Source organism: Gavia stellata, chromosome 12, assembly GCF_030936135.1.
Source record: "Gavia stellata isolate bGavSte3 chromosome 12, bGavSte3.hap2, whole genome shotgun sequence".
Classification (NCBI taxonomy): Eukaryota; Metazoa; Chordata; class Aves; order Gaviiformes; family Gaviidae; genus Gavia; species Gavia stellata.
This window is the reverse complement of record NC_082605.1, coordinates 11727937-11795163: the sequence shown is the minus strand read 5'-3', so window position 1 is coordinate 11795163 and position 67227 is coordinate 11727937. Positions and strand designations below refer to the sequence as shown.

Here is a 67227-nt window from a genome sequence, read left to right as displayed (position 1 = left end):
ACCGGCGGCGCGGCAGCGCGGGCGGCCCCGGGGGCACCGCCGCCGCCCAGCATGGCACGGCGGCGGAGCAGCCCCCGCGGGCCGGCGGACCCCAGCCCGGCGGCGGCACGGCGGACCCCAGCCCGGGGGGAAACAAAGGGAGCAGCAGCAGCAGCAGCGGCGGCAGCGGCGGCAGCAGCGGAGGCGGCCCCCGGTGGTGGCGGTGGCAGCGGCGGCTCGGGGCGGCCACCGGCTCCTCCGCCGCCATGGTGCCTCGGCGGCCGCCGCCCGGCCCGGGCGCACGGCGGCTGGGCTCGGCACCGCCCCCACCTAGCGGCGGCGATGGCCGCCCCCCGCGCCGCTGCCCTGCGCCGCGCCGCCGCCGCCGCTGCTGCTGCGGCCGGGAGTGGCGGCGGCGGCTCCTCCCGCAGCCCCAACATGGCTCCCGCCGCCCCGCCCCGCCCCGCCCCCGCCGCGCGCCCCCGCCCGCCCCGCCGCCGCCATCTTGAGGGCGGGCGGGCAGCCGCCGGCAGCCCCGCTGTTCCGCCCTGCCGCGGGGGTGCTGCCTCCGCGGGCCCTCGGGGCCGCCGGCCGGGCTGTCCGCGCAGCGCGGGGGGGCAGCCCCGGTGAGAGCGGTAACCGGCACCATGTGAGGGACGTGTCCCCTCGTGTGAGGGACGTGCCCATCCCCACGTGAGGATCGGGTCCCCGTGTGTGAGGGATGTGCCAGTCGTGCGAGGCACTGGGTGGGGTTGCCGCTGCCACGCGTGGCACGCCTGCCCTGGCGCGAGGTGTGCCCTCCCTCGCATGAGACGTGCCGGCCATTGTGCAGAGCGCGCTGGCCCGTACGGGCGGGGTGCCAAGCCATCGCGTGAGGCACAGGCGCTGCCAGGCAGGGCACGCCAGCCCGCGTCGGAGGGGCAGCGGGTAAGCTGCCTGCTGCCACAACCCGCCTCTTCCAGCCGGTTCATGACCCCCCCTCCACGGCCACCCCTCCAGGCACGCAGAGCCCAGCAGTGCCAGCTCTGGTGATGGCTGCTGGCGGTATGGCCTGGCCTCCCCGTGCCCTGGCACGCCATTGCGCAGGCTGGTGCTTGGCCGCAGGGATGTGATGAGGGGCTGCGTTCCAGCCAGCCCCTAGTCCTGCCTAGTACTGCAGGGACACTCGTAGACGCCTCAGGTGGGGGTCCCGTGGCCTCTGGACGCCGGTCCTCAGCGCACACCTCTGCTTACACCCACTGACACCCCTGCTGAGGCACCACCGGCGCACCAGGTGGCAAGCGGCATCCTTGTGCCACCGCCAGCGTCCCCAGGGCCAGGCTGCTTCCCTAAGGCACCAAGAAGAGACGATGGGGTTAGCCACCCTGACGCTAGCAGAAAGGGCGAGGCAGGAGAGCACCAGCTTTTTGGCAAGAGGCACCGCCGATGCTTTGCAGCCCTAACGGCTGCCTCTGCCTGCTTCTTTCCATCTGCAAGCAGAGCCAAGTTCGGTGTCTTCAGGGATGTTTTTTTTAGTGCGTGCATGCGAAATGGCTTCCTCTTGCCCTGCGCTGCAGAGCGGTATCTCTCCCAGGCGGTGCCCAGGCACCTGCAGCCGCATCACAGCCCCTGCCGCTTGGCTCCGCCACCCACGGGCACCGGAGCGCGTGGCAGGGATTTAGCTGGCCCACTCCTGTACCCCAAAGCAGACCTCGGCCATCCCCATCCGCATCAACACTGGGGAGAAAGTTGCAGGTTTTTCTTCCAGCATCCATGAAAAAACTTTGTTTTTCCAAGGAAAATTCGGTTTGGGGCCCTTGTATCGGGATGGTTCCTTAGCGCATCAGCCTTGCAACTTAGCTGTTGGTTTGATCTCAGTCAACAATATCGCAGCCTAATCCACTGAAGCTTGTAATAGGCTTAGGAATAACAAGGGTTTACGTCCTCATTAGTGTTCAGTGCGCTGCAGAGGGGTAAACATCCTCACCCGCATCCTGTTGAAGAAGAGGGGAGCCCGAGGCATTGTGGGGTGCGTGCTAGGGAAGAAAGAGCTGTGTTGCGGAGGAAAATAGTTCATTTGGGAGATGGGAGAATTTAGGATGGGGTAGGGAAGGGCAGGGAGTACACAGGTCACACAGTGCCTCCATGCACATCCCAGCTCCAAGGGGGCTGCAGGAACCCCCATGCCATTGTGCTGGAGGGGCTGCAGTTCAGGGTGGGTAGGCTGGGGAGCAGGGGGAGCCCTGTGCCAAGACCACAGCCAGGCTGGGCACCGCCAGCACCCCTTGTGCAGCCCCTACATAGCTCCCAAAAAGACACACAAGTTAACAGGGGGATGGATTCATACCGGAGATGGGGCTTCTCGTCGCACTCAGTCCTCGGTCCTGGCACCGCAGGAGCCACACACTCTCCCAACACTTGTGGGGAGACGAACACGTTCCCACCCTGCGGGAAACCTAACGAGGACGTGCAAGGTCCTGCAGTCCCTTGGCAGAAATTTCAGTGGCTGCTTTGCAGCCGCACACTGCTTTGGACAAGGCAGGCCATCTGCACAGCAAGGAGGAGGTCAGAGGAGACGTGTTGACCCCTGGGCACAGTCGGTCTGGGGACCTCAAGGGGGTCCAGCCACCACTGCCGTGGTGGTACCCTCTGCACCAGCTGCAGACAGGGCTGTGGCGTCCCACATGCTGCTCCTGCAGCACTGAATCCTGGCATCGCCAGCGCTTTTCCTCTGCCCAGTGCCCTGTGCTCCCCCACCAACCATGACCACCACTGGCTCTCACCCGACTTCGGTTTCACCAATGGTGACAGATGGTCCCCTATCAATTATCGTTAGCGTAAATGAGGGGGTGGGGAGAGCGCATGCTGCCCGCTGATTTGGGGTTTGACTGCAAGCAAGCTCCCACTCCCATGGAAACTAGGCAAACACAGAGTCCAAGTGCAGGGTGCAAAAAGGCACCCGATGGGTCCCCAAACCACCTTGCACCATCCTCACAGCCGGCGCCTCCCTTCCACCACTGGCACCTGCGCAGGAGCTGAGGCCTGTCACCACCTGGGCTGTGGCAGGGTGGGCAGAGCAGGCAGGGCTCATCCTTGCCCCAGTGCCTGGGCTGAGCACACATCTCAGGACCACCACAGGAAATACCAAGTGGACCCTAAAGTGCAGCTCCGCACATGCTGGAGAGAAGTTCCCATGGTGCTTACACAATGCTGAGGGCTGACACCTGGTGGGTGTGGATTTCTAAGCCTCCAGAGAAGCTGGCATGTTAATTTATAAACTCCATAGGATTCCTGAACATTGATAATCCGGTATGACTAACTCCTCAGGCACCACAAAATGCCTCCAGCTTGGGTGGTCCAGCACCAGCGCTCATGGGGCTGTGGCCATGCCAGCCGTGCCCAGCGGGGATTTACAATCACCCCCTCCAGGCCCTTGTGCACCCACCCCAGCCCTCCTGGCACTGACGGACAGGCAGAGCAGCCCCAGCCCCGTGCACAGCTCACCCAAGAAACCTCATCTAATAAAGGGCAGAGCAGCACCCGCGTGCGACCGGAATGCGCTGGCTTCAAACGAGCCCCCGCCGCTGGCTGGATTAGACATCACATCTCCTCAGACTGGGGATTTGCCATCAAGAAACCCAATCAGGAGAGAGGCGACGCTTTTAAAGAATTATGAAGGCCTTCAAGTTTATTTGTTCTAATTACCCAGCTGACAGCTCAGAGGAGGAAAAAGTCATTGGGGTATTACTGCCACAAAATAGTTGTAATTGAATCATTCCAGACAATAGAGCAGAGGTGCCGGTCACAGGCAGCACATCGCTCCCCTCATGCCAGCCCCCCAACACCCCTCACTGCTGCACCGCAATAAAAACACACCGATACAGGGAGATACCACTCTAATAGCGACCTGTTACTGCTACCTGCAATACAAGCGTGTTATCTGTGCCTGTCACCCACGCACAGAGCAGGAACCGCTGAGCATGCTTGGCGATAATGAGTTTACACGCCGTGGTTTGATTCCCTGCGATGCACGAAGGCCTTTCCAGGGCAGTGGGGTGCAGGTCTCCCTGGGGACCCCCCACAGCAGGCTGCCCCCCAGCTCTGGCCGTGGTGACAACATGGTGGCGGTGCAGATGGGATGATGCTCACTGTGTAGCTGGGACACGGGGTGAGCAACGCCCAGGGACAACAATGGTTCAGGGATGCTGAAGGGAGCCGCCAGCTCTGCCTGTTTAGGCTCAGCCCAGCCAGGGCTCTGCTATCCCCCCGTGGCAGGCAGGGTACTGTCACAAAAGGCTTTGCCCAGGCTGTGCTCCTGGCTAGCAGAGCCATGGGTCCTGCCCAGCAGAGCCATGGGTCCTGCCCACTTGCCCCAGCCTGGCACAGCGAAGCCTGGGCTGCGTCACTGAGGGCAAGTGCCAGAGGAACATCCCACCACTGCAGTGGGGCACGGGCCAACAACGAGCTCAAGCAGCACCCAGAGGAGAGCCGAGGTTGGCTCAGGGGGATGTGTAACTGTACGCTGCACAGAGCAGGGGGGCAGAGGAGAGTCACCACAGGGTGGGCACCTGTAAGTGCTGGCAGCCCTCACCTATCGTGATTTCCCCCCCCAGGCGCGCAGCTTGACTTGCTGCAAGGCCACAAATCCAGCCCGTGGGAGACACTGGCCAAAGAGGCAGGAGCTGGGATACAGCCCTGGCCCCATTTCTGCAGGCAGCTGTGCTTGATGCAGCCCTCATGTTTGGGGGGGTGGGGAAGAACGGGACACATACCTGACATTTACATCCCTACTCTTGGCAAGGGATGTAACCCACCACCCAACTGGCTTCCCCCAGCACACAGCCAGGAGCAGAGACCGACTTCTCCGCTGCCAACTCAGTGCCGACTGCCCTCTCACCACATGCACTCCCTGCTAATCCAGGGCAACCCCAAAGCAGCATGGGGGGGCTGAGGTTTGGGAACAGACATCCGCAGCCCAAGTGTGATTCATTAGCACTCAATACAGACCATTAAACCCTTGCCATGGGGCTTGCTGCCTTGGCAGCTCTGCTGGGAGCCAGCTAAGGCTGCGCCTTCCTTGCGGGAAGCGAACCGCTGAGTCCGGCTCTGCCAAACCTTTAATCTGGAGCAGCGATGCTGGGCAGGCCCACGAGGGTGATGGCTGTGACCCTTGCAGGGGCTGTGACCCTTGCAGGGGCTGCTGCCCTCCACTCCTCATCTGCCAGCAATGTGGTAAGAAAATGCAACACAAGAAGTTGAGAGGGAAAACTGCTGTGCTGATCCCATTGGAGGGTCAGCACCCAGGGCTTTGCCTTTGTGGGCACCTGCCCCCACCCCTTCGGTCCCCCCATGACAGGATGGGGCAGGCAGGTCTATGTTCACAGAAGTCCAGTTTAAGACATTTTTATTCCTCTGCATGTTACACTTAGTGTTTAAGAAAATACAGGATCCCTTTCGACATTCATACATTTTTTACAGGGGAAAAATAGGTTTCTCTACGAGGGTGGTTATTAAGCTTTGCGTGTTCCCAGGCTGAGTTCAGGGGGTCCTCGCCACCCTTGGCTGCCAGGCCAACCCCCTCCATTCCTGAGCATCACTGCCCCAGTGCCCAGAGTCCAGGCCTGCAGAGCAGAGCTCGTGTCATCACCTCAAGCTAAAAAAAAAAAAAAAAAAACAGTGCCCAGTATTTCCAGTTCCACTTTCCAATAGCTCCTACACTTGATACTGCAAAGGAAGAGGTGGGGACAGGGAGTGACCAGACTGTGCACACAAATATCTAAGAGACCCACATTAGCGTGTGTGACTATCTGTAACAGGAAAACAGGTTAATCCCATTTGCTAGAAACCTAGAGGAAATATAAATAAGGGTTCCCCACACTCGTGCATAGTCACAAACAGCTACTGGACACCAGGCTCACGCTGCCTCCGAGCGCTGCCACGTGGATAGGGAAGGCAGCGAGGCAGAGCTACTATGAAGCTCAAGGCAAGAAATCCACACGCTTCACGAACAGAGCACGCCTGCCCACGCGCAGCCCCTCAGCTCGCGGCCCTGGAGCAACACTGCGAGAGAGGTGGCAAGCGGCAGCTTTCGCTTGGCAGGACACGTCTTCGCGCTGTGTCCAGGCCAAAGGCTTCCTAAGGGCAGCATCACCCACGCAGTCATTACTTCTAGGCTGCCACAGTGTGCAAGAAATTCTGATTTAAACGTCACTATAGAAAGCAGATTGAAAAAAGCAGCTGTTGGGACAAGACCTCTATGACCCTAGGTGGGCTGCTACCCAGAGGCAAAGCTGAGGGCCAGGAGGGAGTGAAAGGCTCACTAGACGAGGCGTTAGACAGCGAGCGAGCTACCTCCCCTTGGCTGGGCTGCAGCACATTGGCACTAGCAGCAGAAAACAAAACAGATGTTACAAAAGCTTCTTCCAAGCACCAGCAGACTCCACTTGGTCACTGTGGGGAGAGAGATGCACATGGAAAAGAAGTGATACTCTAAGGCAAAGGCCTTTTGCTTCGGGACCTCAGGACACCAGCACAGCTAAACACGCCCCCCCCCCCCCCAAGCTGCTAAGTCCCTCGCAAGCTCTCTGCCCTTCCTGCTAACACCAGCTGCCTAAATACCTGCTGCCTGAGTCTTGCAGGCAAACCACGCACCAGCGCCCACCCCACTCCAACTTCCCTGGAGCACCAGGCCCCGAGGGCACCCCTTGTCCTTTCTGCCGCTGGCGTCTCTAAAGGGCTGGTGAACACTGTCCCAACCTTAGGCCTCGCAGGGAGGGATATAAGGTATGAGCTGTACTGGAAGGGAATGGGGAGAAAGTGTCAACAAGAGACGTCGTCAATCCAAGTGGTTCAAACTCCAGTCCAAGCCAAGGGGCGGTTAGCTGGTACCAGGAGAGATTTCTGGGAATTCCTTATAAATCTCCAAGATGATCAGTTTGTCCATCTGGCACTGCTGGCCCTCCTCCTCCTCCCCCAGGATGCGCTGTAAGATGCCCTGCAGGTCGGAGAGGCGGTGCTGGTGCTGCAGATAGGGTGTGGAGCGGATGATGGCGTGCATCAGAGATAGATACTCCATCCTCAGCTGCCAAGTGGGGGGGGAGACAAAACACAGAGCACAATGAAAGATTTAAAGTGAGATAAACAAGCATGCCAGCCTCCATTACAGCATGAGCACAGCAACAGCTGCTGCTGCACCACCAGCCAGAGAGCGACCCCAGAGGCACCTGCTTTTCCTTAAGGCTCATTAGTAGCTATGGAAAACTCTGCTTTTCCCACAGCAACCCAGTGCTGCTCTTCACCTGCTCTCAAACATACATACACATCCCCTGCCTCTTGCAATACCAAAACAGAGATATCCCTCCTCCTACTCACAGAGAGTCCCTGTTCCCAAAGGTCTCTGGACAGAAGGGTGCAGACCACCAGAAGCCTGGCAGATCGTTCTTCAAACATGCCTTTCTACTGCTGTGTGCCAGACAGGATAAATCCCCCCTTTCTCCTCAGCCCCCAAGGTTGATTTGAGCACCCAGAAATGTCATGACCACCCCAGGACTCCACTCGTGCCTGCACCAGCAGACCCCATGGAGGGCCAGGAGAAACACTGTTGCTTTGGGACTGTGCTCCCTTCCCCAGTGCCTATGGGTTACTGTGAGCACCTTATCTCCTGGAGAGAGATCAGCAATCTGCCGCACCAGGATGTCTATCAGGACCATCATGTCCGTGTGGTAGAAGATGCTGGCCGTATCCTTGCTGGCAAAGATGTCCTGCAGAAACTTCAGCACTGAGTGCGGCGGCTGAGGCTGATGCTTGAAGATACAAACTGGATCATCTGGGGAAGGCAGAGAGACTGTGCTAAGCCACACGCTCTCCGTTGCCCACCTCCTCCATCTTCATGCACATCCCTTCATTAGACCCTACAGGCTTTGGAGAGGAGGCTGCCCCTGGTCTCGGCCAGCTACTCCTTGCCTGTGGCTAGCTTTTGTGCCAGCAGACCTTAGTGCCTTGCACTGTGTAATCAGGATGGCGGCTCTGCAGGGTACCAAGCAGAGACCAAACTCATTAGCATTAGCATTAATCATTGTTTATGTTTCACCTACCATCCCAGGTGAGAGCTCATTAGCACATTGCCTCTCAGTGCCTCCCCTTTTTGCTCAACAGCTACCACTCATTTTCTCCCCGGTTTATTAAGTCTGGTCCAGTGACCCCTTTGAAAAGCCCATAAGAGCCTGTACCAGCAACGAGCTTTCACCACAGCCCAAGATTTCACCGAGCTAGTACCATCCCAGAAGCAAAAAAAGAAACACCTCCAAGTTTAAATGAGCCATCACATCCTGTTATCTTCCAAAACATGCCCCTGCAGACCCCAAGAGGGGCTCTGGGACACTGCAACCCCCCCCAGCAGTTGTCAGGAAGACGGGCAAAAGAGAAGCATCTTCATTAGGTTGTGGCCCCCCTCTTTCTTCCCCCAGCCCCTTGCAGAAAGGGGATCCCTGCAGGGAATTCGGCAGGGAAAGGGCTAAACAAAGGCTTTGGGAGGAGGCCAGACATTTGAAAAGCACTGAGATGTTGGCTGCCCTCAAGCTGATGTAGTGTGGAGACAGTGATTTGCAACCCCAAAGAGAACTAAAGCCAGAGTAAGATGAGTTGCAAGCATCACAGGATGAGTTATTTACCAGCAAATCAACAAAATGAATCTCAGGCAGCAAAGCCCCTGTGCTCCAGAAGGTATTAGAAAGCACAATAGTGGCATGCAGCACAGGCAGAAATACCTGGCACCGCTCTTCCTGCAGAGATCTGCAGCTTTCTAGCAACCTGCTTTGCAAAAGCTCTATACGTACAGTGGATTTCACCCTACGCCTGGAGCAGACACAAAGCTAACCCTCTGCCGGCGATTCTGAAATGGCAAGTTCCGCTCTAAGGAGCATTTCGGAAGGCACAACCTCCCTCTGGACCTGTTCCCCAGGGAAGATGATCGCCAGCACGGGCTGAGGTTTGTGTGCCAGCACTGATGGAGCCCTGCCTGTCCAAGGACCGAAGTGGCCCAGGACCAGCTTTCCTCCCAGACAAGAGCTTGCCTACATTGCAGCTGGCCACGCCATGAGATGGGGCTGATCTGACCCAGAAGTACAAGGTTTGTATGGAAATGCCAACCCAGAGTCCCCTTCTCTTTTCCTAGATGCCACCAGCATCACTTTATTCTTTGTGCCACTCCATCCTTGGCAATGCAGCCTGTCACCCTCACAAACTCACCAGGAAGCAGCACGTCCTGCCTGAGCCAACCACTCCTCAGCTACCTGCATCCCTGACACATCCCACCCCTTAACGAGCACCAGGCTCGTCTCCCTGAGTCACCATTACCTGCACCCCCTGCCAGGCATGTAACAGTGCCGCAAACACTCACCTCCCCTGTTCAGTAGCAGCAGCAGCTTTTCTGTGAAAGTCTTGACATTCGAGTGCTTGCTTATTGTAGTCATGATCACACTGTGTTCTGGAACTAAGGAAGAAACCTGTTCAGCATATCCCTTTGTTTCCTGAAGACCACGGTAATAAAAAAAAAATAGCGGAGGCTCCTATTTTACATCAGTGCTCTGGGAAGTTCTGGGGAACCACAGTCTATCAGGGCTATGAAAAGTTTCAGCCCCACAGAGTGGGTGGGCAGGGAGAGGGAAGGCGAAATAAATCTGGAAACAATGCATGAAACACTTGGGACTTCGGGCTTTCTATGCGCATCTGATTCATATGCGGGCTCCAGTCCAGCCAGCCAAATACTGTGAAATACCTTGCAAAAGCTTTATGTTGTGAAACATTACCTCTGCTCGCAACCCTCTGAAGCCAAGGGCTCCACTCTCTAGTATCTTCATACTTTGTATTGGCAGTGCCCTGCTGGAATTTATTACCTTCTCATAAGAAGGGACAGCCAGGTCCCAGGAGCATGCCAGAAGGGAAAAGTTCTTCTTCCCAGCACTGGGCACGGGGCTGCGCAAGGGGAGGTGCTGAAGACTTCTAGGAAATGTCCCCTAGCTGCTTTGGGGGTGATTTCTTTTAATTAAAATATGTTCACCCACCCTAGCAGACTTTATGCACGTGTGTGAGTGTGCATGCTCAGAAGCATCCAAACAGCACAGTGTGGCTATTTCTATGGCATAGGGTTCGCAGCCTGTGAAATATTATAGGGTTGCCAAGTGCTTTAGGATCCTTCACATTGAAAAGCATCAATATAATGTTTTTAGGAGAGTTTTTGAACTAATGCTGCATCACTGAACTGCATGATAGATGAATCTTGCAGACAGAGGAATAAAAATTCAACCCACTAATAAGCAACCTGAACATCATTTAACATGGTCTTAGCATCAGAGAACATGTCGCTGCTCTTGGCTACACCCCAGGTGGGCAATAATCCCCCAGAAACACACAGCCTGTCATGCATTATTGCCTAATTACTGCAGCCAGGAAGTATATGGGTAACTGTGAGAAGGGGTAACGAATGAAAGCAGCAGAGACCATACTTAATCAGTCTCTGTGCAATCAACTTTCACATGAAATTAGAAACTTTCACATAAATTTTAATGAAGTGCAACTCAAAATAACAAGTAAGTTACTGCACACATCCTTGCTGCTTTATCCTCCCCTCTCTCCACAAAGCCAGAGGTAAAGCCATGAAGCAGAACAAGAGGAAGTAATTAACTAAAGACAATTGGGAGCAACAGGGGACTTTGGGTTAAGGAGTGGCCTCTCAGCAGGACCTGGAGCTACTCTCCAATCTTCCAACAACAGGCTTCAGAACTCACAGGCAGCAAGAGGGCAAATGCCCTTCTCTAGGGACCAGATGTGTTGTCTGTTCTCATGGAGCTCAGCAGGTGAGGACAGAGCAAGGGCACTCAGGAGAGAGTGCAGCTCAGGCCAACATGGAAGAACCTGGCCCCAACACACAGGCATTGAATGAGCTTCAAGAGGTGTAGCTGGGTAAGCAGAAAGTTTGTCAAGACCTACAGAAGGCAGAAGACTTTCTTTCTGGACTGGTACTGAGAAATACCCACCGGAGCATTTTCTCTCCCAAATCAGCTATGCCTATGAGTTAACCCCACTCACATTCTGCAAGTGCAGCCCAACAACTGCTTTGATCCAGGCAGTGTGGAAGTACAGACAGAAATCCGCTGGGCTTCACAGAGCTGCTGTACCACAGAGGGCTAGTTGGTTGGACACGGGCTCTCAGACTGTTTTTCCTCTAGGGTTTTGCACAATATTTAAACAGAGTGTATTGCCAGACGCTAGGAGAGCTGCAGAGGTTATCACAGCATCGTGAAGTTCCAGTGAGATTCTCCCTCCCCATTCTTCATGCCCTCGCTGCTCCAGACCACTGAAATCCTGCCAAAGCAGAGCAGCACGCAACCGACCTGGAATGTGAAGATTGAAGGCCAGAAGGACGTTGACAAATAAGTCAGGCAGCTGGTCGGTGGTGTCTGAGGGCAGCCCGTCCTCAATCACATCCAGCAGGAACTGCACAAACTGAGAGTTGAGATGTTCTGTGCAAGGAGAAAGAGGGGCATTTACAGCACAGTGAAAATAAACCAAGCAACAAGGGACCACGCAAGCCACTTCTCCATGCTTCTATGCTTAAAAACCATTAGTGGAGTACCAGTGTCAGCCTCCAGGGAGTTAACAACCCTTCAAGCAGACTAGACAGACCACTGAAGTGTCTTTGTGTGAGAGACAAGTGGCTCAGAGAACTATCCACAGTGCAGGGGAATGCTGAAAGTTGGTCCCCCACTGGCAATCTTTCTGGAGTAAATAAAACACCAAATCCTGCTCTAGCTGTTGTTCCAGCACCACTGTTGCCAATGAAGGCTTCAGGCAGGAAGAGATTTGTATTCTTGACCACTGGTTTAAATCTGTCTATTTAAAAAAACATAATCATCCAGATCATTAGTAAGAACCCATTTTTCAATTCAGCTATTAGGAAAGCTCAGGAGCTCATGCAAGTAAGTCCACCTGCAGGAAATAATTGCCAGGGTTACACAAGGAGAGAAAAGCAGGAGGTGTGGAGGCTTATTCCACCGTCTCTACTGCACCGGCTTAAATCTTGTATGTGTTTACCAGGATGTTAAGGTGAAGCTGCTGAAGAGATGCTTATAACAATCTCTACCGCATTTCTAGGAAAACTGAGCTCAGAGTTTCCCAAATACGGAGAACGCAACACAGCCAGGGAAGAAGCAGGCAGGCAGTGCTTTCTGACTGAAGGTTGGAATGAAAGGACAAAGGATAAAACACGCAGGTCTGGCACATTTGCACTTCCCTATTGACTGCAATACCCTTAATCATCTCCACCTTCCCTAAAACCTTGAAATACAGAGGGCTGCACCGTCCTGTTAGAAGGGAGAACAGGAAGAGGGCACATTATGCAGCTGATAGCTTTAGTGGACATTCATGGAGTGATCTGGGCTCTCAGCCTCATCAGCAGACAGAATGTCTCTGAGGCAAGCAAGAGGTGCATGCTTTCACGCAGGGCAGAGGTAAAACAAAACGCCGCTTAGCCACAGTGATGGGCACCTCTTCTGCAGCATGGCATCAGTATTCTGCTGATCTAAGTCAGATTTGTGCTGCTCTCTCTGGAATTCTGGCATCTCAGCCCAGTGTTTCAGCAGACAGGCTCTATTGATAAAAAGCAGACCCTACTCTTGCCCTGCTTGTGCTGGGCTTTCCCCTAGCTGTCCCCACCTCGGCCACCAGGAAAGGTCCCTTCCCTGTGCCTGCCGGCACACCCCGGGTGTCCCACCATCATGCCTGCTGTCCTACCAAGCCATAAGCATAAGCTGCTCTTACCATAGTGATGATATGGCAGGGGCTCCCCCATGGAGAACATCATTGCCAGCACCAGTGCAGAGTAGCACATCTTTTGATGATCTGCAAGATAAAGGTTCTCCCATTAGCTCTTCTGAGGATGTGAAACACTGTTCCCCGGCTGCAGCTGGGAAGTCACACATTTAATACAGACATTTAACACGGATTAGACTGCTCCTCATTCCTGTATTTACTGAGCTACAAGGGTGTTTTTCCCCCATTTAAGCATGCCGCATGCTTTCTGCACCATGTGTTTCCAAAGCAATTTAAAAATAATCATAACAAGAATTCTCGATTTTTTTTCCCCTCCACTTAAAAGGATCTGGGCAAACTTGATCTGAATAATTAAAAGCCTCCCCTGCACAGTCCCAGGACAAATCCCATAGTTATGTAATTACTGAACCCAGAAAAAGCATCCATCTGGCCACCTTGAAATACTGCCTGTTCCAACCAACACCACCCCCGGACAGTTATGCTGCTTGTTACCATCTCTGCACTGCTCTACTTTCGCTACCTCAGCTCTGCCTGGAGGTATAAGAGGTCTCTGGGGAGACCAGATCACTGCTCATGACTCAGGCTGTGCATCTGCCCACCTCCCAGGCCACACACGTCTCCAGCATTAATATGTCCTGCAGCCTGCTAGTCCAACACAGTTTTTGCTGGCAGCAGCTATATGTGAATACTCCACAGAACCACAGCTAGTGCCTTTCCTGAATTTTAATTAATGGATACACCTCAGTAGATATTTGCAGAAAACAAAAAGTGATTGCACAGGATCTATGTCATAATAAAATGCAGCCTCCATCCAGTTAAGCAAGTCCAAAGATGATAGGAAAAGGAGTATTATTTTTATAAAGTAGGTTACCACACGTATTGGCTAAATAAAGTTCAGCTACATCTGCTGGAAAGAGCCTGGGGGCACTTGTTACAAGAAAACTGAGGGTGTATTTACAAAAAACTGACCAAAACTACTTTTCATTAGAGGAGAAAGTCCCTTCAATGTATGATGTTTCTCTCAACAGTACTCCTTCCCTGGACAATACATGCTGGTTCCAGTTCCCCCTCCAACCCTTTAAGACATTTCACTTCTCTGTGCACAAATTGATCCATCTCTAACCACCTGCACCCTGCAGTTTGTTTTTACTGCACAGGCTGATGCCTTCATTGTCACCAGATACTCCTGGACTTGGCCAAAGGACTTGCAACACTTGGCAGCTCTCAGATTTACTGGTAGCATGGGGGAAAAAATGCTAGAGAATCATTCCAGCCTCACGCCCCTGGAAAGAGCTCTGCGAGCAAAGCTTCTGCAAAGAAAGAACATGCAGACTTTGTCAGAACTCCACAAGATGCCCGAGTTTTCAAAGAGCAAATACTATGAGTAAAAATAGACCATTTGGGGCTTAAACAGAGATACTACAGCATTAACAAGATTAAGAGTTTGTAGGAGAGCACTCTAGAACATGTGGCAGCAAAGGAAAGCTGGAAACTGCTGTTTATTCTTGGTAAGCAAAGTGTGAGGATATTCAATAACTTAAATGTAATTCATACTTATATAAGAAGCTCTCAGCTATAAGGTGTCAGTGATGTCAAAGCTCACTGTAACAGAAGAAGAATCTGACAAACTGTTCACCACACTATTTCTTCATTCTTTCCTCCACAGCTTCAGGAGTCGGCTATCAGAGGCAGGATACTGCTGTAGGTAGATGTGGGAACAGCAGGTCCCTATGTTTCTAGTAAGGCTTTCGTGAACAAAACATTTTCGCTCATCACATCAGGAGCAATGAAATAATGGTCTGAGAACCAGAAGCCAGTGAGAAACATGTGGTTGTAGCAAATATGGAGGGAGAGATTAATTAGAGATGGGAGTGGGGAGGGTAGTTTTACACATCCTTGGCCCATCTGCCATGAACTGATGTCCATTCATCTCGGTTGACAGCGGACTCTAATACTAGGTGGCAAATCTTGTCAGATTTGCATAAGGGTGCCGAATCAAAGGATGCTGCAACCAGTCAGAAAGCTGAACTCGGGGAATATCCGGATTAACCCAGTACACTCACTCAGCATGGACTCTACAAGTTTTTGGAGTGTCCCAGCTGCAGCCAGACTCATCCAAGACTCACCATGCTGAAGAACAGAGTAAATGCCGGTCAAAGCACAGCTTGCTTTCTTTCCAGAGCAGCACCAGTGGCTGCAAGAAAGTAAATAGCATTAATACAACTCTACTGAAGCAGAGGGACTCTGCTGACAACAGACTGATAAGCATCACTCGAATGGCTGCGAAGAGCAGGAGAGATGCGGCTGTTGCTCACCAGCCTGCATTTCTGAAGCCTGATGAGGTACTGGTAAGAAAGCTGCTATTATGCACGAAGGTACTTCTCAGAGGCCTTCAAAGACCTTGCTTCCAACTTCTAAACACAGCAGTGCAAAATCCAGGCACTGGGAGCAGACACAACTGTCTATAACTCAAGGAGAAAGAGCCCGACAGCTGACTTGCATGTACACTGAGCTGCAACAAGGGAGAAAGTCACGATTACAGAGTGGATTATCCCTGTCTGTTTTCTTTGGAATTGTTCTGGCTAATTCTGCCTCGCTATGGCTTATTATAAGCTCTTCTAACACTGATAGATGTGCAGGCCAGCTGCAGCAGAGGGAAGTGGCTGTCCAGAAGCAATAAGACCCAAGCATCTGGCAGAAGAACTGGCCAGCAGCCAACGTGCCTGCATCAGCCCCAGGGTAAAGTGCCTTCTCATCAAAGGCGCCCAGCCTCCACACACAGAGCTTCTGCCTCGGCTGCTCTTCAGTAACAAGCCAGGAGGGATCCCACAGAGCTGCTGCAGCCAGTTCAACGCTCCCGAGTTGCTTAGTGCTGGCACAGATTGCTCTGGCCCCTGCCATCCGCAGAAGGGATTAGCTATTCCACGGTATGTCACGGACCAGCTGCTATTCCCCAGTTTCTAGTACTAAAATAAGCTCAAGTCATTCTAGGATTCAAGGTCGTGTTTTCATGCAAGGTACCACTTGCCATTTGCTGGCAGGACATGGAGCAGTAAGCACCAGAATGGCAGGCGGGAACTACTAATGCCCTAAAACACCTCTGAAGGACAGACACGTTTGGGTCAAGGATGATTACTTCTCTGCAGCCCTGCTGCGAAGGCCAAGGAGACTGGATGCTGTGCAGATGATATTTGCACAAGCGCATGCCATAAGCTTAGCACAAGGAAGGCAGCACGGGATCAGGACACAGATTTGGGAGGCTCCTGCAACCAAAACCAATCTGACAGCAAAAGAGGAGCAGCTTTTCACCCTTCAACTACCCTACCGATGTATTATAGCAAGGAGGGGAAAAAACCCCTCACCTTGAGACGAAGCGAGGGAAAGAAGGGATGCTGCAGAGCTGCAGGTGGGCCATTCAGAGGATGTAGCAGAGCCACTTTTCACTCACTTCCACTGAGACGCTTTTTAGGTCCCCAAAGTAGAGGTAACACTTGCTGGGAGATAGGCCTGCTTCAACCAGAAGCACTATGTGGAGATCAGCAAAGGTGTGCTGAAGTCACCTAAGCCAGAGCGCAATGCTCTGCCACAAGCAAGAGGCTGAGTTAGCTGTGCTACCTGGGACAATGCAGTCCCTGGGAAAATGCCCTGGATGGCAACGCTGTGACCAGGCAAGGAGTGACAAGGGGCTCCGCAAAAGCTCAGACCAGCCCGCCCTGCTTGCACAAAGGCAGCTCAGGGAGCAGAGCAGGAGACTGAAGTCTGTTTGAGCATGGTGTAGAAAATGCTCACCAGAAGGCAATCTTTATGAATTAGTGATGGATGCACGATAAAGTTTATTTTTGGCAGCACAGAATCAGGAGTAATGTCACAGAAGCATAGCCATAGTCCCATAACCAAGTATTATCTGCTTCTTGGGCAGCAAAACCTCAGCCTAGAGAAGAGGCTTCTCATGCATAGCCAGATGAAACACCAACAGCGTGATAAGTTCACTGCATGGAATTGATAAGCAGCGGTAGCACAGAGAAAGCGTAGCCAACAGAGGCATAATGATCTCAGTCCCTCTCTACACCACCAGTGCTTTGCACTGCCCTGAGCTAAAACATTATTTTTCAGGCACTCCCTATCTTTGAAATGCCCACACTTCAAAGCATCTAAGCAAAGGTGAGCGCAAAGCTTTCTGCAACAGGCTTGATTTTCACCTCTCACACCCCTTTCCAGACACCAGATTAGCCCTGTTAGTCCTGTCCACCACACAGTCGGGTTGGCACAGTCTGTGGTGGGATGCTGGGGACAGGGACATCTATTATGCACATACAAGGTTGTCATCTTGGACATTTACTTGGCTCACATGAAATGGATGTGACTGTCCCTGTTATGTGCAGACTTGTCAATCCCTACACAATCTCATCACCTAATTAAGCTTCTCCACAGTTCCATGACACTCACAGCAAACCAACAGGCTACAGACTGCAATCAGGACAGTGAGGCTTCAAATATGGGGCTCCAAATATTGAGATTTGATCCACATGGTCACTCAACAGCTACCTTAATTGTTGGCTATGATTAGCACAAAACAATGGATTTTCAATATCCCTTTAAGAGAAAATGTAACATATGCCACTGCCAGTGCTGGTGACCTACAGGCTGACTTCAAAATGGGAAGCAAAGCCCAGGGCCAGGCATGCATGGGTGGCTGGAAGGTAAGGTCATGGGAGTATTACTACATGTTCACCTTGTTCTTAGGTTCTTCCTCAGCATCCGCTCCTGGCTGCTGGGAGATAAAGAACACTGGGCTAAGCATGAGCTCTGGGGGACAACGTTAGCAAAATCTGACCCCACCACCACCACCGAGCTTTTGAGCACGTGGAACAAAATGGGCAGGACGGACGTTCCTGTTAATAGCAGGGACGGGTCATCCTAACAAAAGGGAGCAGGAGCATGAAGTAGAAGGAACGTGAGGGCAAAGCCTGGGTATGGAAAGCAAAGAGCTGGGAAAAGCAGGGCTGTGGCACTATCCTGCAGAGGACCAGGACTGCAACTTTGTTAACAGCACTACCATCTCCCTTGGTACACTGGTGGAGAGAAGGTCCTTTCCTTTAACCAGCACACATCTCATTCACCAGCAACAAACACTGCAAAGATCTGGTGTAGAGTGCTGAGAAAAACTGCCTATAAGAGGCTGCAAAGATCCTGAGATCTGCAGGTGCCTCCTGTCAACACCATGAAACAAACTGGAACAGCTCAAAATGTGCTTTAAGACATCTACAAGAAGTGATGCAGATCACTAGTGGCACATTCAAGAGCTAGAGGGCATTGCATCATTGGACTGAAACATCCCTTCCCATGCACTACAACTGTAGTAACCTGAATAACTTTAAAAACAGACACCCTTCTCCCCAGAGCACTGGGCACATAGAGCAGTCAGGCAGTGAGGGGCCACCAGTGCTGCTGTAAATCATCTAATGGAAAGACACATCCCTGGGGACCTGGGTACAGCAGCTCTGGCTTACCTTGTGTGTGAGTCTGCATGTCCCGGGCTAGCTCCATTGGCAGCACAGAGTTTACAAGCGTTGAGATGACCGCAGCATCCAAGTTGCACATGGCTCCAAAGCACTTCAACAGCAGCAGCCGTAATGGCACCCTGTGCTCCTGCAAAAACAATTTATTAGATCAAATGACATCCCAAATGAAGGCTTGCTCTAAGGCAGAGAAATAACTGGCTAGAAGTTCCCATTGCTGGGAAGCTACCGACCCTCCCAGGAGGTAAACCCAGAAGCTCTACTAGCTTTTAACAACAGTGAAGGAGTCCTTTTACAATAACTTCACAACTGGGCTGGCTACAGGCTGTTAGCACATGCAGTCAAATGGCAGGCGGCACCCAGAGCTCAGACCTGAGATGCCCCACTATTAAGTGATACAAATCAACAACCTATATCCACCCCCAGCAAACAGAGATTTAATTTGCTGGGTAGCCCGGATTCTCTGAGCACATAGAGGTTTTGCAAATGCTGCTCTGAAGGATGTTTCCTGACAACACAATATTTGCAAACCCTCTTCAGCATGTGATGGTTAATGAACAGGATGGGAGCAGCTCCTCCACTGTGAAGTTGTCAGGTTTGTGCTGGGAGCAGAAGGTATAACCAGAAAGTTTTGGGACATGCAGGGATTGCAGCAAAGATGATGCTCAAACTGCAGCTCCCACATAGGAGCTCTGGTGCTGGGGTAACCTTCACACTCCAGCCTCAGCCAACAACACCAAGGTTCAGAGAGCAGGAGTCAGCCAAGCCCTGGCACCGGGCATAACCAGCCAGGACAGGAGACCCAACTGCTCTCCACCTGGCCAGGCTTCCTTGAAATGCTGGTCAGAGAAGAGCAGGGAGTGGAAGCCAACAGATTCCATTAAGCCTGCCTTCACACTGCTCTCAGATATGTTACATGCTGAGCTCTGGGTTCAGACACACAAGTGCCACGTGAAAGCTAAATGCCACAAGGCTTTATGTGCTGTAGCTGGGAACTTAGGGACAAGATGAGGACAAGTTTCCAAGCCCCACAGAGTCCTACACCAGCAAATTCCAGGAAGGAGAGGGGCAAGGCAACGCTGCATAGGCATTGAAGGCAAAACTTCCATTTCTTCCTCTGAATACTGATTTTCTTCCTCACTCCCAGGGCTTCTACTCATAACCTACTTTCCAGCAAAGCTATGGATTAATGCACAGGAGCGCATCAATTAAAAGAGGAGCAGTCACAGCCTGTCAGCTTTCCCAAGGCATCCTTGGAAATCCTTCCTCTTGACATTAGCGATGCCGACTCTGTCCCTCACTGGAGCTAATAAAAGCAGCAAGCTTTACCCTTAACAGTGCTAGCTACCGCTTCGAAGTCTGTAGCATCCTCTGCTCTTCCATACAGCTTGCATGCATAGCAATGACATTAGCTAGCATGCAAAAGGGATGTGCTGCAACTCCATCTAGTTCACAGAACTGCCCTATCCAGCAGGAACGTCTTACATATATATTCATCACAACAACCCTGCTCTTTTACATCTTCATGGAAATTTCAAAAAGAAGAGAGGTTTGATGCATTCTGCCACCTTACCATCTGATAATACGCCACAAGGGACAGGACGGATTCAAAGTCATTCTTCTTGCACATTTTCTTGCAAACTTCTGGGTCTGCATCTGTCTGGAAGCAGGAATGAACAGATCAGTCCAGTGGCACATCAAAGCCGCAAGGTGCCTGCTGCAGGGACCTCGAGGGAGGCCAGCTGCTTTCACATCTCAGTAGCCCCAGCCCAACCATCTCACAAAGAAACTGAAGACAGAGCACAAAGACAGCTCGAGAACCACTACCCTGCAGATTCTGCATCAAAGTGAATTCTTGAGAAATGTTTCTGCCATACAGCATGTCTTGGGCTGAAAACATCTAAAAAACCCATGACCTGAGCAGCAGCTTGAGTGCATCATGCAGTTGCACACGGCAGCTCCAGCACTGATCCCACCCTGAGAAGTATTGTACATCTCCTCCCACCCCTAAACTATGAGGAAATAATTGCACAAAATCCCCCTCTACCTTGCCCTGCAAGATCACAACAAGGTGGCAGACCATATGTTGAGTGATAAAGACACTGGCATTTATTATGCAAAAAAATACCTGTTCTGCTTATGCCAGGGCTGGAGAGGAATATGAAACAGGTGCCAGACCAAACCCCACACCAGCACTCGTAACACAGACCATGTCACTGTGCTGAGCGGCAGCTCCCTTACCATTACGCTCCCTGTACACGTATGTGATTGTATGTGCTAGTGACAGCATTAGGACAGTATTTCCCACTGCTGCTCACTATGGGGATGTACCTCTCCTATATGCACAGATGTGGTGAGATACTTTACGCTTGCTCGCAAAAATAGCTTTGAAGCTCATTTTCAAGACAACTAAAGAGTTTTCTTTGCATTTAATGGGCCACACCCCATAGGTACTTCCCAGCCACAGAGAACATTTTAAACAGAAGACATTTCATATAGGCCTAGGAGTGCAAGAACACTCACAGCAAACTTCTAGATTTGCTGCAGGATCACAGTTTTCAGTTTTAGAGGTGATGGTTTATATTCTCCTGTGATAGGTAAATACCATAGCTACCATGAAGAACAGTTCTATAACTCTTTTCAGAACAGCTTTGTAAGGTGGAGTGGAAGGCAGTTCAGGAGCACTGCAGACCCCACACAGGATGGCAGGGCTTCACTTCGACGGTAAGGGATGCACAAGAAACCTATGCCCTCCGAAAGAGCAGATCTGATGGCAACACAGGGGCAAAGGAAGTCAGAAAAAAGAAACTCCACTGGGACTATCTGCTCTGCCTATAAAGAGAGAAATTTACTCACCAGGATGCGAAGGAGCTCCTCCAGATAGCAGCAGATGACGTTCTCATCCTCGTACAGCGCCCAGCTGCGCTGCTGAGCATCGTCCTTGTGCCTGGCCAGATCTGCGAAGATCACCTCCAGCCGCTGCTCATCATGGCAGATCTGTCCTGAGGGCAGCCCTGCACTCAAATTCTGCATGATAGCAAAACCACTGTTAGTGGGGTCCTGACAGCTAGCTGTTTTTTGGGTGCCTGCTTCCTCTAATCTTTGTCTCAGGACTAGCAGTTGACCTCATTCAGTCAAGAGCTGGCAGTAACAAGACAGCAAGTTGAAGACACATGTGTTATTTCAGCTCTCATACTTTTGGGGCCTCTACCTGCCTCCTTTCCTTGCACAGCTAATGCAGTGAATGAATCAAAATAGGTGCCAGAACTGGTGCATGGTCAGAAAATCTTTAAATCCAAGCAGCCACCATCCTGCTGGAGCATTAGCTGTCTTCTGAGGATGTTGAAGAATCCAAGAAACCTCACTCAAACAAAGCTACACCCCTTTTTTCTTATTGCTTTTAGTAACCTAAGGCTGATCCAGGCCAACCAATGTTCCCAAAGCCGTAGGAATTTGTATCTGAGTCTCTCCTAGATCACATAATTGTAACCTCTTAGCACACATGCACACCACAAACTTCCCCAGTTCCCTTCACAGCAAACCAGAGGGTGTTTGCAGAACACCGCCGGCTGCCTGCCTGCCCTGGGGAGGGCCAACACCACGGTAAGGGGAATGTCCATTTCCTATAACAAAGGAATTTAAGGCAAGAAGGCAACTCAGATGACCACAGCTCTCTGCACATTTCAACACACTTAAAGGAAAACCCAAAATGCTTGGTCAGAGTACTACGCTCAGTGCCAGCTAAACCCTCATTGGCCCTTCCCACAGGGCAGCCAAACATGCCACATCTTTCACAAAAGCAGTCCAGTGCGCCAGAAGCACGGGGAAACCCAACCTCAGTGAACCCAAAGGTACTCTATTACCTCCCCACAAAACAAGTAAAACACTGGTTTCCTTCTGGGTGCAGGCATCAGGCAGGTGTTCAGAAGCCCTTCAGAGGACACACTGTAGACTCTGAAAATCAGCCTGAGAATGGGGAAAGCCAAACCAGCCTGGCATGGGCCAGGACTGCTGCCAGGCAGCAGCTGAGCACAGCTCCGGGCTCACCCCCAGTAACACAGATGTGTCCTGGTACACAAAACCACCATGCTGCACAACTGCCTCCAGGAAGAAGTTCCCTTCACTGTCCCCTTCCTCCAGCCTGAAAGGGACAGATCTTCCTTTAATCCTTGACTCAGGAACAAACGCTTGCATGGTACTCTACACGCCAACTGCTCAATACTAGGTCTGCCGTCTTCTGCAGCAAGGACGGAAACCAATTCATCTTGGGCTGCTTTGGTTCTGCTTTACTGCGGACAGCAGAGCTCAAGCACCGTTCACAGCAGCTCTGAAGCTTGTAGCTATGATGCAGACTAACTCAGCAAATCTTACTGCACGTACTCCTTTCTCAAATTGCTGTCATCTGCATCCCCACCGCTTCCACCTCATACATAACCCTTGCCGTGAAGGCTTCACTCTTCAATTGTCTTTCCGACACTTTTCCTCTCCTTCGAGAAAGGGAGAGGAGTAGTCAGGCAGCAGTTAAGCTGCCCCAACAGCTGCTGTGGTCTGCGATTTAGGATAACCCTCTAGGATCTAAGTATGTCATATGAACTACCCGGTTTCCTGAAAGCAGGGCAGAAAGGGGGGACTAGCATGTGGAACTGGGCTGATTACAGGTGATGAGCCCAGGCACCATTAAGAGAGGTAAGGACTAATTTGCAGAAGAACTTAAATTATATACACAAGGGTTTGGCAGCAGCAACAAGCAGCAGCAGATCAGCGAGGTGGAAGAGATCGGAGCTGAGAAACTCAAATAGGGAAAACCCACTCACTGAGACCAAACCCTTAACAATTTTTGGATGAAGCTGTCTTGTGTATTGCTGCAGGTCACAATCATTCAGTGTGAAAAGGCCTTTACCGCTACCAGCCAGGACATCCTGCTACTGCACAGTGTCTTCTGGAAATCTGGAGAAGACTTAGTCCTGTCCTGGCACAGCTCCTTCCAACAGGCCAGCTGTGCGGCCAGGGGCAGCAAGCCTTTTAAGCAGACCTTCACATTACAAGCGGAGCAGAATGATTTTGTATGGAGACTCGAGCCCACGTTTCGCGTCAGTGGCAACACACACACAGTCGCACACCCACGACACGAGCGGCTGGCGCCACGTGAGACTGCCAAGTGCAGGCGTGGCACACCTTCAACCCGCCTGCCCTTTCTGGGAAAACCACTCCAGGTTTAAGAAAGCAGACAAGACGTTACTGTTAGAGACAGAATTGTTAGTAATTTGCTTCAGGGTATTTGGGGTGTGAACTAATTAGGACTTCAATTCAGTGTTTCAATTATATAATAAAAAAGTATTCTTGTCACTGCTCATGACGTAATTTTTGTCAGGCAGGTAATGAAGGAAGGAGCATGCTGGTTTAGCACAAGCCTCTGTACGCTCTTAAGATTTTTGGGAAGCTGTGGATGGCCTAGCAGAAAACCAGGTAACCAGCTGTGAGAGAGGACGGCAGCTTTCAGGAGCTGAGCACAAACTCAAGAGAATCTCCCACTGAATGGTGATTTATCATAGAAGCAAATATGTTAGTTAAGAGTCTCGCTTGGTCTTGTCGTCTCCTCCTCTCTTTAGGAGGACCTACAACACTGCAGTGTCACCTGCCTGTCCTCGTGTCTCCCAGCTGCTTGGGAGAGGGTTCTCTATTATGTACCTTACTCACATCCTCCTTGCCAGAGCAGCGCAGGGCTGGTCCTACCTCAGTCCACTGCTGGGACATCTTTTTGGATAAGCATTTTACGGAATCACAGAATCATTAAGGCTGGAAAAGACCTTTAATGAGTACTTGTTTTAATGATCACTCTATTCAGCCTCTTATCACTAATCTGCTTCTTCCAATCCTTCATCTGCAGCCCTTACGACTCCTGAAGCATCAAGCTCCTAATGGACTTGGATGAGATCAATCCATTAACAAGCTCTTCAATCTGACCAGCGTAACTACACCACACACGGTCTCAATGCACTCTCAGCACCATTCTCAACCCTCCCACCAGTGGGGTCAGGTCTCTGCTTACTAAACATCTTGTCAGCTACTTCAACCTGCAGCCGCCTCATATGGTCGTTTCCAGGAATCTGCCAGAGACCCCATAAGCAGGGGGAGGTTTCAGTATTTTTAACAATGCCACATTTCATTATCTTGCTGTTTCAAACAGTTCCCTCCTCCCAGCCCAGCAGAACAAACTGCTGCTGGGATTTTGTTCCTCCTAAGCAGCCCAAAACCATTTTGGGAACCTCATTGCACCCACGCTGCTCAGAGGTGGTCATGTCTGCCATGAAAACCTGGATGCCATCCTGCCGAGCTCTTCCTCCCATTTTTTCCTTGCCCCCTCCCATGCCTCCCTCCCCACCACCATGTCAGCAAGCATGGTGGATCACCCGTGCTGTGGGGACACACACCTACCAGCAATTTCCCTCCAGATGAGCCCAGATCTGCCTCGGGTAAACCATACAGTAGCTTTTTACACACATTTCAGGGGGACTGCTCTGGGAATTCTCCACTCCTTCGGGCACCAAACCATTCCCACTACAGCACCATCATTAAAAAACAGGTGGCTAACACTGCTCTTGATAGATGCAAACTGCCAGGCTCCTCAGCAGCCGCTAAACCAGATGAAACACGGTGCAAGAGAGACGCCCGACTTCAGCGGAGCCAAGCTCTCCAGGGCTGGCCCTTCACACGCGCTCTTTCGGCAGCAGCAGGTCTGCTCCCAGCTGGGCACCCCAGGGACACAGCCCTGTTGTGGGGCAGGCCAGCTCTGCGGGGCGGCAATGCCTGCGGTGCACAGACGTGTGGGGTGCCACGAGGAAGAGAGGAGCACTTGGCTTTCAACCACCATGTCAGCTATGCTTCAGTCAGGTCTCTGCAGCCTTCGCTTTTCAGGTGTCCCGGCCATCTGCAGCCCAATGCACATTTGCTCCGCAGACGTACTCAGCAGCAGCTCTCTCTGGATGAGTGCGGCCCATCTACAGCTGAAGTGAGATGGCTGTGTGTGAAGACTCTGGCACAGGCCTTCATAAAGGCTCCTCAAGCAATTAGTGAGCCAAGGACTTGCCTAAGCATTAATGCATTCCTCCCACCCTCCAGATTCACTTTTGTTACACTATTTCACAAAGGAGGAGCCCCACGTAGGCATGCTAACAGCCCAGCCAAAGGACTCAGCCTTGAAAGCACTCACCCTGCTGACCTTCACATTGTCCCAGGCAAGTAGTGGGACAAAGCTCCCACAGGGAAAAGCCAAGCCCCAGAGCAGCATTTCTGTCTTGTCAAAAGCAAGTCTCCTTTAAGCAAAGCTGAATCAATGAGTGAACAGGAACTGCATGCGAGAGGCAGTCCATGTGGATTCAGGGGAAGCAGAGGGAGCTTGGCCACATTAGCCATGAGGTTTGTCAGGGCTCGTTGGGGACAACAAACAGCCACCAAGCGCTGGTGATGGGCAGCTGGGAGCAGGTCACAGCCCAGCACTACAAGGGAAACCCCGTCCAGAAATACGTGACCTCCCACACCAACTTCCTAACTTGTTCCTCCATCTCCAATACATCCAAGAACAGTTCGACCCCACCCGGCAGCCTGGGCTGATCTGTAAGACCAAACTGAATTACACACCTTTGTCAGCAGTTTTCAAGCTTAAATTTAAGGCAACCAGAGATGGGTCTGAGTCACAAGTGCAACACAGCAATGCTAATTTAATAAACAGCAGATAAGTGATTTCTACGCGCTCCCTCTCAAGGTGTAGCTAGCTTATGTATTAGGCAATTTCGCTTGCCTCGCACTCAGTTTAATAAATCCTCAAATCGACGTCCCTAGACCAGACGTCTACTATACTACCCCCTCCTCTCAGATGGGAGATAATTCAGCAGAGCTGAAGGCAATCACATATCACCAACACACACTAATCCGAGTGATTCTCTAGATACTTGAAAATCAGGCAGCTTCTATATTATCTTTAGTTACATCCAAATTTCAAATGAGTTCCCATGAAAGCCACCTCCAGTTTAGACGGTCACTGCAGCAATGCCTTTGAAAAGAGGTTTCATTTCCCTTTGCACATCTTGCCCAGTCACCATGCCACTCATCAGGAACCGGCTCAAGGACAAGAAGAGGGGCCATTTCCAAAGCCAGGCCAAATCCTGACACAGGGAAGCCAACTCGGCACGTTTGCTCCTGCAGATCAGGCTTCCCCAAGAAGTATGGTACCTCTGAAGCACCTTCCCTAAGGCGTGAGCACCTCAGCACCCTCCTTGTCTTTGCTGTTCCCCGAGCGTAGCCTTACGTTACCTCTCTAAAAGTAGGAGTATGATGCTGCCCCAGCAGAAGGGTCTTTTGTTCTCTTGAAAACACGTGCCTGGGCAGACTCCACGCTGGAGGAGCGGCAAGGTAAATAAGAGGGAAGTGCCACCACAATTCAACCTTCAGCAGGCACTGGGGATAGGAGGGAGGTAATGGATTCTGGAATTGATTTTGTAAACTGGTGATCTGATTTCAAATTAAGACTGGAATAGGAATAGAAAGGATATAACTAAATAAAAAACGTTATACAAAAGGTTCAAGCAGGTATGATATTTACTATGAGCAGACCAAAGCTTTAAATCAAAGCTGATCTCACGCTCTGTTTTAGGGGGTGGAAGAAAAACCTTGAAAAATATGCAAAAGAAGAACTGACCACGTATTTGCATAGATTGGGGTGTAGAGGGATTTCAGAATTTACAAATTAAAGAAAAAAAAGCCCTTGACCTAGAACTGATGACTCAGCAACAACTCTACACAAAAACCCCTGAGATCATGGAACTATTTGGTATAATAAACAACACAAAGTCAACGATAATAATTTGTACCATTAAACTATGCTAGTGAAGCTACAGCAGTACAGCCACCCCACAACTACATGTGACTGCTCTTTTAACTGTTAGAGCTGGTCTTCTACACCAAATGAACAACCTCATCTGGGACCAGACACCTACGTATCAGTAGAGCTACATCTTCTGCATGGGACATTGAGGAAAAACGCACACTACAACCACAACATCTACACCTGAGCACTGTGCAAGCCCACCCAGGCTCTCCTTCCGAAAGCAGTAATGCTCAAGATAGGTATGATGACGTATTATGAGATGGGACACTTCTGTGTCTCCATACAGTGCTGGGCATTTTTAAGTCCCACAGATGTCCTAGATGACAAATACCCTATCAGTTACGGGTAGATCCATACTTGCCCCTGCACCAGCATCAGAATTTCTCCCATCTTTTCCAGGCTGGTCTGCAGCAATGGCCACGAAATTGAGGTTTTCAGATTCCCTCTGCAGAAACCTGGCACTAAATGACTTCTGTGGAATTAAGCTTATTGTATCCTGAGAACAGGTATTAAAGATAAAAATAATATTCAAATCTCATCCAAGATCCAAGTAACAGAAAACTGAACTTCTTAACATGCGAGTCAGAGCCAGAACATTTGCTTGAAACAGCTAAATTTTTTTGCTGAATCTAGATCGCACATTGACATGGTATTGTTATTGAAGTAGGAAGCAATTAACCGTTGGGTTATGGCCACAAACTGAGACTTGATGATTGCTTATAGGACCCTCTATTCAGCGCAGTTAACCAGATTACAATTTGATCTAAAATTTGAATGCCATTAGTTTTCCATATTCAAATGCCTCTGAACAGTTCATTATAATCTTGCCATTAGCAATGGAACTCCAATCTTAGATGTTTATATGAAACGCACTCCTTGGGGCTGTATTTAGCAAGTGGGAGCTGAAATTTATTATCCCTCCAACTAAAGCGGAGGGCTGCCCAGGTGCACTTGCCATTTCAATGACTGCTGTAAGAAGCATCCTTTTATTTCCTTCCTTGTGTGTCTGCAGCAGAGGAAAGAGGACTATATGATCATTTTTGCGTAAGGTTTATTTAGGACAAGCTCAAGATAATGCTCTTCCTCCAGTGGGTGAAAAACTACTCTTCTGTGGTTTCTTAAAAAAAGCTGGACTGAGGCATGTGTTATGGAATAATAGAGAGGTTCGCATCTACGGAAAACTAGTTTTCATCGCTTTGATGAAAGACCAGGTCAGACATAATAGAAGTTTTGGGTGCTCCATCGTCAAAAGAGACAAGAATCCGTGCAGATTTATAGTATGCATAGGCATGCTGAATCTATGCAGAGGACGTGGAGCACCACAGAAGAAAACAAGTCTATACAATGCATTATTTTATAAAAAGTTTCCATAAAGAAGCTCTTATTGCGAAGGCTCCATTTTCCTCAGCTTCTATTTGTCACATTCATAACAGAAAATACCTCTTTAAAAAGTCACTATTAATTTCTTTCTCCTCTTCTTTGCTGTCACAATGGTTCTCCGTGAGCCTTCACAATCAGTGGTCAACAACTCATGTCAGAGCTTTCTCAGTGCGCCTCAAGTCCCACTGCATCCATTCCCACCACTGCTTTGTCACCAGCACTGTCCCTGGGACCTGGAAGGTTGTCACTTCCCACCCAATGTGCTCATGTGTTTCAATTCACTGCTGTCCATCTCATCACCCTCTCCACAAACTGCAGTCTCATCTGAGACACTCACCCCTCCACCACAGCCTACCAGTGGTTTCCAGCACCAAGGGCCCTCTCAGGTAGTTTTACCTCTCACCCCCAGCTCCAAACTCAAGGTTATGCCGTACATCTGCAGCTTATTTGGGGAAAACACTCATCTGTTTTCCACTTCCCTGCTACCAGTACTCAGACCTGGTTTAAACCCTTCATGCCCTCGGCTAGACATTTACTCCCATCTAGCACCTCTCCCCTTTCCTTTAGGATCTCACTGCGGTCCTCATCCCAAACATTATGAGAGCTCATTGAGCTCGTAACACCTTATGCCTCTGCTAGGAGGTCGTTTGCAGCAGCCCCCCGGCCCAGCCCTGCATGCGTTACCTTACTCTCCACCACAGAGATGAGAATCTGCTCCATGATGCTGCTGGTTGCTGGAATGGAGGTCTGGATGTGGCCGATGACCACACCGATGGCCACGCGGGACAGCTCATAGCTGAGGTGGGTGTTCCTGCGCACCAGCTCGATCAGTTCGGCACCTATTGTCTTGGGCACGGATGCAGCCAGACCGCTGGGTTCTGGTGGCACCGGCTCCACCGCAGCCACCTTCTTATCCTCCAGGCAGAGAGAGCTGAAGGCATCCAGGCTTGCAGGGGGGGCTGGGGCAGTTTTCTTCACCTGAGAAGTCTTCTCCCCATCCACAGTGTGGGACCTCTGAGTCCCCCCTTCAGCCGGCGGTGCCGGGGCAGCCCTCTTGGTCTGGGGAGATTTGCTGGCCCCATCCTTTGGGGAAGTCCCATAGCGGGAGTGGGCCACAGAGCCAGTGTCCAAATTGCGTGTTATCGTTGTATGGACACTCCGGCTCGGGACAGGGGGTGGGGTGTTGGCAGGACTGGAGGTGGCCGTCGGGAGAGCAGCCTCTGATGCAGAAGAAGCAGTGTACAAGGTATCCAGGGATGTCGTGCTTATAGAGGAGGTGCTAGAAGCTGACCCAGGGATAATTTCAACAGCGTCTGAAAGGGAACAATTAAAAATGCCTTAGCAACAGCATCAAAGGAAAAAAGAAAAAAAACAAATTGCTACAGCGCAGTCCATTAAAAGGCTCATTGTGCATGCGACCAGAGCAGTTTAACTCCTCTTCCTGCCTCACTTATCTCAAAGCAAAATTGTACCAGTTCTCTCTGGAGCATTCCCACACAATCACCTTTTTAGAAAGGGGAAAACTACTCCATTGAGATGAATACCCTTCAAAGGGCTTAGTGTTTTACGCAGGGGAAGGGAGGGAGGGAGAGAGAGGACTAAGGGACAGAAAAGTCTTTTCCCCCTGGCTTAGCAAGGGCCTTTTTCTGTGTTCAGGATCTAAGCCCTCACTTTCGAATGACAGTGCCTGAGAATTGCAAGACACCGAAGGCTTCACACATCAGCCTGTGCCTCACCGACTGCACACCACGGTTAGCATTGATGGTGAAGGAAACATTTGGCTGACAACACCTCTAGTCTCTCCCTTTCAGCACTCTCCAACTTTCGATCACAAGCACTGAAGCCCTGCTAGCACACACCGCTTTCACAAGCCTCTGCGTTACCTGCTCTACTGTATTTCTTCTCCCGCCTCTGGTTTTGACTAGCTCTAGCAGTGGTAGCTGTCCCACATTCCAAGGAAAAAAATCCACTACTAGCAAAGAGATGTTAAGATTTTTCTTTCCTTTAAACTGGTCTAATACATAGTTTTGGTAAACCTTATCCATTAGTTTCTAGGGGGCAGGAATGTATCCAAGTCCTTCCCTGACTATGAAAACAGTTACGTGGGCAAACACTGGGTTACCTTCATCTGGAGCTTCACAAGAGCAGCTGATGTTAGTGCTGGAAGAGAAGGGGCGAACCCCACGGGGACCCCAGCTCTCAGGGAAGGCAGTTTCCCCCACACCAAAGGAAGGACCAGTGGCACAGACACGTGAAACGCCTTTGCTGCACCTCTGCAGGCAACTCCAACCCTTCCTGCCCCGCTGGTCCTGGGAGCCCTCCACTACTCCATCCACCACTCCACCCCAAGGCAAGCACAAGCTAGGCAGAAAACCAGGGCCCTTCCCTCCCACAGGGGTTCAGCATCACTCTTTTCCTCCTCCTCAGAGGAGGAGGAGCATTCACGAATCATAACTCCCACCTTGCTTCATTAAATCAAGATAATGAGTTGAAGGAAACTGACCTTTGCAAACTCCCACTACCACAGAGAAAAATGGCTCAATACCATTAAATAAGCTGGTGCCAGCCCCAAGTTTCAATTAACTACCTGCAAGTCAACAGCTCTGCCCTGCTCCTCACAAAGGGACATGAGTGGGCTTGAGATGGGCTGCATGTCACTAACAGTGTGACCGTCACCGCACAGGAGAGTACTTGGGCAACCTGACAGCAACTCAGCAGGATGACCACTGCCTCTGCCAGCCAACCGTGCTGAAGATGGAGAAGCTCCTGCCTTAGCCCCATGGTCCTGCTCTGCTCCAAAGTGCTCACAACCAGCAGCTCCCTTGCCTGTGGGCAGCACATACACGGCCATGTCCATGGTATTATTTCTGCTCCTTACAGACACCAGCCACCGATTTTACGGAAATCCCATCCGAGCACTGTACAAAGAAAGCACCCGACAGACTGGTAGCCAAAAGCAGACTTGGGCCTGTCCCAAAAGTGCTACCAGCGAGCTCCCCCTGGTGAACTACCGCACTCCGCACTGCCAGGCAAAACGTCTGCCTTGCTGGGAGATGGCCATGGTGTCTGTGCGAGTAAAACACCCACAAGAATCTTACATCACCAAGGTTGTGTGCTGGCCAGATTAGCCACGTGAGCAGGCAGAGAGTTTGCTCCTCGGAAAGCACCACGTTTCCCAGGGCCACCGGCACCAGAAGACCAGGAGGATGCTGTAACCTGGCACCCATCTGCAGGCGCCAGGCTGCCCAGGCCCTCCCAGACCAGAGAAGGCATGAAGGAGCACTGGCCACCAGCTCATGATCGCTAGCATTAAAAACTAAAGGAATTTAGGAGATTTTTATATATACATATATATATATATTTATATACATATATATACACACACATATATGTATAAAACCTATAGGAATTTAGGATATATATAAGGATGCCCTTCTAAGCACAAAGCAAAAGCATCCAGGCACCATGACTTATATTGCCCAGTGTCTGTTTCATGCCCGAGATCTGGAAAGTGGTTTGTCCTTACTTTTAATGGGAGCAGCAATCTGTGTGTTCTTGCGTTTCTCTGGAGGTGGGGGGGTGATAGGAGCAGCACGCCGGGGCTGTGGTGGGATCTATAAGGAAAGATTTCAGAGCAATCAAAGGAGGTTGACAATAAAGACATTCTCTGTTATGAAACCTTCTTTCTCGCGTGCGTGTGTAGATTTGTCCTTACATCTCTCTCATCATTCGGGAAGTTTTCTCAGGAGGACAGATATTAATAGGCGGCTTCCTAGAAGAACAAAGCAGGACTCAAGCCGGCTTCATCCCCTCCCTGTGACAGGCAAAGCAGCCCTTGTTTAATTGCTGTGTTCAGCAGCACACAGCACACACGTCGTGTAGACCTGTCAAGCATTTACTCCTCCTTTATTCCAAATGCGATCCCACACACTCACCATGACTCCACGTTACTCTCAATAGCTCCGCAGAGGCTGCAAACAGAGCGCGTATTTAGACACTCTTCTAGAGAGATCCATTACATCAGCTACAAATACCCTTGCAGAAAGACAAAGCCAAGGACTGGAGACATGTAAATGCCTTTTCTATACTTATGATTAGAGCTATTTCTGCTCATGCAGGGAGGAAATAGGGCTAGACCCTCCTTGCAATCCTACGCTACCTATAGCAAGACCCACTGAGAAAAGCTTTTGCCAGGGATTTGCATTAACTCTCCACATCTGGGATTTCTCCTGTAAGTCTCCTCTGCTAGGAGTGCAGAGCCAGCAGCATATAAGCCCCAGACCCAGACTCCTACTCCATCTTTTCCTGTTGGATCCAAACAATACGATCACCAACGTCGCTTTCACCCAGAATTACTCCAGTGAGGTGTAACCTCAGGGTTAACCTCTGATCAGTAAGACGCTGCTGAAGACAGTGGCCAAGCTAGGTGGGAGCACATTGCATCAATACTCTTATCCTCACATCCCAGCAGCTCAGGGGGCCAGGAGACTCGGTTCGGGGTCTCTTAGGACTTCTGCGATTCAGAGCCTGCTGCCTGCCACATGCCTCTGTTTTTATGAGATATTGCAATTGCTGCCTGCAGCAAAACCGCCCAGGGTAGCATGAGAAGGGAAAGGAGGTGATGGCCTGAATGTCTCCGGTAGCCCAGGTTGAAGCCAGCTGGAATCTATAGTGACGTTCATGCCATCACACTGTGCCCATTTTCCAGGTTTGTTTAGCCCTGGAAGAGAAGTTTTTCTGTGACCTGTCAGTGCTGAACAGCCCTATAATGCCACGCAGGGCACAGAGCACTGGCAGTCCCCACAGTAAAAAACCGAGACAGGCCCCTGAAAGGTCTCTGTCTTAAATAGCTCTGAACAAGGAGCATGAAAAATGTACTTTCTTTGCCTGGATCCAGGTAGGGCAGAAACCTCCTCTGAATGGGAGCAAAGATATTCCTGGAAATAAGACACCTTCAGGAGCCACCTTAAATTTTCAAGACTCGATGCCAAAAGCTGACAATGCAGTGCTCACAGCCCATGTCTGGACCCTACCAGACAAGTGAAGACACAGCAGTTTGCACAGCTCGCAAAGACTTTTAGAAAGGGATCTGTCGGTCCCTTTCTCCCACCCAACACCTAATACATCCAACCTTTTACAATGTCATGTAACAAGTCACTTCTTTACAAGTGCCTTTGGCTGGTGGATTAGTACGAGATACTGCTGCAGACTCCCAGCCTGAGTTCTTCTGCTCTTGTCAATCCATCCCACATTGTTCTCTGGCTAAAATGCTATATGATACTTGCATACAGCTTCAAAAATGACCCGTGTCAGTCCAAAAAGAGACTGCACAGCTGAGAGAGGCCAAACAGATCAGGAGGGGTCTCTGCATCTCATGGTTGGAAGGCTGGTCCCAAATCTGGAAAGCTCAGCTGTGCTAAAAGCAGAGTCCTCTCTGCAGAGTGATGGAGCTAACAGCACGAGTCGGAGCTGCTTGGCACAGCATGGCCACGATTACCGAAGCAGCGGGATTCAGCAGACAGGCAGGCTCAGAGCTTAGAGCAGCCGCGTGATGCTATTTGGAGACAGCTAGGGTTGGGTCATTCTGGAGTATTTCCATGGCTTCATTAGCCCTTCCAAATTTACCATGCAAGTTCAACACAGCTATTACAGACTAGTGCTTAAATTAATAGATGTACAGCTAATGTTAGCTCAGAGCCCTGCCAGCTTCATTTAGATGGCCACACACCGCAGTCCAAGCGGCTGCGATGAGAACGTGAAGCATCACATGAATTTCCCTGTGCTGATGCCTGCCCAAGCTGTGAGCTGCCGCACAGTCAGGAGTCATGAGGATGGCCATCCCCTCCCTCCGCCCTACATCCCAGCCATTGCATGGGACTAAGAGGAGGATATACAACACCAAAACCCGCCAAGGGAAGGGGAGGAAAGGGGAGAAAACATCTCTGGCCAGCTGCCACGGGGAAGGAGACTATGCAGGAGTGGCTGCAGCTCAGATCCTCCTGTCCAGAGGGAAGAAGAGGAGGGATCTTACCAAGGGTCCAGAGAGAAGCGCCTACACACGTCTTGAAAGCCTCCCTTTCCCCAGGCCTCTACAAGGGGGCTGTGAACTTCCCCAAATCCACAGATTTTACACATGTGCTTCCTCTCCTTTTCCATTTTACAGGGACTGCTAGCAGAGGCTCTGCTCCCTGGGCTGCTTGAGATGAGAGCTGACTCAACCACAGCACTCCCATCCCCTTCCCAGCTATTATAATACTATAATAGCAGGAACGTTTAAACAAACAAAAAAACAAAACAAAAAACCAAACCAACAATCCCCCACCCACCAGCTCCTCTAGGCAAACTCTGCCAAGCCAGACACACTGGTCTGCAGCAAAGGCTTCTGGAGACAAGCATCACAAACCCACTGAGCATGCACAAATGCAGCGGACTACGACTAGAATACTCTGAGAGCCCAACCTCCTCCCTCGGCAGCTGGTACGTAACTGCCCCAGCTTCCCACCTTATGCTAACTATGGAGGAGCTGAAGAGAGCTCAGCACAGGTGCCATCACCTGTACTGATGGGTACTTCAGCCAGTTCAGCCCTGGGCAGCCACCGACAGGAAATTTGCACCTCAAATTTTGCTTAAGTTTTCAGATACAAACACTGAACGCGCCTGAAAATCCCAAGCAGTGAAAAGCACATCCCAAGACCTCCGCTTCTCTGGAGTTAGTGAGAAAGTTTAGATTTCAGTAGGTCTCCTCTTAGGCAGCTGCATAACCAGTGGAAGAAAGCAATGCTGCTTCCTCCATTTCGTATTTTCAAAGCACACAGGAAATCCCTCGACTGAACGGTTAAAATCTCAAGGAGCCCTTTCAGCACAGGGCAAAGCTGGAAGCCCTTCAACTGCATCCTCTGTGCCACCCAGACAGAAACAGTTCTTTGTCAGCCAAGGAATCTGTCTTGCTCCTTTTTGGCAAGTGACCAAACCACAGACCAGATTAAGACGGGGAATCAGCATGGAGAATGGGCCGTAAGGTGCTCCATTCGCTTAGCCCATAATGCACAGGCTTGAGAATGGACCTCGTTTGGCTGCCCAGAAAATCAAATGAATACCAAGGACAAAAATGGGGTTTGTAGGGATTGCTGTGTTCTGCATGAGCCAGAGCCACCTTTCATCTCTGCAGACTCACAGTTCTTCAAGTGTAAAATAAGCCTCATCTGCTAGGAATGACAGTGTATCAGTACCTTATAAACACTGCCTCCGAACACTTATCCCAGATAGATGAAGAAAAACTACAGTGCACATGTTCGTCTGTAGGAGAAAAAAAAAATCTCCATGCTCATCCTTGCTTGGCGCTTTTAGCCCTAACACCCAGCTATACCTACACCGCGTAATCAGCCACATCATTCACCCCCAACAACTGCTGCATCCGTCCTGGGCTGCTTCTTTGAAGTCTCACTGGCGCCGCACAGTAACCTTGGAACTGTGTGCCGCCGAGATAAAAAAAATAATCTGCTCTAAATCATATTTCCTGCAATTTACCTTTAATTCATCATGACAAGGAAAATCCTGCTTTGTCTGAATGCTTTGGGTTTTTTTATGATTCGAGGAGTAAAAATAGGCAGCCACAGAGATAAAATGCTTATGGAGCAAAGATCTCATTGTGCACATTTAACAAGGGGGAAACATAGCAGCGCTGAGTACTCAGAGGGAGTTCTGCTGCTCACGTCAAAACTGTTTATAGAAGTATTCTCTGGGGAACTTGCAACTCTTTTAGAAAGTTGTCAAGAGACAGTCACACAACATAGAGTGGATCTCGCATGGCACCATAAAACCATGGATGCTCAAGGATCCCAAAAAGCATCACCAATGTAAATGGCAGAGGGACTGTTCCAGACTTCTTACATAGAGACAGCATCAATTTACATTGCAGTAATCCCAGGTAAGCAGCACAAACACTTGATTTGTGACTTCAGCTGCAAAGACATTTTATTAAACAGGACAAGCGATGTCATACCACCAAAGAAGGAACCTAGAAAGTCCAGTTGCTGTTACCTGATAGAGACCTTCATCCTCCTCCTCAAATTCAGTGTTTGGAAGACTGTGATGGCGCTCATATCCCGTCCGGCACACCCCGTTGGGCTGCCGTGCCACATCCAGATGGTGATCGCTGGAGGACTGCGTCATAACCATCCCCTGCGGGGTGGGAGAGTGACCTTTGCGGGACACGGTCTCCTTCCGGTGATGGATCAGTTTTCTGAAACAGAATGACGACATCAGGAATAGCATAGCTAAAGGAAGGGAGCGACCGTGCTGCAACATTTAAGTTATATTTTTAAATGATTTATTGCATTTGGGCTATATATACCAGAATGGGTTACATTACTCTGAACATCAACTCCAGTTTCATTAACTAAGGAAGCACTTCTGGGGGAGGAAGGAAGAGGCTTTGCAAGAGCCCATGATTTATTCATTAGTTCACTGGAGAAAAATGTCTCTTCCTCAGGGGAGAGTCACATATTGCATTGCAAGCTTCAGAAATTGCCTGCATTTTAGAATCGCTGTTCAACTAAGATTATACCAGCATGCCTCAGCAGAGTGTGAGGTGTCAGAAAAAAACAAAAATCCTTCTCACAAGCAATTATTTGAGAACATATTAAGGACCTTGTGCCACGTGCCAACAACCTCTACAATTCCTGGCTGGCAGAAAGGAGAAAATGCATCTGGAAAGATTTTTGATTTCTCCTCCAAGCCTACAGTGCAGCTGAGAATTTTCTCTTCTTTACATGCACAGGGATAGAGGGGGGAGACCAAAGCACTGCTTTGCTGAACACTGTTCACAGGAGGAGCAGCATCGGCTACCAGCTCAAACGCTGGGAAGCTCTGTGAGTGCATCAGCTCTTTGCAGCCCAGGGACTCAAACCAACAACGTCCAACTTGACCCCCAAGAATAGAAAAGACACAAGCATCACACGCTGACCACCATCCATCTGCCATCTCTCCCAGACGCCTGTCATACTTACTGGAGGACATCTCTCTGCTCCAGGTTGTACTTTCCCCCATTCTTCATAGCCGCATTATGCACAGCCTCAATGGCACGGTCAATAGACTGGAGAACCACATCTTGCTCCAGCACCTGAGAAACACAACATCCCGCACGTTATTGCACTGCTTCAGCTGCGGTTCTTTTGCACCAGGGCTTAGGGCAAGAGAGACCACAGTATGGGAAACCCACAGAGCAGGCACCGCGCGAGCCAGACGGCCAAGAAACAGCTCCCAGAGCCAAAACTCCATCTCAGCACCATCTCACTTCTCCCTCCTTCCTCCAGAGGAAACGTATTTGAAGCCGAGCTTCAAACTGAGTCTGCCCATTCAAGGTTTATGGTTGGAAAAGAAAGTCACTATTACAAGCACCAAAGTCCAATGATCCCTATAGGAAGACCAGGGGCAGAGCTTCAGGACAATGCAGCAGCCTTGAATATTCAGCCTGCTCCAGAGAGCTTTTGAGATCCTACTGCAAAGCCCAGCTTATCCCAAGCTCAATTATTTCTACTCTCACTGCCCTGCTATGGAGCAAATACAAGCCGTCAATGTTACAGACCTAGTCAAAATCTGGTGGCCTTCAGAGTCCATTGGCTCTAGATTTGCATTTTTGCTCGCTTTTTTTTCCTTGATGGTTTTTATACTTGTTTTGCAACTTGAAGTGCCTTTACCAAATCCCCACCCAAACTGTCATAGCAACATTTATTCCTCCTGCCAGGCAGTTTAGCACTCGTTACTGCAGCTGAAATAAACACCAGTCTTGAAGCAAGAAATACCAAAGACATCATTCCCCGGGCTTACACAGGAGGCTGGGAGAGCCGTGGCGAAGGGGCACGGGAAGGTAAAGCAGGTTTCCACGCTTGGGACATTCTTCAAAGCAGTTGACACGCCTTCAGAAGAAAAGACATTTACAGGTCTAAGGCTGAAGGCAAAGGACACACTACTAAGTCCTTGCCCTGGATCCAGCAGATCCGCAGGTCTCCCATAAGCTGCCGCTGGTGCCTGCACCATCCATTTGGTACCACCGTTGGCAGCCTCAGCCCGTGCACGCAGGGGAGGAGCAGGAGAGGAAGGGAGTGCTTGGACTCCAGCGCTCACTGCAGCTGTTTGAACACTAAAAGCCCCTTCATCTTTGCTTGCTTTGCCCCCCTCCCTGCATCAGAGCAACCATTTATCCAGCCAAGGAGCGGCTGGAATCTCATCAAGGATGCACCTTAATTGGCCTTCGGGGGCTGCAGAGCAGCAAGAAGGCAAGCCCTCCCTGCCGGGGCTGAAAGTGCCTGCCTCCATAGCACTGGCATGCAGTTTTCTGGTAACATGCTATGTATTATTTATATCCTGATTAATTACTAAACCAAATGTGAATTAACAGCAACTGCAGACTGTGGGAAAAAAACCCTAACCTCCAAACAAGGTGGGGATGAGAGGCCCCCTCTGCAATACTCAGCTTTGAAAAAGAAAAATTTAGGAGTCTTTTTTGTTGGTTTGTTTTCCCAAGAAAGAGAGATAGGGAAGAAAGCAACTAGGGAGAACTTTAAAAATAAAACCAGGTATGTTAAGATATATCTACCAAATTAGTTAAAGTATCAGATCAAGGACAAAACCAACACTCAGAACCCAACTTTGGGATGAAGCCTCCAAGCAGCCCCATATGGCCTAGGGAGCATTTCACCACCTCTAACTACAGATCTAAGTAAGGAAATGGAACAAAGTTCATTTGAACACATTTAGAAGGAGTGTTGGAAGGAAAGGCAAGTTATTTCAGAAAATGCGTCTCGTTTTCTGAGAAGATAAGAGAAAATTACAGCAAGCTGCATGGTCTCTCTGGGAAAGGGGAGCAGTGCAGAAGTCTCCAGTGCTGCTGTCCCCAGCAGCCTGTGCTGCTCCGAGCGCCGGAGACCCCTGCCCTCCGCACAGCCTGCCTACTACCCCTATGCTGTTCCCACCCCAAAATTCAACACAGCTCCAGCTACAGCCTCCAAACACCTGCCCTGGCGCACTCCCTGGTCCCCTGCTTGTAGTCCCTCCACATCTACCACTGTCCCCTCCAAAGCCACCCCATCCACAAGATGCACCCCTTTGTGCTGCCTTCTCTCACTCTCCCCAACCTGCCAGGCTTTCACCCATATGGGTTTCCACCTTTCTCAGTCTGATCCTCCCAGGGAGATCGCAGTACAGAGCACTGAATCCTCCTGAATGTCTCAGTGCCTCTGCCCTCTTTCAGATAGCCCGTCGATGTCGTCCACAGCCCACAGGAATCCACAGGCTGAAGCCGGTACTCACTGTGCGATGCCACTTGTTATGGAGAGGGCACTTCTTTTCTGATAAAACACAGTATTTTCACACTAATGCAGCAGCACTGTGACAACCGGCTTTTAGCTGCTGTGCTCTTTCCTTTGTTTCTGCTCCCCAACCTATTATCAGAGCCCTGTCAAAAGGGCTGGAATAAAAAAGCAGCATTAACTTGCCACTTGCACTTTATGACATTGTTGATGCTGCTTGTAAATCATCTCCTCCTCCCTTGTTCAGCTGAGCCGGTCAGGGGGCAGGGTCTTCAGCACAAGGGCTGCCGCGCATTCAGGGTTTGTAGGACACCCAGCATTGGGGATCCCCTGCACTAGAGTCATCAACTTAAAAAACAGAAATCAGTATCCTGGATAAATCACGTGATTAGAATGAATCCCCACGCTCCTCGGGTAAACCAAAATGGCATTGCTTTGTTTGAAGAAGATGGACAAAAAAGCACGTTGCAGTTAAAAGGAGCATGGGTTGCCCGGGGGCAAAAGTCAGGTTTGCCTATGTCTCACCTACAATCTCCTTCTCCCTAGGACTCAAAGGATGACCTACTCACAGCAATTCAGGATAATGCACACGCCTCGCCATTCTCCCCACGCAGTGTGGGGAGACCAGTCATTCTGCAGCGCTGGCAGGGATTCCTGCCAGCATCCAGCACCTGCTCCTGAGGATGCTCGCAGCTGGGACGCACGCAGGCAGAGATCCTGAGCGGTACGGCCAGGCAGCGCACGCCCACACCTTCTCACACGCTTGCAGGCAATCCTGGCAACGCGCAGCTCTACGGCCTGCAAAAGAGAGGTCACAAACCGGCACCAAGGTAACGGAGCAGAGCCTTTGAGCTCAGGCAGGAGAGATGGTGCTCAGAAGTCTGCTCTCGCCTGGGCAGGGCCCTGCCCTACGATCCAGCCCCTACCCCCTCCCATGCTCCAGGGTACAGAGATGAAACCCTGCTCATTGCGGGCTAAGCTAAGGCTCACACGGAAGCAGGGGAGCGCACAAAAAGGGCATCGCTGTACAGCGTGCTGTCACAGGAGATGTACCAAGTAAAGCCCAGGAATTCAGTTGGATTTACTGAGCTGTGCTGGTAACCGCCTGGGTGGGGGCTGGCAGAGCCCCAAGCAGCCACGGCAGCACACTAGCTCTTAACTATATCCTTCACCAGTTACCAGCTCAGCAGTGGCCATGTCAGTGGCTCCCGAAATGCAGAGAAGGTGTCAGGGACAGGGCAACAACGGTGGTGGAAGGTGCTAGCTGTGCGTGTCTGCCCTTATGGGGTGAGGGCAGGGGTCTCCTCGGTCGGCATGGGGTGGCCCAGGCTGCGGCCAAGAGGCATCGGTAGGTCACCGCCTTCTGCCCAACGTACCGCGAAAACAGATGGGTATTTCGGCGAGGCATTGATCCACATTCTCATGGCATCTCACCCCAGAAAGGAATGGCTGCCACCCCCTCTATCAGATATTTCTGGTTTAATCAAAGAAAACGCTGCAGCAGAGAAACACCGGGCTCTATAAACAGCCTGTCACAACCAGCCTGGCTAGACGGAGAGGCAGGGGAAGAGCAGAGCAGTGACCCTTGACGATCACAGGCTAGACTGGCTGATGGGGTGCTGCATCAGAGATCCCAGGGCACCATCAGCACCCTGCAGGCGAGCTGCCCTGCAGGAACAAGTTACAGCTCAATTAGAGCCACGAGAATCAGCCAGGAAACAGAATTTCTTCCTTTATAGCCCAGCATAGGAGAATCACAGAAGCATCAATAAATCATTACCTCCTCTCTCCCTGCTAATAACAGGAGCAAACAAAGGGTTTCCCCAGAGCCCACTGCCAATTTCCTCCTGCCCCCATCCACAGGAGGGGGGTCCCCACCCGACAAGGGGCAGAGCCAGACCTCAGCACTGCCCTGAGGTGCTCTGCCTGTCCGTCATCCCCCCCACCAAGGCAGGTGGGGAATGATGCCTTTCCCAGGACCAAAGCCAGGCTTTTAAGGAGCATCCGTCCTGCGCCAGGGGAGGTTTAGGCTGGGTATCAGGAAAAATTTCTTTACTGAGAGAGTGGTGAACCATTGGAACAGGCTGCCCAGGGAGGTGGTGGAGTCACCATCACTGGAGGTGTTCAAGGATGTGTGGATGTGGCATTGCGGGATATGGTTTAGTGGGCATGGGTTGATGGTTGGACTTGATGATCTTACAGGTCTTTTCCAACCTTAATGATTCTGTGTGTGATACTTAAGTGCAGCAAACACAAGGCACGGCCATGCACAAGCAGGGATGACCCCTGCGGCTCACATCACTCTCATCGTCGCTGCCCCAAGAACATTCTCCCCAAAGACAGCATATGTGCACAGGACGTGTCGCACATCTCTCTCATCAGCCCATACGTGGGGAAGCAGACCCGAGCGTTTCAGAAAATACTACCGCTGTCCCGGCTGCGCAGGCAGCACGACCTCCTCTCCTGCTCTCCCGGGGGCTATCAAAAACGTCACCCACCCGCCTCTTCATTTTGAGTCCTTCCACACGTACCACCGGCGTTGTTTAAATGCACTCACACAGAAGAACTTGCTCAACAGTCTAGAATAATCATACCTTTCAGAAAAGCACTTTCTAGACAAACAGGCTGACAGCTGCATCAACGCAGACAGGCTGAGCCACCCTGCGTGTGCGAGACTCCCACATTTATGAAAGTGGCCCATTAACGTATGGCAGGCTTTTCTTTGCCTCCACAGGGGGCTGATCCAAGAAAACATGGCATTTTTTTTCCTCCTGCCTCCCCAGTTTTTAGTGATCAAAGGCGTTTGCTCTTCTGCGTGTGCAGGAATCAGTGCCCTCATTCCTGCGGCTGCTTTTGCAGCCAGAGGGATGCCCAGGCAGGGCTGCAGGTTTTCACCCTCGTGTCATTGCTCCGGCTCTCACACCACGACACCAAAAGACAGACAAAGTTTTGTCTCCAGTGACAGCTCAGTTTTCACGCAGCTGCACTAACATGGACCACTGCTGAAATTAGGATATTTACCCCGCTGGCGCTGGCGTACACAGGCACAGGCTGGTTCTTTGTTACTCAAATCAGAGACGAACGCCACCTCTTAGGTCACATGCCATTCATCCCCAGTCACTGCCAGACTGTCTGCACGCTGTATTCCTTCCAGATTTAAATGATCGCTGCAGCAATTTACGAAAATCAACCAGCCTTTGTCTGCGGCAGATTGATGTTCCAGATACGAGTTCCCCCTTCTGAACCACACAGCTCAAACAAATGGGCTGAGTTTTGGTTTTTGCATTGCAGTGGGAAATTCAGCTCCTTTCTCTTCCCCTTTTTGCAGCCCCAATCAGAAATTTTTAGTCCCCAGGCTGTTGGCTAAGAGCTATGCATTAACTGATTCGTGTCGGCATGAAGATCTTGTGCCTTGCGGCACTTACAAACGCCTGATAAAAATACAAGCGAAACAATGGGCAACTGTCCTGATTATTGAGTGAATAAGATGAGAAAAGCTCCAAACAAACCTGCAGCATCTCTGACTCGCTACCAAACGAACAAAGACATGGCTGAGCTCTTCTGACAAAGAGGCAGCCCAGAAACAGATCTGGAATTCCTGCTGATATGCTATAGTGGGTTTCTAACAGATCGGTGGTTTTCCACTGTGTGCTGACAGCAGCCGCTCAAGCGGACAGCCTGCACAAATAAGAAATGGAGAGAAAGAACAGCCAGGGAAAGGGCTTAAGTTGTGCAAATCATGCTAAAGCGAAACCAGAGTTCCTGGCAAAAGAGATATACTAACTAGGGACAGTACAGGCATGAGTGACATTTGGAATAAGCAAAAGCCTGAAGGCAGCAGAGGGATGCACAGCATCCGATTTCTCTCTCAGGAGCACGCAGCTTTGGAGTCAGAGAGAGGGGGCAGAGACACTCTGAGGAACAACCAAACGCATGCAACCCACCACTGCACACTTGTACTTCCCAAGGTGGAAATGCTTTGTCCTGGGTCTCTCCAGCCATGCTCAGACCCTGTTTACTGGTCACGATGATCAGAATCAGCCACCGATTCCTTCCGCTCACAATTCTGCGCCCTCCAGTAACCAGAACACGTCTCTTAAGCCAAAACACGCTAAGAGGATAAAAGCAGAAACAGAAGTCTTTAAAATAAAGCAGTCAACACATACTTACATATCTTGCCATTCTCTGCTGCCTCAATTCTTCCTGCTCTCAATGCTTCAGGGGACTTCTCTGGCTCAGCCTGTCCCAGGTGAACAGCCACCAAACAACAGAGCTGCCCCTCTCTTTAGGGTTACCTTTTAGCATCCTTTTGGCACATAATTGTCAAGCCAATATCAGACATGATCAACACTGCATCTGTGCAGGGGAAACTTACGTTTCTACTTTTATATATATATACACACATATATAAATTATACACATGCATATATATTAGAGCTACAAGCTACACTGAAAAAGAAAACTGCAGTTAGCCTCTACTTCAGCGAAAGCTCAGGATTATGAACCCAGATATATCAAGATGGAAGAAAAGATGCTTCAATGAAGTTCTAGGAGTTATTCTAGGACTTTTGACATATTAGCATTAAAAGTTGCAAAAAAAGCCCAAGAGAAAGGGTTGTGCCAGTCTTTGCACATTCTTCAGTCTGGTAGCCCAAAAAACCACTACACGTGCCCTTTGCTCACTGAGATTCAGTACAGCTCCTAGATCACGTGCATGCAATTAGCACGGGTGCATAAGCAAGCCCCTATATTAAGAATGATCAAAAATGCAACTAATTTCTAACTTCCCAGAGTGCTGGGCAGACTACAAGGTGCTAGTCTCAGCCCATCTTTGTTTTGATTGAATTGGCAAAAATGTGGATGTGGGCTGAAGACGCAGCCGCAGAAACACTCTTTGCAGTTAATCAGGTTTGCCAAGCGTTGCCAGAACAAGGGGCAAAGACAGAGCCCAGAGGAAGAAACAAGCCTGGGAAACCGTGCAAGTTCTGGCTCCTCTTCTGGCATTCAAGAGGAAGGTTCAGTTTTCCCCCAAAATCTATTTCCATAGCAGAGATTGTAGCAAAATGCTGGAAAGGTGACAGTCATATGAGAGGCACGACCAAGAAATTAAAATTTCTGCCACATTCAAGAGAGCTTTCTCCTTTCCCATTCACCTCAGCCCTGGAAGTACATTTCCAGCACATGAGTATCGAGTAAGTAAAGTCTCCAGGGGTCAAGCAGGAAAAACTGCAAGTAAGTTGGTAATTCAACTGATGTGCAAAGACAGATGCAAGAGAAGAGCATGCATGTACGTCTTAACCGAAAGGGACTTTCCTCCTGCACAGTGCCACAGACTGGCACTGATTTAACAGCATGCAGTTATATATTTGAGAAAGAGGTAATAACTCGTGATTCATCTTGCAAGGGAATTTATGATTTATCAGCTTTTCTCCCAAAATCCTCCCTCTCAAGTGACCAACCTTCTGGCAAGGGACAGAAAGAAGCAAACTGCAGCTATGATGCTCTTTGGGCATAATTAACTGTGTTGCCCAAACCTGAAATGATGGACAAATTGTAAAGTGTCTCTTACTGATTTAACAGGAAAAGGGAGAATGAAAAAGAAAACCAACCTGCCGTCTCGGCCCCAGTGAACATGGGAAAGCAGACCTGGCCGCGGCCACAGGTGTACAACCCAGGAACGCCAGCCAGGCATAAGGAGAAGGGGCAAGGAGGGTGGACAGGTCACCATCCGAGGGAGTGCAGAACCTGGGGGCTTGGGCATGAATGATTCGAGTCTGCCACGCAGAGAACAAGTGCACCTTTCTGGTATCCGCTGTATGAACAGCCATTATGTACTTTATTAAAGCCACTAAAGAGGGAAAAGAGCTTCCATCCTCATGGGGCAAACACAGGAAAATCATCAGCTAGTTTCATTCCTGGACAGATGTAAGTTGCACAAAATTGTAAACCAGACACAAATCCCCAGGACCTTTTTAGCAGCACCGGGATCAGCGCTGCCAGGCCCGGCGCAGCCGGTGCTCCTTCCTGCAAAGCTGGCACCGCAAAGATGAAAACCCGCCTTGCATTACCATGAGCAAACCTGAGAGAGGCCTTGGAAAGTTCTCCCCAAAGAAAGATGATTCCAATCGGAAGGCTCAAAGGCAGCTTGCTTACTGCAGGATCAGTTAAGAGTCTGGCTAGAAAATCATTTTCTTGTGTCCTGGACTCTGCATGTGGAGTAAACACTGCCTCTTCTGTTATAAAGGGATGCAGCTCCCTCTGCACACCCCAAAATAAAGAGAAAGCCAACAGGGCAGGATCAGAAACCACATTAACTCATACAGGAAACCCAGCGCTTTCCTCTGTAATGAGCATTTCTCTTCGAGTTACTTGTGCATCCTACCCAAAACACAGCTTATCATAGTGATGTCATCCGATCATATCTGTGACCTACTCCGAAATAAAATGACCCCCAAACCACTATATGGAAAAACCTGAGTACTTGTTACCAGGAGTAGAATTGCTCCAAGCAACTGCAGAGTAACAGCAACGAGAAAGGCTGGGTTTATGCTGTCCCTCTGCTCAAAGAGAGCAGCTCCACATTCCCATGGAGCAAAGCTCATTCCAAGGTAGAGGGATCACTTCAAACAGTTCTTTTACTGTCATCCCTTCACACAACTCCCAAGCACATCAGGTACACCAAGATCCTTGAGGACTTCTCCCACTAATAGTGTTTCAGGCCAGGGACCCAAGAGAGCAAGCACACTTAGAAAATTTCTCCAAAGTAGGCGCCCAAAAAACCCCTCATTTCTATATAATGTTCCCATAATACAGATCTCACTGTTAATTTTTCTTCTGTCCACAGCCCGCCCCCCTGGGTCACAGGCACAGGTATTTGAAATATAAAAGAACCCAGCAGGATACCCAACCACCTCCTCCCCAACATTTTCAGGCTGTGCAGACCAGCTCCCACCAGTGCGGAGAAAACACAGCTCCCCTGTGCTGGGCAGGTAGTTCCCAACATGGGAATCCCAAACAAGTCTTCCACCCAAGTAGAACGGCATGTCTAGTCCCAGCAGCCTCCCTCCGGCTGCCAGCACCCTTCATGACTTTAACCTGGATACAAAACACTCATTAAAGGATTTAAACAAGAAGTATGACAGCCAGCTCCGAGTAAAAGATAACCCTCAAATGCTCATTTGCTTTCAGGTGGGCTATTGTAAAGCTAACGCGAGAAGGAACACCTCCTTCTGAAAGAAAACAGGCATCTCCCTCGCTCCCCTACCGTGGATTTTGGTAGCTATATATTTTGACATGTTCAGAGTAGTGCTATCGAACAGGGGATGCTATTCATGCTTTTGGCTTATTAGTGCTATACACAAAAACTACATGAAGTTAGGTGTGCCAGCTAATTATAGCAAAGCTGTTTATAAAGACTGTCGAGGGTGCAGGTGCAGGGCAGCAAGGGAGGGGGTATCAGAGGGGCTGAAATTCTCCATGCGGGCTGCGCTGTCAAGAGGTAGATCATGCTAATTGGCCATAGACAAAATACCCAAGTATGCCAATGTGCTTGTTAGCTGAGAGCTGCTGCTGCAAGCACATTTATTCCTGGTAAATAGGGTGCTTCTGCTGAAGCAATCAGCACCCAGACTCTCACCAAATTCAGGGAGGCAATGCAATCGAGCTTTATTGGGACAATGATATAGTTAACAATAACTCACGCCCAAAAATAAACGAAGATGCCACTGGTATCTATAGCAGTGTCTTACAACTGCAGCCGTTACTATGTGATCGTAAACACAGAGCACAAGCCAAAAAAACACCAGAAAATTGTGAACTAAAGATCCTGCAGCCTCCTGAGATGCTTTTTGACTGGCAGACAGTGGGAGTGGACAGCACACAATTTTTCTGTGCTGCAGAACTTAGACTGACAGTTTCCATTGACCTACAAAAGTACCTTGAGAATTGCAAGTTTAGCTATGTTTATCAGGGGAATGAGGCTAACTTGCTGTTATCTCCAGATTCAGTCCAAGAACAAATCCAGGGGTTTGTTTAGTGGGCTTTTTTACTTTAAAACAAGATTAAAGGGTTCAACTGGATTTGCTGACATTTTACCTGTAAGGAGGTAAAAGGTGGGTCACAGAAGAAAAGCAATTCATTAGTGTCCCACACTATCTGCAGGGGAAAAATAGCCTAGTGCTCTAGCTGCAAGTTACAATCCCATCTCCTTTTGCAGCTTAAAGTGGCACAGGCTCCCCAGAAACACGAGTAAATGGGAACAGGAGGGGAATGTCCTTTTAGGACACTGTGCTACAGGCAGCAGAACAGCTATAATCCTGTTTTCCTCACTTCCCGAGGCAGTGAACAAAAAAGTGCATTTGTTGGACTGTTCACTTCTCATGCGCAAAACTATCAGCCCAGCTCACATGGCTTATTACAGTATTGATTTCTCACGTCCACTTTCTCACATGCACCTTTTGATGTGCACATTCACCCGTGTCAGCATCCATCTCGCTCAGCGCCGTTGGCAAGAGCAAACTGCTGTATTTCAGGAAATCTTCCCAGCCCATCTCCAGTGGGACAAATCCCACAGGAAAGGAGATGGCCAGGACTCAGCTGACCTCCACCCAACCCAGCTGGTGGCCCCTCCATGAAGGGGGTCCGGAGGAGGAACCCTCCGGTGCACAAGGCCACCACGGGGCAGAGAAAGTGGTGGAAGCTGCCTGACAGCAAGCAAGGAGCTACAGTAACTCTCAAGCTGTGTGGTTTGCACAACCCACGTGCATGCTGTCTGTCACCCCCCAACCTCCCCTTTCCCCTGCCCCAAACTCTTCCAGGTCGAGGCTGATCACTCGTCGCCACTCGTAGCTCCCCACGGCCCAGCCATGAGAGCTTTGGGGGGGTCCTCCACATCTGAAGAGTCACACGACATCAAACATTGCCCCAACAGGGGTTTTGCTGAAAGATGTTTTTCCTCAGTCATTAATAGTATATTAATAGTGCTTAAAAGCTTTTAAAGTGACCAGCGCTTGATGTCATTTTGAAATCTTAAGCTTCTAAATGAGAGCTCAAGAATACAGGCAGTTCACGTATGTTCATGCCTGTAAAAGTTTCAGATGCCAGCCCATGTCACTGGGCAATGCTTCTAAGAGAGCCCAAGACCTCAGACAAGATGATGCTTCCCAAAACTAGATGCCGGAGGGGTTTCTTTCCATCCCTGATGTAAAGAATTACACTGTACAGGCCCCTTGATGAAGCTGCACAATTATTTCAATGCTGCTGCTATCTCTTGTCATCAAGCTAATGGAAGGCAGACATATGAAATCAATTCAAAAAACAAATTAAAGGGGATGCATTTTTCAGTTTAAGTCAATAAAGGTGATTCTGGGGCAGACAAAATCTCCATTACTTAGAACCCAGCACTTCAAGGGACGTTGGTTTTTTGATGTCAAATGGAAAAAGTCTTCAGCTACAAACACTTTGATTCAGCCAGGCTCAGGGAAATCCCTAAGCTTCTGCATTAAGTAGGTAATGAATTTTTATGATCATAATTCTTACTTGAGGTACTGGATTTTCATGCAATTATTCTTTTTACATGCTGAAAAACATGGGCTTCCCTGATACTTGAGCTTCTCCCCATATATTCCGCAGGGACAGTCAAGCCTGGGCACGGAGAGAAAGGGACCACGGACCTGCCTTCTAGTGTGTCACTCAGGTGTGATTTATGATCCGGGCACAGCACACTCGATGTTCAAATTATGGCACTCCCTCCATCCCCCTGCAAACACACATCCTTTCCTCAGGAGGAGAGGGAAAAAACCTATCTTCAAGCAGCGTGGAAAACCACGGAATTCACTGAGTTTACCCAAAAAGGAATTGTCACCACATCAGACTGAGAAGCCACAGAGGTTTGCATTTGTCTGCTTGGTGGGGAGCTTCAACCTGATCTCTTTAGGCAGCCATCTGTTTTTACAGGAGCTGCCACAATTCTCTGTACAACCATCACAGCACACTGACACCGCACTGAACTCGACTGACGGAGAGCTCTCCACCTTGAAAACGTGTCCACCACCATTTCCATCTTCCACGTGCGAGTGGGTGGAAGTTGCCTGTGTGGTCCATCAAGGGAGATAACACCCCAACCACATTAGCAGCTGCGGAGGTATCGCCCCAGGCGCAAACTCCACGGACAGGCATTCAAGACCTTTTCATCAAGGCATCAACCCAGCTTCCAGGTGATCCCCTCCTCCTCGGGGGCGAGTGTCTATTTTTGCAGCTCTTGCCTCATCTTCTCTCTCATCCCTTTGTTTTTATTCAATATAATAGAAGGTTTGGTGCTGGGGTCTGCCCTCAGTTTTCCATACTACAAGGCACTATCCCCACTTGTACTAGGAAAAAACCAAGAAATAATTAATAGCTATTACTTAGAAGAGATCTAATCTGAACCTCAAACCAGTGATTTAGCAAGAAGCGATCCACAGCCTGGAATTATCTAGCATGCATAGTCCAACAGCTTGATTTTTTTTTTTTTTTTTTTTAATTAAACCTCTGGAGCAGCTGAACAAACTAAAACATCAGCCTATGCTGGCATTTCCAGATCACAGGCATAAAAATAACCATCTCACAGACCGCCTACATGCACACTAGCCCAGCCTCAGCAGCCTGAGCAGGAAAGGGGGACGAAGCAGTGTAGATGGGACCCCATCAGCAGGACAGCACAGATGGACACCTATTCAAAAGCACATCTCACTAGCACAAAAGGCAGTCTGAGCCTGAGGAATGGGCTCACTACGCTTACAGCTGGGTGACACTGCCCCTTCAGCTGTACCAGACGGACAGGAGGAAGGACATGGGCTTCACAACTCGGTCATCAAGAAGTAAGCAGCTTCCAAGGAGGAAGGGAGTGACAACTTCTTCTGAACAACTTCAACAGGCACACAAATAACCAGGAAAAACAAACCCATGAACTTCCCACCTCATTCTAAAAAGCCCACACTGCCAAAATTTTACTTCCCCTTCTTGCTCAAGCGTTATATTAAAAGAGGACAAGTATTAGTACTTCGTTCCCTTGCAAGGGAAGCAAACAGCTCTGCCAAGTGAGCTCTGCACGGCAGGGCGTGAACAAAGAAGAGCTGAAATGAAGCTAACGCTCCTCTCCTGCTACAGTGGGTCTTGTCTTTGGGACAGCTCTGTTTCTCTGTTGGTGTCAACAGAGCTTTGCCCACAATAGTGCTCAACATCCCCATGGCAAGAAAGCCATGGGGGGCGGGGGGTGAAGGGGAGTGGAGAGAAACAGATGCAGCCATGAATCATGTCCTGTGTTCCACTTCTCACATGACAAACTTCAAAACTCTTTTTTTTTTTTTTAAATCAAAGGGTTTACCATGTGATAAAAATCAAGACAAATTAGGCTTGACAAGTAAAGGTCAAAACTTTATTTCTGAGCCACTGGCCAGGAAAGCAAAGTGATGCTCCTCCAGAAGCAGGACCAGGACCCACCACAATTCCTATTGCAACTCAAGACCAGAGTCCACAGGGTCCACAGAAAGAATTTCCAGGGGACCTAAATGGACTGTCATTTCAAATGAGAATTTTTCCTCTAAATGCAACAAGCATTTTGCAGCTCCAGAGGCCAACTCGTGGAGAAAGCACCAACTGGGGTCCTCCCATAGGGCCAGCTGTGCTGTGGCAGACAGGGACCAAACTGATTCTTGTGCCCCATTAGCAGGAGCACTCAGGAGCAGCCCCAGCAGTGAGCTCAATTATTTCTCCGGGGCCTTGTGACACAGCTTTGTCATCTCCACTCACCAGGCCAGCCCTGGAAATGGGACCTCCTTCCCTGTCAGAGGTTAGCATCCATCAGCACTGCAGTCTGCATGCACAGCCTCAGCAAAGGCAGCACCAGCAAGCCTGAGCAGCAGCATGTCACCAACCCAGCCGGACCAGCATCTCTCCCCGATGGCACTGCAGCAATCTCCACCATGTTTACTCATCACCGAACACCACCCGGTGCAGGCAGCAAGCGGCAAAGGGAGCCCTGCCCCGTCCTCCTTGGCAAGGCACCAGGCGGCACACCATTAGAAAGAGATCAGACGTGAAAAACCGGGGCACGTCTGCGAGAGCCGGTGAACTGGGGCTGATCTCCTGGTCCAACAGCACACGCTTCCAGCCCTCACAGCCCTTGCAAGTCTGCATACAAATGCGCCTCTTCAGTGAAATAAATTGAACCAACTGTTACTGCCACAGCCAAGAAGAAAGCCTCAATTTAAGGTTTTCTCTCTGGAACAAATGCAGTGCACATGCATTTTAATTTAAAAATCTCTGCACACAGAGCTCTATTAGAACCTGTGGCTTGTAAAATTTTGGTTATAGCATTGACCACGTAGGATACCAGCAACTGTGAAGTCTAATTTTCTTGCAGACTCTCCAGTGCTATAGTTGCACACTAAGGCTGCTTGTCCTTCCCTCCTTATAAACCCCTCCTGGAATTTATCCTTTTTCCAGCACCCAGACTGACAGCTCATACACTGAATACATAATCCTGGCTGGGAATGACAAAGTTTAAATCCTTCATGAGGGAGTGAAGCTGGGATGCTCTTAAAAATTCTGTTTGTTTTTATATGCATCTGAGCTATACAACTAAGGGAAGAAAAAGAGAAGGCTGCCTCTGTTCCAGAACCAGAGCTCTCCTAACAATGACCTGAACAGACAGGTTCAGCTGTTTTCCATGTTTCAGCCACCGACAGATGTAAATACCCATTTTACACCATGGGATTTGACTTTCCCCACAGGCATTAATATGCCCCAGAACTTGCAAGGGATCTTCTCAGGTCAGCCAGTGACCATGATATAGTCTGCTTTTGTCAAAGCCTCTCCTAGTGTACAGCCTGCTCCAAGCATGGAGGTTGCTCTTTTCTTGCAAGGAGAGTCCTTCCTGTTGTTTTCCCATCATCACTAACACCAGCACATTTTCTCCAAGGACAAGCAATATGAACTCCTTCTCCCTGCTCTTCAGTGTCTTGCTTCTTCTGTACTTCACACAGAGCAACAATCACAAGAAAATCAATTTCCATGAACTTTCTGGTTTATTGGTTTCAATACAAATCTCTCCTCCTGTTTTTTTTCTACTAAGAGTTCACCTGATGGGATGCTGGCAATCCTGGAAGGACATGCAAGAGTGGGATCATGAGAAGAGGTGCTCAATTCCAAGCACAGCTCAACAAGCCCAGAGATATTCAAACTTCATGTTTGAAGATATCTGCTAATCCCCTTCAGCTCAGAAAGCGCAGCCGAGGCTGAGCTGTCGGTGTCCTGCTCAAGGCAAGGACAGCACAAGACTGATCTTCTGAAACATCAGAAGACAGCAATGGCTGAAGGTGGGACACCGTTCAGCAGACCTGTTGTCTAGCACATCCACCAGCTTGACTTGAGGTTAGCACTGGTATTTTAGAGAGATGTACCACTGCTGGGCAGTCATCAACAACTCACTTTCCCGTGGGCTGACAGCAGTGTTGATCAGCTTAAATTTGTGTCAACTACATTTCAACATTAATGAGAAATTCAGCTGAGCCACAAACCTCCTGCGTGGCCTTTTGTCCGTATCCTCACTTAGAGGCAGGGGAGCAAGGTCTGGCAAAGAAAGCCACTTGCACGGAGTCCCATAGCGAGCTGGGGGCAGATTTGAACAGAATCCAGATTCCCATATGTTAATCACAGAAGCAGCTCACTCAATGAATATACACAACTTAGTCATTACTAAAGACTTTTTCCTGCAAATGGGATGAGAGGAAGGGTGTCAGTGTTTGCTGTCCTCCAGCGTCAGCACCTTGCCAGCTATTTTGAACAGATGCTCCTAGTTCAAAACTGGCAGTTCTTCCTTTTGCAATGAGAAGCTGATCATCTTCCAGATGTAAACCAGGGAAGGAAGTCTAGCCATCCTCTCCTGATGAAAAGCATTAAAAAACCACACAGCAGGCAGCCCCCCCCCCAAAAAAAAAATCACAGATTTGATCAGCAAAATTGCAATATAACAGCAGGTGATCACTTGTGCAACACAGTGAAATGCTTACGGCAAGACCAGCACTAGAAAGCAGGGGTGCAAGTGACCTGGCAGACTCTGCAATCCCGCGGGGAAGCTGAAAAACAGGCTGTGTCTGTTGGCTCTGGGCAAGCGCCTCTCCGAAGGCCTAAAAGAAAATTGCACATTTCTTCTTGCTAGTCTGCCCCCTCACCTTGCCCTTCCTCCAAGACGAACAGAGCCACAGCCACATGATACAAGAGCAGACATGGACTCTCAGACATCTCCCTACTGCATGCTCACTTCTGACCAAGACAGCCTTCATATTGTTCAACCCTGAAACAGGCTTAACACTTCCAGCCCAAAGCAAACCCAGCAGGACCACCCAAACATCCACCAGTGCCACTCCACCCATGCTCAGCCATTACACAGCTGCAGGAGCGATAAGCCCAGACCTCCAATATTGCTGATGGGCATCCAGGTCACAAAGGCAAATTTTATCTGATATCAAAAAGCCTAATTCTTTTTAATCAGAGTAAAAGTGAGAAGAATGTATCTTCACAGCCAAGCAAAAATAGAGGCTAAAGATCATTAGCATATTTCTACTTTAATAATTCTGAACTGTGAAAGATTGAAGAACTTCTGGCTAAAATGTCAAATCTTTAGCTACAGTAATTAGAAATGGTTATAATTCCCTTGACTGTGTAATTGTCTCAAGAATAAAACTTCATCTCAAAGCATTAGCAGCTCTGACATGATAGCATCCCTGTTATTGCGACAGCCCAGAGAAAAACGCTTCATTCTTTCAGTTTCTTGCATGTGTCAAGAAACACAGCCTCAGCTGCAAAGCACTACCAGCTGCTTATTCTCCAAAATAAAACTTTATTTTTAGCCTAAGGGCTTATTCAGGATCTGTGCAAGTATTGCGATGAAGCTCTCACGCCCATTGTAAGCGCCATCAAATCTGCAGCAGATGACAAATAACAATGCAAGCTCCAGCGCAGGAGATGGTCTGTACAACAGTCTGCACAATCGTCACCTTCTGTTCTGGAGCAATGAGAAGAACTCTGGCAGGGGTCAGGAGCACTGAGTTTAAAGCTGCATTTTATGTAGATGGAGGGAGAAACTCATACAGCAAAGCACAATTGCCAAAGCTCAGTTTCCAGCGACTGGGGATTTGCTATCAGAGCATCTGATCATTTTTGACTGACACTGTACAACCAACTCCGTGCTCCACAACCATCGTCTCCATGCTACCATGAAAGGTTTGACAGCACATGAGCTACCACAGCTCGCTGCTTCCCCAGCAGTCCTACACTGGCACCAGCCTCAGCACGTGCTGCTTCTCCGTCACCGAACTAATGCATTTGCTATCCTGGCAGAAAAGCAACCAGGATACAAAGAGTTTTCCAGCAAGCCAGTGAACCGAATTAATTCAGAGCAGGGCCGATGGGAGCAGAGGCAGCACGGGGGAAGGCTGGACTGCAGTGCCAGGTGTAGGATGTGGGATCAGGCTCGAGGAGCAGCTGTGAGCTGTTAGACCCGTGCTTTGAGCCCTGGCACACCCCGGTCTGCAAGGAAAGCAGGTCCTATGCTACCTCAGTCCACGCAATGCGCCTCCAATCCTGATCGCGTGTCAATGCCATGACGCACACAAGAACGAAGGGTTTTCCTGCAAACAGAGAGAGCTCAAATTTCACCCCTTCGCAGAAACCTCTCTTCTCTTCGCAGCTTGGGAGGTGAAACACCATTCCTGCGACCGTCCAGCCAGGACTACCTGTACCCTGCCGCTACACGCTCACAGAATCATAGAATCATTTAGGTTTGAAAAGACCTTTAAGATCATCAAGCCCAACCATAAACCCAACCCTGCCAAGTCCACCACTAAACCACGTCCCTAAGCGCCACATCTACGCATCTTTTAAATACCTCGAGGGGTCATGACTCAACCAACCACTTCCCTGCGCAGCCCAGCCGGTTCCAATGCTTGACAACCCCTTCAGTGAAAAAATTTTTCCTAATATCCAATCTAAACCTCCCCTGGAAAAACTTGAGGCCGTTTCCTCTCATCCTATAACTTGTTACTTGCTTATGCTGCAGGAGAATTTTAAGTTGTTGCTAGGCTGCATGAAGCGGTCTCTTATTTTTATCACATGCCTGTTTATTCTAGTAGAAAAAGATATGTCAAATAGCAATCTAAGGCATCCTCAAAATGCCCATTATGCTTCTGGCTGTGTCTGTGTTCTCACCAGACAGTCCAAAGCTTCTTGGCCATCAGCATAAGCACCTTCCCACCCAGACAGCCCCCTTCTCGCTCCTCCAGAGGTACAATGTGAAAGTGTTACCAACCAGAGAAGGCCTCAGCTGAACAGAGAATCTAAACCCACATTTCATCTAAACCCAATTTTTCAGTTATTCCAAATAAATTTCAAGTCATTTTGAAAAGGCTATTAATAGTTATTTCAAAGCTATTTCCTAACGGCTTAATACAGTTGAGCAGCTGACTTGCCTCTTTCGTGCAGCAGCCAGCATGCTAAACCATTCCCACGTCACCAAGAAACATCCCCCTCCAACTTCGCACTTGTTTTTGCACCCCTGACATTTACCAATACAGCATTTTATGGCTACCATTCCCCTCCCTGGTGTGTAGCATTAACACTTCCATTGATGCGGAATACAGCCTGGGTCAGCACAGACAGGAAATGAGGCAAGACTGGTCATGGTGCCTGGCGAAGACGAGAGCTGACGCAGACTGCTGCCCCCATACGTGGGTCCCACAGCCAGGAGCAAACCACGGTGGCCAGCCCCTGCCCTGCTCCCTGTCCCACTCCGTGCCCCACCAGGAGCAGAGCAAATAAGCCTTCCCAGCAGGCCAAGTGTCACCCGTAGGTTTGGCATACTCCAGGACAGCTGCTCGCTTTGTGCTCCTTGTGCTGCTGCGGTACAGCCCGAAACCTTCATCCAAAGCTGGAATAACTCCAGACTCCTGTTACAAAAGTACATGTCCCATCATAACAACAGCAACATACGGGCTATTTAATCCAAAGGAAGGACCCTTATTATTGGCTAGACTTGGTATTTGTCCCTTCCTGACACCACGTGAACCTCCTGCTCCTAAGGAAGCTTTCTAAATTGAACCTTTTACTGCTCCATATAAAGCTTTGAAAGGCCTGCCTTCTGCAGTGACTGACTCCAGAGGAGACCCTAAGCTCCGACTTAACCCCCACATTTTTCTGCCACTCATACATCGCTTAAGCATCAGCACACAGCTGGAGACAAAAGACCAACTTCGGGCCTACGGGCACCTTACCATTCAGTCAGAAGGCACGGCACTCGCCATCAGCTTCACTGCAGCAGTATTTGCTTGGCATTAGATATTAGCATTTGTCTCTTGCTCCGTCAATAGCTGAAGGCAATTACCCTATGTGCTGTTACCAGCCGGCACAGCTCTGGGTATGTGTTTTCACTTGTCTCAGCAGCAGCACCTGTCAGCCCCCAAGTTTGTTACGGCTTTGCTCGCTACCGCTGTGCCTGCCGATATTGCCAGTAGAGATCTCCACTGTGGGCATGCAGAGCCAGGGTTCAGCTGTGTGTGAGGCCGGTGTTTCGGCAAGCAGCTCACTCTGCTTGCGGTTCACAAGCTGCCCCTGTTCAGCAGCACGTGGCCTGATCCTTCCCTCTCGCTGTTTGATGGCTTCAGTATCTATCCTCAGAATGGCACTCGACTTGAAACGACTCTTAACAAACCACAACGGAGCTAAAAGGGAACTACAGAAGAGAAAAATCAGCAGAAATGTCAGCTGAAGTTGGGCATTTCTAATGGACCCAAATTAACTGCACATCATCTGCATCTTCTGGTGCCCTGGCTTGGCCCTAACTTGTTTCTTAGAGGCATGATATGTTTCTAAGATGGGTTTGTTGTCATCGCCCCCCCACACACACACACTAACCCCCTTTTAATAGCAACACTGAGACACAGGGATTTCAGTACAAAATTCTGCCACATTTGCAATGAGAAGACATCAGCCAAGAGTAAGTTTTAAATAATAAATGGGAATTATTTTTTCCTCTAGCGAAGCCAAGGCATGAATTTCCCGTATCTATGAAAGCTAAGCAAAAAAACCTGAAAAATTGAGAGGAGCTCGGAAGAAAGCTAATGCTCCTAATAGCGGATGGCAGCAGCAACAGCAGCCCAAGCCTATCCCATGAGCATCCTCGCAGCGGCGTGCTGCGAGGGACTTTCAGGGGATGTGCTGCTGTTGGCTGCGACTGTTGTGCAACCTATTGCTCACCTGGAACCTGACTGCACTGCTAACAAAGCCACAGGCTTACTTTTACAATGGTGACTCCTGTTGGCCACTCTCTCTCCCTGCTAAGCACACTAACACTAATCATTAGCCGTGTTTTTTCTCTGTTGTGATTGGGGCAGCATTAATTGCCTCCCAAATTGCTGTCACTAATTAGCCTCAATGCCCTTATTAAATCGCAACTGGGTGACAAATTGTTTGCCCTCTCATCCCGGACATTCAGCAAACAGTCTCAACCAAGCTTTCAGCAAGCAGATGCCTTCTCCCATGAATAAAAGGGGGTTCTGACTTCAGATCAGCTCTTTGGAGCTGGCAGGATGCAACAGCGGAAAGTAAGTCACGGACACAGAGGATTACTGCAACTGCAGAGCAGCAAATTAGATCCTGCTGCCTCATGCATCATCAGGCAAGTTCTGGTGCCGGAAACTCAATGGCCAAAAAAAGATGAGCATATGCAGAAAAGGCTCTTCTGTTTCCTGCTACCAGGTCTAAGGGCATTTTGGAAAGTTACATCTGAACTAGAGGAAGGCGCTCACAAAGTCACCAGCAATGCTGCTAAAACATTAGTGCATTACTAATGGACAGTCAGGAGTCAGCCTGGCAGGCTGTGAGCTACCTTAAGGCCATAGCAAAATATAACCTGAGAAATTAATGTAACGTCAGCGAAGAAATGCTTTTCCTGTAAGATTCTGAAACTGGTATGAGCGAGGTGGAGAGATGCTAGAAGGCTGCTCCAGAAGGCAGCCTGGGAGAAGGCTCCCGCACCTACAGCAGCGAGAAGACGTCATACCACACAAGCAAATGAAGCAGGGAACTGCAGAGAGGGAACTCATGAGCAGCAGCCTGGAGCTATGCCACCGTGGGGTTTTAAAATCTAGTAGTTTAATAAGGTCTTTGCTCTGTAACTAAATAGCTCCTGTAAATAGCTTAAGGGCTTACCGATACACAAGATGTCCCCTGTAGCCTGGCAGGATGGCCTGACAGGGGAAGAGCCCCAGCCTCACAGGAAGGCCGGCTCATGAACCAAGCAGCGGCAGAGAGACCCGGCACTGCCCTAACACACATATGCGGTCCCCAGGTAGCGCTTGTCTCACTGAAGTGTTCTGCAAAGCACACACCCACACTTAGAGGTTGAGTTACTGCTAATCAGAAATTCAATGGCATCTGAAGGAGTGTCAGCAGCACACTGAAATAAAGGGGCTTGTCACCATTTTCAGCCAGACATTAAGAGGCCCATTTGTAACATTGACGTGCATTTGTGTGCAGTTACACATTCACTGATGCAAGGAGTTTTCGGCATTGCAGTTCCCACAGCTATCTGCTGAGGCCCAGAAGTATAAAACCCCCATGAATTAGCCTTATATGAAAGGTCTATTTTAATTTCAGAAGCTAAGTTGTCCCTCAGAAGCTAAGCTGTCCCTCAGAAGCTAAGCTGTCCCTCAGAAGCCTCCACTAAACAGACCCCTGCACTGTACAAGCCGTAAGCAACCTCTCTCCCACGACACCTGTGTAGGCACAAGGCTCACGCCTGCAGCAGTGACAGCCAAAGGTGCCCTCCCTCCTCTGACCCCAGTTCGGGCTGCAGCAGCCTGCCCGGACTTCCTGCAATTACCAGTATCACTGACTTGGCTGTAATTACTGTCACTGCAGGCACAGGCATGGCTTCTCCCAATCCCTAGGACAGTACAGGTCTGCAACCAGTGTCACGGTCTGTTGGTGGAAGGAAGAGGACGATCACCCCCTCCCTGCCCTCACGGTGCTGGGGTGCGGTGTAAGCAGAAACCCCCACCGCTGAACAGCTAGAACTGCGATGGCCACACAAGCGCTGCTTACTTACACCAACTGGGGCTGCTAGCTGCAGATTCCAGGGTTAGTATCCTCCCAGGAGGAGGATGCCCCTCACCTTCTCCCTAGGGCATCACCTAGGTATTTTTCTGTCTTTCCCTCACACTTCTGCGGCAGTGAAGCCAGCCCTTCAGCCCCTCGGCTCCTAACCTGCGAGTGGGCACCCAGGGGACCCTTACCTAGCCCATCTCCTCCGGATGAAGCTGCTGAGCTTTCATTTTGTCCCTGACCTGCCGAACTGGTGCTCCCTAGACCTCGCTCTCCAAACATGACACCCACAGAAGATGTCTCCTGCCTCCCTTTAAACTCAGATCCCCATCCCCAGCAGGAACACGATGGCCCAAAAGACTCCCATGTGCTGAAGTCCATTGCAGCGCGTAACCACGTCCAGAAGAACCACGCACCCCACTTGTCCCGGCCAAGGCCGGGGCTCCCAGAAGCGCCAGAGAAGGGACGGTGAGCAGCCAAGGCAGCGTGCTGGGTCACTCCGGACTGCCCAGCTGCTCCTCCACCACCCGCCCCAGCACAAACCCAGACTGGGGCCGGCCTTCAGCAGGAAAGCCCCGCTGCCTGCACCACGGGACTTAGGGGGGCAGAGGTGCCCACCCCCGGGACCCCCAGCCCTCAGCGGTGCACACGCTGGCCGGCACAGCCGCCTCCCCCGCCAGCCCGCACCCTGCCGGGCCTAGGCCCCGCGGCCCGCCCGGCCCGGCCCACCTGCAGCCGCTGGAGGTAGGAGGCCGGCGCGTAGCCCGTCTCGCCGGAGCCGGCGCGGGTGACGAGCCACCAGTGCTGGTTGCTGCGCTCCAGCAGCAGGAAGGTCTCCCCGGCGGCGAAGGGCAGCGAGTTGGGCTCGGCCGAGCGGAAGCTGTACAGAGCCCGGTACATGGCGACGGCGGCACCGGCACCTCCGACCGCCGCGGCCCGGCTCGGCCCGCCACACCACGCCACGCCCCCGCCGCCGCCACGCCCCCGCCCGTCACCGCCGCCGCCACGCCCCCGCCAAGCACCGCACCGTACCGCCCCCTGGCGGCGCGGCGGCGCCGCGCCCGCCGCCTCCGGCCGTCCCGGGTGCGCGGCCCCGCCCCGCCGCCGCCAGGGCGCGCGGCTGCCGCGCGGCAGGGGGCGCCAGCGGCTCGCGGAGCGCCGCCGGGGGCGGCAGCGGCCGAGTCCCGCGCAGGCCCGGCCCTGCGGGGGGAAGGCGGCCGGACCCCCCGGGCACGGGAGCGCCGGGGCCGGGCCGTCGGCAGCATCCGGGCAGCGCTGGCGGCTCCGCGGCGCCGGCCGGCTCGTGTCGTGGCGTCCCTCCCCCGCCACGGCTTTGCCTGGGTCGCTGCCGGCCCCTGGGGCTCGGCCGGAGCCGGGTCGCTGCTCCCACCTCTTGCCCATCGCCCGCCCTTGCACCGGCCCGTCTGACCGCCACGTCCAGGCTGAACGCCCCCCCTTGCTGCACGGCCTCCCTCCCGCCTCCTTCCTCCACCCGCACTGCGCCCAGCTGCCAGCCCGGCCGGGTGCCCCCCGAGAAGCCCCTCCTCTGGCTGCCCCACATTGCAGCAACCAGGGCCATTAAATCACCAAAGTCCCCGTGTTTTGGCGAGCCCCCGCCCCGGACACCAAGCCCTGGCTCCCAGCACATGGGGGGCTTCACCCCACATGAGGTCCCCGGGGACGGTCCCTTCACCCTGCGGAGAACGTCCGTGCCCCGCCACCCCCCAGCATGGAAATAGGGCACAGCCAGAGCAGGCGCCTGGCCCCAAACTGTGCCCCGCAGCGGACACGGTGACCTGGTGCGTGGCCGTGGGGACACGGGTGCACTGCCCGTTGGGCCATGAGCTCTTGGACAGGGCACAGCCACCCCCAGCCCTGCGCATCTCCGTGTCTTGTTGCCCTGTTCCAGGAGAACGACGCTTTGGGCCACCGACCCAAGCAGCCCAAGACCCCTGCTCCCCACCCAGACATCAGCAGCTCCCCCCAGGCCCCCGCTGCCCTTGCCGGGGGTCTAAGCCCCTCCTGCTACCCTGGGAAGGTGGGTGGCAGCCCTGCAGCACATCGTCCCCCGTCCCTCTTCCCCAGCCAGGGCTTTCTCCATGCTGCCCTAGGGACAAGAGGAATTTTCCAGCTGGCAAAGCCAGCACCAACAGCCCAGCATGGTGCTGACAGCAGCGAGGCCGGGGGCGGGGTGGTGCTCAGGTTATGGCATCCCAGCGGGACTGGTACACATGCTGCTAAAGCCGAGCCCACTGCAGAGATGCCCCTCTCTGGTCCTGCCCTCCCCTGCATCCCGCTGGGATGCGGGAATGAAGGGATGCAGAGGTGGAACCGGTCCACAGACCCCTCATCCCAGAGATGGGGGAGTTTAATTCATCCAGAAACCACCAACAATCAAATCCAGCTGGTGGTTATACAATAAAAGCCAGGCTTGCAGCTGCCACGTCCCTCTGCCCGCTCCCAGCACAGCCCCCCCGGCCCCCCAGTTTTCCCAGCACTGCTGGTGAGGTAATTCCGGCTGAGCCTGGTTATGGCGGTGAGGATGGACTGGGAGCGAGTGGTTGCCTAGGCTCCCCTGCTGCCGGCGGCACACCAGGAATCACCGCGGTGAGCTGAAGCCAGGCACATTCAGGCTGGAAAGGCGACAGGGCACTTTGAATGGGAACTGTGAGGTGCAGCTGGGCTGAATCCTTCAGGAGCCTTTCGGGGTCTGGTCTTCCCGCCTGCTCACTGTACTTTCCAGATGCCTGGTGGGGGCACGGTGTGGTGGTGGGCAAGGAGTGGGCAGCCAGGGAGAAGCACTGCGGGAGGGCAAACCTTCCCACTTGTGGGGTTACTACGCTTGGTATTACCCAGATCCCGCAGGGCCGGGATCCCCGCTGCCTGCCCGTCCCCTGCCCACAGCACCACAGCCCGTCCCGGTTTTGGCTGCAGTGTTTGCCCTGCCTCGGTCTCCGCTCGCAGCCGCTTCGCCGCTCCAGGTGAGCCCCGGCTGCTCCCTGGCGCGAGCCCAGCTCCTGTTTGCTCTGGGATAACGGCGCTTTATTTCCATGAAGTCAGCAGCACAGGCTGTGCCGGGAGGCGAAAGCGGACAAGGGGGATGAAGGCACCCACCTCCCACACACACAGTGGTGGCACCCCGGCCTCTCCCTCTGCTCGGCACAGTGTGCCGGCACTGCCAGCTGGCAGCTGGGAAAGGGCCTGAATTTCCTCTGCAAGGGCTGTACAACACCTCCTGCACCTGGGTACAATGCACTGGGGGCAAAGAGCCTCCGAGGGCGTTGGGAGCCCAGGACAGATTCCTGCTGCTGAGGAATCGGCTCTGGATTGCAAGCGCCAGGTGATTTATCTTGGACAGGGAGGGGCAATGAGCAAGGATCCCTCTGCGTCATTTGCGGGTGACTTTTAAAGCTGAACTTGAGACCTCAGATAATAACGCTTGCACACCTTGTCCTCAGAGCTGTGGGGACCAGGATCACCGTAACCACTTGAAGGGCTCGGCATGTGCACGGCAACCTCTGCCGAAGCACCGGCAGCTCCCACACACCCGCTTTCCTCCGGGGCTGCGGAGGGGAAGTGTTGCACAACAGCACTCATATGATTGAAACACAAACTTGCCAGCTCCATGTACACTTATATAATTCTGCACCGCCTGGTCGTCAACATGTTGCAAAACAGCAGCGGGATCAATCGTTCTACTTTTAGGTATACAAATATTATTGTACTCCCACCGGCCCTCTCTGGGCGAAAAGTCATACGGGGTGGGAGGTGCTGTGGGGACCCCAGGCCCATGGCTCTGGGACAACACTGCCAGCGTGTCCCACGGGGACTGGGGGTGTCTGTGAGTGGGATGGGGAGGCGCTGGGGTGTGTCTTGTGCATGTCCCTATTTTCCCATGTCCTGGCAGCTCTCCCTCCTGGAAAACTTCATTAAAAGGCTGTAGATTAGACACACCACACACACACACACACACCCCCCCACACACCCCCCACCAGCATCAGCCCTGGCCACCCTGCTGAGGGGAGCGGGGCCACCCGGGGAAGGGATGGCTGTGTTACAGGCAGGAGGGGCAGCCCTGCCTCGCTCCTGCAATCTCAGGGCACAACTGGCAGGGTGGGACAGCCCCAGCCCCTCCGCAGGCAGTGCCACGTGCCCTCACCTGCTCCAGGGACGCTGCCAGCAGCTCCGGCGGCTCTGCTGGAAGCTGGTCTGGCCACCTCCTCTTGGGAAGGAGGTTTGCAGGTGGGAGAGCTGCTATGGCTGCCATGGACCAGAGGCACCTCTGCAGCAGAGCAGGAGGGCGAACCGCTTGAGGCACGGGGCTGTGCTCTGTCTGCCCGCTTGCCCACAGCCAGGCCAGCCCGGACCACGGCACATGTTGCAGCTGGGCACTGCATGGGGTTGGGCGGCTGCACTCAGAACGCATGCACGTCCCTGCTCCCGAGCGAGACGTAGAGCTGGGCACACACACGGGAGGCAGGGACAGGTTTCGGCAGCTCTACGTCCCGTGCCATGTGCACAGCCCTGAGCAAGCTGGAGCGGCTGGTGGCCGGGAGTGTAGCCCCGTATCCAGCCTGCGCAGTGCACGCACTGGCATCACTTCTGGGGGATCTCACCCCTACAGCTACACCTGCTCCCTCACGGGAGAAGCCTCAAGACCAGCACTGCCTGCCAGCAGTGGGGAAGGGTGCTCTGCAGGCAGGAGCAAACCTCGCTGCTGCCTCTCACCAGGGACACAGCGCTCCGTGATGAGCCCAAAAACACCAGCGAGGGCTGCTCTGCCAGCAGCCGCTCCCCCCACAGCCCAAAGCACGAAGGAGCTGAAGCCATAGGGGTGGCGGGTGGCTCTGGGACCCACTCCGCTCTGCCTGCCCGCAGGGCTGGGGCAGCCGCAGGGCTCCTTGCGCAACCCGTCACACAAAGCCCATAGCGGGGCTGGCGGGGGGCCCAGGCCCCTCCTGCAGCAGGGAGGAAGGAGCAGCCAGCCACTGCCAACAGCTGCGCTTCCTGGAAACGAAGAAGACAGAAGGTCGGGCGAGTTGAGGGATGGCAGCTGGGGGACTGGGGAGATGCTGTGGGAAGGATTGAGGCACTGCAGGTTGCAAGGCGAGCAACACACAGCCTGGCCTGCGCTGCAGCTCCACTTCAGGAAAACAAGCTCTTTGGCTTTGTGTAGCAGTGCCCTGTTCTTCGTTAAGCTCTCCACTCACGTCCTGGCCTGGCAAGCCCCTTGCCAGCCTGCGCGCTCGGCATGCCGGCACAGCCAGCAGCCACAGGACAGCCCCTGCCTGGCGCTCCCCTGCCAGGGCAGCTCTGCAGGCTGCAACGCCGCATTGTGGGAATGGACATTTCAGGGGAACACGGCTTTTTCTGCCATCAGCTCAGCAGCCAAGCGCCTCGTCTGCAGGGTAAAACCTGGGTGCAGGCAGAAGGCATTTACATGGTGAGAGAAAAGAGTGGGGGACCTGGGGTGAGCTACTTGGTAGCGAGAGCACAGGTTGCAGCACAGGGTGCAGCACCATGCCCTGGGCTCCCCACGCCATCCTTCTTGCCACAGTGCTGCTAGGGTGAAGGAGGCAAGCTCTCAGGTTCATGTCTCTAACCAAGCCAGCGCTGTGTTACCCTACATCATCCTTCTCACGTCCTTTCCCCATTGCACACATGTTGGCCAGGGAAGAGCTGCAGAGTGAGGGGGTGCCTGGGGTGCAGCGGCAGATCCTGGCCCTGCGGGCTGGATGCGCTCCCCTGCTCCCCTTTCAAAGAGAGATTGAAAACACCCTGCGGGGCTAGCGCAGCCTGTCACAGCTGGGCTGGTGGGGACATTTCTACAGTGCAAACCCAAGAAAGAAAAGAGGACAGAGCCAGTGGCCCCATCTGGAGCCAGCAGCCCAGCGTGACGGACACCAGCCTGCATCAGTTCAGGCTGCCTGCCAGCACCGCCCTTTGCTGCCCACACTGTCCATGGGGCAGGGGGACCAGGGACATGTCCCTGCTCGCAACCCTTGTGTGAGGGAGAGCCCTGGGCAGGGGGTGGGTGCGGCAGGTGAGCGGTGCCGGGACAGGGATCCCTGTTGGGGAGCGGGGTGCTCGACATGGTGGGAGCTGGCTCCAGGCACCGCACTGGGGTTTGCTCTGTCCTCGCACAGGCAGCCGAGTTGCAGGCTGTGAGCAAAGGCTGAGCAAAAGGCAGCTGCGGGAGGCCCCTTGGCAAACCCTCATTTCCATACAATTTAGGGAAGGTGGCTTCACCCCTGGCAGCTCCCAGCGAGGGACACAAGCCATTCCCAGTCCCCTCTGCCCTGCCCTGCGTGGCTCTAGGCTGGGGCATGGCTGCAGCTGGCTAAGAGGCAGTGTGGGACCCTCGTCACCCTGCACCAAGGACGGACACCTGCCCCCAGCCCCACTATGGCATCACCGTAGAAATGGTTTAAAACCAGTTTTATTAGTGTCCAGTTACACAAACTTGACCCCACCACCATTAGAAATGGCGAAGGCATAGCTGCTCGGCCACACACAGCACCCGCTATCCCCAGGGCAGTGGGGGCACCATGGAGCCGTGAGGGCACAGGGTCCCTCCACCCCCGTGCACTGGGAGCCACCGTGGCCCCAGCAAGGCTGGGGGCAGGAGGATGTGTCCTGTGCCTTGCTGGGACCCAACACTTTGCAGCCCCAGGGCCATGGGGTGAGTGGGGTGCACCACTCTCCCTTGGGCAGGGGTCACAGCGGCATTGTGCCGCTGCCCTGCAGGGATGCTGCTGCCCAGCCGTGAGGAAATACTTTGCTCTTGCTCCATAAAAGCCATTTGTGTGTCCCTCCCTGCTGGCAGGGACACAGCTTGGGGGAAGAAGTCCAGCGGCTACTCAAGAGGCAGCAGCACAGGGACAGCTCGGGGATGGAGGTTTCCTCTCCTCCGGGGACGGGGGGCATGGGCTGTCCCTTGCCTTGGCTTGCTCCTGTCCTGCTCAGCCCAGTGCTGGGGCAGCCACCTACCAAAAACGCCCTGGCAGGTCCATGGACCCCTGCTCAGCCCCCAGCCCTGGTGCCCAGCACCTTGCCATCAAAGCAGAGCTCAGTTCACCGGAGAAGCCGGTGCCAGCTGCAGGAATGCGTTTCATCTCCAGCCAGCTGACCCGTGGCGATTCCCAGCAGCCGCCCCAGTTTTGGGCTAGAAGTGACCTATTTACATAAGATGAGCTCCCCACGAGCCCGGGGC

The 67227-nt window shown here is 51.4% G+C and overlaps 1 protein-coding gene across 1 annotated transcript; it reads right to left on the bottom strand.

The window, feature by feature from the left end:
- Positions 1 to 6550: 6550 nt before the first annotated feature.
- On the bottom strand, positions 6551 to 60914 carry NCKIPSD (NCK interacting protein with SH3 domain). The gene is made up of 13 exons (XM_059823301.1): positions 60744 to 60914; positions 37578 to 37690; positions 36610 to 36811; positions 32096 to 32183; positions 29254 to 29882; positions 21162 to 21332; positions 19879 to 19965; positions 18297 to 18435; positions 12775 to 12855; positions 11349 to 11477; positions 9356 to 9448; positions 7611 to 7783; positions 6551 to 7039 (listed from the first exon to the last, which is right to left on the bottom strand). The coding sequence occupies exons 1-13, from the start codon at positions 60912 to 60914 to the stop codon at positions 6836 to 6838; spliced, it is 2280 nt and encodes a 759-aa protein (XP_059679284.1). The 3' UTR covers positions 6551 to 6835.
- Positions 60915 to 67227: the final 6313 nt, after the last annotated feature.

Excerpts from the sequence above, each read along its gene's own strand:
- NCKIPSD (XM_059823301.1), bottom strand. The coding sequence starts at position 60,914 with ATGTACCGGGCTCTGTACAGCTTCCGCTCGGCCGAGCCCAACTCGCTG. Across the intron at positions 36,812-37,577 it reads GAGCAGAGAGATGTCCTCCA|AAAACTGATCCATCACCGGA; the intron begins GTAAGTATGACA and ends ATTCTGTTTCAG. Across the intron at positions 12,856-18,296 it reads CATGCAGACTCACACACAAG|ATCATCAAAAGATGTGCTAC; the intron begins GTAAGCCAGAGC and ends TTTATCTTGCAG.